Source organism: Saccoglossus kowalevskii, chromosome 7 (assembly GCF_978046115.1).
Source record: "Saccoglossus kowalevskii chromosome 7, keSacKowa6.1, whole genome shotgun sequence".
NCBI lineage: Eukaryota > Metazoa > Hemichordata > Enteropneusta > Harrimaniidae > Saccoglossus > Saccoglossus kowalevskii.
Window position 1 is genome coordinate 4,917,971 of NC_140647.1, and position 72,089 is coordinate 4,990,059.

General features: G+C 35.5%; 2 protein-coding genes across 4 annotated transcripts in view; both read left to right on the forward strand.

Moving 5' to 3' along the window:
• Window positions 1–309: 309 nt before the first annotated feature.
• On the forward strand, window positions 310–32,793 carry LOC102801643 (protein boule-like). 3 transcript variants are annotated; one of them, XM_085501627.1, is made up of 12 exons: window positions 310–451; window positions 25,501–25,695; window positions 25,863–25,954; window positions 26,400–26,463; window positions 26,969–27,028; window positions 27,700–27,721; window positions 28,263–28,396; window positions 28,900–29,025; window positions 29,367–29,414; window positions 30,324–30,472; window positions 30,564–30,616; window positions 31,275–32,793. In XM_085501627.1, the coding sequence occupies exons 1-12, from the start codon at window positions 416–418 to the stop codon at window positions 31,451–31,453; spliced, it is 1,158 nt and encodes a 385-aa protein (XP_085357753.1). In that variant the 5' UTR covers window positions 310–415; the 3' UTR covers window positions 31,454–32,793. The 3 variants fall into 3 exon arrangements, with proteins under 3 accessions (XP_085357753.1, XP_085357754.1, XP_085357755.1); XM_085501628.1 differs by having other exon boundaries at window positions 30,324–30,467; window positions 31,275–31,459; XM_085501629.1 differs by lacking the exon at window positions 30,564–30,616 and having other exon boundaries at window positions 31,275–31,459.
• Window positions 32,794–71,385: 38,592 nt separating this feature from the next.
• Window positions 71,386–72,089, forward strand: part of LOC102801871 (general transcription factor 3C polypeptide 4-like) — a 16,273-nt gene continuing 15,569 nt past the window's right edge. Inside the window, exon 1 of the mRNA XM_085501597.1 lies at window positions 71,386–71,508. Within this exon, the coding sequence (XP_085357723.1) occupies window positions 71,386–71,508 (123 nt within the window). The remainder of the gene's footprint in view (window positions 71,509–72,089) is intronic.

Here is a 72,089-nt window from a genome sequence, read left to right on the forward strand (position 1 = left end):
ACTCGGCGTGATTCATAGGCAATCCCACGAATCATATCAACGATTTTTTGGCTCAGGGCCAACTCACTATTGTAAGGGGTGGTGAGCTAAAATGCGCGTTCGCAAAGTTGGACGCATTTTATTTGAAGCGGAAAAATAAAGTGAAGAGTTATCTAGCTTCGTATTCTAAGTTTAAATATAGCGCTAAAGTAATGACATAGTTTTGCCTCCGGATGAGATGATCGTGTAGTTTTCTGAATGATCTTTGACCTTCCCCTGGAATGAATGGTATGTGCGTTATTTGCTTCCCTAAAACTTCATAACATGTGAGTGGGTCCGGAGAGAGTGGTGTCAGCTTGGTTACTTGGTGTGTCTTTTATCGGATTGTTCCTTTTTTTCTTGTTTTGTCCAGTTATTTCGCAAAGTTTTCTTCATCATGTCAGAAGTTAGTAACCAGGGACAATCTAGCTCGGTGAGTTGCAAATTGTTCTATATATTTTTTAGAATTATTTACGCATTCTGTCATGTTTGGGTTTTTTGGTAGTGTCGTCTCAAATCGAGTATTTCCGTGAAATATTGAATTTATCTGTTTACATTATCATGTAAAAATCTGCGTTATAGTAATCCTAGTAACGTAAAGATAGTTGTTTCGGTAAACTGGGGCACACAGAGGGTAACTTTCATTCATAATTTTTAGAAAGACGTACTTGTGGTCGGGATACAGAGTTCACGAGGTTCGGAAGGGACTAGATCGATATAATCGCTAGCAGACATCCGAGGCCCATAGCGGTAAAATGATCCTGTAAAGCCGATCGTCCGCCAGTCATCATGTTGGTGCAACAGCACAGCGTGGATGGCTTAAATAATAATAATAAGTCCTGCTATTGTCAGCGTAATTCTGGGAGCCGTTTTAAAGTTTGTTATAAGTGTTATCTGGTGTGGATTCTCGACAGCTTCGATGATAAAGTAGTACTTGATCTCGGTATCGTCACCTTGTCGGGGATAATGTTTTCAGTCAGCGATGATAGTCGTCGTTTAATTTATACTGCAGGATCTTCGATTTTACTTGGTAACGAAGATTTCGAGTAATTAAATTATATAATCATGGATTTTTTTGTACAGTGTACAAAATGTACATCCAAATTGATCGCATTCTCTTGCGCGCCATTATTAATATTTGACCGCCCGTTTGATCAATTTGAACTGCGTCAGGGCTATTGGGGTTTGCCATTTGCGTCGCAAAGTTGTACTGTAACCCAGTACGCTAGGAATATGAGAGATAATAAACATAGTTGTTCATGCGTGATTTGATTCATGTAAATTGGTTGGCTTTTAGTGACTAGTGTATATATCTCATACTTTAAATTTTAGAAATTTGAGATTTGTTCCCGGTCAATTTACAAAAAAGTAAAAGTTCTCGTCGTTCGGTTCATGTCAATCTTAGACGTCCGTAGGACACTCTTAGCAGTTAAATTCAGATTTAACATTGATTCATCTTGAAGTCAGTGTAAGGTGACGATTAAAAACGATTTGCACATCGTAATAATCAAATAGCTTTAATTTATAAACAGAATTGTGAACAGCACGCATGTGGCAGACGCAATAATAAGATCATTTCCACTACGTCAACAGCCGGTTCTTTTTCAGTTGCGTGATCTGGAGGAAAAACTCCCGTGTGCCTCCGTATGTTGTGGTGGTATTATATTTCAACCTCCACTGTCTACCGAAATAGATATGATTTAAAATGTCAGTAATTGATATATCAGGCTCTTGGCCATTTTATATTGTATTGTAATTACCCAAGTTCCTCTAATTCACGTTTTATGCTTCAGACGAAACTTTTAAAAATAACAGGAGATATTTAGTTTGAAACTAAACAGTATGTTAAACAATACGTGTACTATAATAAATAAAACAGCTACAATATTGGCAAAATATCTGCATTTCCAATAAAGGGGACATCACCGAGAAGTTCAGTAGTTTGGTTGTGATCAAGTCAGTGAATTTATTGAACATTAGTCTGAGATGCACACCATACTCTCTTTCTTCTGTATTGTTGTTAGTTCCATCCCTTCTGAATTTATAGCATGATTATTTTACTCATCTTACTATTGTGTCTGAGCGAACTCAGAACATCGAACATTACAGCATTTCTAGGTTACCGGTTTTTGCACATATACGTGACACAGAATTTAAACATCAATGCATAACAGGATTTATTGTAAGTGATAAACTATGTAACACACCAGCAAACTTGCAAACACTGTAAACTCTCAAATTTGTTTTTTGGCTAAATCACTCAAATTTGAAGGGTTTTCAACTAATGTTTGCTGACAATACAACTTTAAGGGATTTCTCTGTTGTCAGGCTGTCATGCATGCACTTAAATCTGGGAGAGGTGGGTGGTTAGTTTTTGAGTCATAATCTATATTCAAACAGTTAAAATTTTCTCTCAAAATACAACAAATAATGATAGGTCATTTTCCCTTGCTGGGCTGTTTTATCTTGGCCAGTAAGTGTGACATGGTATATTTAATTAGCAAGGACTTAACACATGCAGTGAGTCATGTCAATTTGGTTTTAAGTATCTTAACAATTGCAATATTGATACTGTAAAATTAAAATGTAATGGCATTGTCAGGCTTTTGTGTTAATAAAAGTGCCAAATGATAAGATTTCAATCTAAAAATAGTTATTATGGTTAAATATCAGTGTTTCCAGGGGGACACAAGACATTTAAAGCAAAATGTACCCTGGCATTTTGATTGCTCTGGTATTCCCAGTTGAGGAATTAGCACTGTTGCAAAATGATTCTAAATTATTACAGCTGCACTGCATTTACAGCCTTGATAGGTATAGATCCTGAGGGTGGGGGATTAAACAATGTTAAAAAAAAAAATCTGCTTCTCTGGGACTAATAGGTGCATTTATTTGAAAAAATGATTATTATGTATTCTTGAACCAACTACAATGAACTGTAAGAAGCCTGCGAATCAGATAAGTCAAAATAAAGAATATAACATGGGATTCTCTCTAAATAGTTATTTTACCCTTCTCTTTCTGTAAATAGTGTGCTTAGTTGATTAACTTATCATAATTATACACTGGGTTTCATCATAGACCCTCTAGGGTCTATGGTTTCATGAAGTGGTGAACTTTTATTATTAGTGTTAATAAGATCCTCAAACTTCATTCAAATTCAAAGATGCTTCATAACGACCATTAGCCATGTTTCTTTGCAGGAACCCTTCAATCGTTGAACAATTTACTGACATGAATGTGAAAAATAGATTCTATCAAATTTATTTGGAAGCTTGAAATTACAGTGATTCGTTCATTGAAATAAATTTTAGCTGTATTTACAATGAACCCTTTTAATCACTCTCTGGGATATAATTAAATCAACAGCTATCATTTCAAGTTGATGTGTTAGTTGATGAAACAGCATTAATTTTACTTGTTCTGGTCTATATATATATTTAAAAAAAACTATAAAACATTTGAACATAAAACTGATAAAACATTCCACTTTTATTAAACTGTAGCAGAAAATCATTCCATTTGCATGATTTTGCTGAAGTCAACCTTCCATTTCGTGTTAGGAAAAGCTGTATTTAATTGGGTGGACCAATTAGTTGGATTTATCAATGTCACTGTAACAACAATTATTATACATCTGTCACAGTGTGCCGTAATTTTGCACTATTTTACGGGGTATTTTCATCCTACCAAATAAGGAAATGCGAATTCCAAATATGGAATGATTACGCACATAAGTGTTCTCTAATAATAAAAACAAATATGGCTGCCACCAGGGTTTGACCAGACCCCGCACAAAGAAGTTTGCTGATTCTGTTCTAAACTTTCTGGATTTCGGCATTCCCATGATGTATTCTTGGAAGGAAGAGATGTATAATAATGTTATTGGTAGGATACTTCAAAATATGCACCCGAACAGTATGTCGTCTCATCGACTTCAGCTGCGTGTCGGTCGACATTCTCGTTGTACTGTTTTCATGCATACTTATCCTCGTAATAACCTCATAGTATCATCAATTTCAAATTTAAACTTAAGCATAACTTGCAAAAACACTTGACTTTGTGTTTCATTCACAATGAAAATGCACAATGTATGCACCATTGTGTTCGAGTCCATCGATAGTTAATACAAGTTTTATGACGACTACTGAATAAATGAACCTTGGGTGGTGATGATGCAGAAAATCTGTCAAAATTAAACCCAATAAAAATAAAATTGTATTCCATAAGAACAGAACAGTTATAATTACAATTTTTTTTTTTTTTTCATTGCCAATTTCAACTTTGTTAAGTGCTCTAAGACATAGTGTAGTGTGCTATATAAATAATAATAATAGTTTATTACGCAACTGCTGTGGATACAGTAAGGTAAAAATAGTGTAAAATAAAGCAACTAAAAATAACTACAAATTTAAAAGCTCTAATAACTACAAAAAATCAGAAAGTAACAAAAATACAGTAAATAAATCAAAGTAAAGGTAAAGGTTCTCCCTACCCAGGTTTACACAGGCGGTGCTTTGTATATGGTATTTTTAAGATATAGAGACAGAGCAATGTTATTTTCCATAATTTTTAAGAATATTATGTCTTTGTTCTTTTCACTTGAGATAATTTCGCAGTTTTTCAGGAGGATTTTTCTTTCATTTTCAAAATGTGAGCAGCTCAAAAGAAAATGTTTTTCATCTTCAATATTGCCTTGACAAGCATTTTTGACTCCCATGTGCGAAGCACATAATGGGAGTCTTTGCAGTTAGTGTGTCTGTGTGTGTGTGTGTGTGTGTGTGTGTGTGTGTGTGTAAACCATGAAATGTGGAGCCATTGGCCTGTTTACACACCAACGATGTGAAGCCCCTCCTGAAAGTGGAGCCTTGCACTCGGGCTCCACATTGTTTGCTGTTTAAAACAAAGTGTAGACGTAGAAGTAGAGCCAGTAGACCAGACACACACAAACAAAGTGGAGCCCTTTGTACAAGTGGAGCCCCAAATTGGTGGCTCCACAATGTTTCATAATTTATATTAATATTTAATCGAATTTAAGTAAGGTCTGCGAAGCTTAGGTTTAGTATCGGGGAAGGTATGGTTCACGTTATATTAATATTAATATTAATATAACTATACCATACCTTACCCCGATACTAAACCTAAGCTTCGCAAACATTTCTATGTTCAGTCACGGGATATTCAACTCTAGTTTAATTAAACTTAATTAAAGTGCAATTCTCCATTGTATTGCATTGTATTGCATTGTAATTGAGTTTAATTAAACTCCAATTAAAACGCAACCCTATATAGGAACGCGTTTTAATCGAGTTCATATCACAACTATATTAAAAGTTAATTCAACTATATTAAAAGTTAATTCAATGGTGGCTCCACAATTCATGGGATACGTGTATGGTGGCTCCACAATTCATGGGACACCTGTATGTGTGTGTGTATGTGTGTCCGACTGTTCCACTGCTATCTCAAGAACCATACATCGGTTTTTGATGAAACTTGGTGCATAGATGCTCTGGGCCAATGCGCAGATTTGATTAGGTTTTGGTAAAAATCCATGCTCGTTAATTACCTAATTTGCATGATAATTAGCTGATTTTTAGCTGTTCTATGACTTTTCCACTGATATCTAAAGAACCACTCATTGGATTTTGATGAAACTTGGTACATAGATGCTCTGAACATATGCGCAGATTTGATTAGTTTTTGGTTAAAATCCGTGCATATTAATTACCTAATTTGCATGATAATTAGCTGATTTTTAGCTGTTCCATGATTGTTCCACTGATATCTAAAGAACCACTCATTGGATTTTGATGAAACTTGGTACATATATGCTCTGAACATATGCGCAGATTTGATTAGTTTTTGGTAAAAATCCGTGCATATTAATTACCTAATTTGCATGATAATTAGCTGATTTTTAGCTGTTCCATGATTGTTCCACTGATATCTAAACAACCACTAATTGGATTTTGATGAAACTTTGTACATACATGCTCTGAACTAATGCTAGGTTTTGATTAGTTTTTGGTAATAATCCGTGGATACTAATTACCTAATTTGCATAATGATTAGTCAATTTTCGGTTTTTCCACTGATATCTCAAGTACTAATCATCACATTTCAATGAAACTTGGTACATAGATTTCATATGACACTGCACAGACCTGATAGTTTTTATGGTAATATCAGTACATATTAATTACCTAATTTGCATAATTAATTAACTTTCAGCATTTGATATAAGTACTAATCATCACATTTCAATGAAACTTGGTACATAGATGTCATATGACACTGTACAGACCTGATAGTTTTTATGGTAATATCAGTACATATTAATTACCTAATTTGCATAATTAATTAATTTTCAGCATTTGATATAAGTAGTGAGCATTACATTTCAATGAAACTTGGTACTTACATACTCAAGGACTATGCAGAGATTGATTGTTTCCGGTAAATATTTGTGCATATTAATCACCTAATTTGCATAATTAACCAACTTTCACACTGATATCTCAGGTACTAAACATCACATATCAATGAATGTACATGGATGCTGTAGGACAATAGACAGACCTGGATAATTGTGGTTTAAAATCTGTACATATTAATTACCTAATTTGCATAATTAACCAATTTTAAGCTTTCACACTGATATCTAAATTACTAATTATTCCATTTCAATGAAACTTAGTACAAAGATGCTCTAGGACAATGTATAAACCTAATTAGTTTGGGTTAAAAATCTGTTCATATTAATTCCCTAATAAGCATAATAATTCATAATTTTTTGGTTCTAATCACATTTCAATTAAACTTGGAAACATAGATTTTCTGTTACATTGCGCAGACCTCGTTAGTTTTACACTCAAATCTGTTCATATTAATTTTCTGATTTGCATAATTAGTTTTCAGCTAAGTAATTTCGAATTATATTTAAGGTAGAGATGCAGTTTATTTGTGAATTTCAATCAAAAATAGTTTTTTTCGTTTTTTATATAGATTTTTATCTAAAGAACATTCTGTGAAATTTTGACCAATGAATTCTTATTGGAACACCATTAAAATTGCTGTTTATTTTCTGGTTAAAAATAAAAAACACTCGCACGTGGCAATGTTTATGTCCAATTGCCTAATTTGCATGAGTAAGCAAATAACAGGACCTTTGATTGACAATATGCATATCGAGATTGTACGGGTCATAGTTCATTCAATTCACGCGCATGTGCAATTATTCTCGAATCAGTTATCGCTCGCTAGCAAACCAAACATTATATTTCCTCAGCGTTTATGCGTGGTGTGAAAAGAAAGAGAGGTAGAAAGAAGATTCAGGTGATTTCTATGTCGGAAGAGGCAAAAGCTACACTGAAGGCATCAGCCCGCCGAACGAAAAACAAAATCGATGTGAGCGTCTAAACGTGACTTTCCCCGAAGGCGTGAATCCGAGTTTCTGATTGACTGAGAGATTTTATTTTTAAATAATTGTTCTCAAAAAATAAACTGAGCATGTGAAGAATAATTTAACATTATTCACAGTGATAACAGCTCATTGTCGAAACGAAGCTTACCCATTCACGCTAGTCACAATAAACATCATACTCTTGAATAGACGTAAATGACTACGGTAAAACTTAGACTCTATATTAGGCATCAGGAATGATTGAAATGTCCGAAAATGACGCCAAAATACACCTTAAAAGTCCTATTTTTTTTTCTAAATCCCATCCCGAATTTACGGCAGAATCTGGTCCCTCAAATAAGGGACACGTGAGCTTTGATTCTAACCGGATATATTGCACTGGGTCGGGGAGATACAAACTTTCGTGTATCTTTTGTCCAATGCTAGGTGCTAGGTGGTGCGAGACAGCTTTGTTTGCAACCGGACGAACTCCGCTTAATTCAATGAAACAAATAACTGACAATGCTAAAATAAATTGCAGAGGTACGCTAAAATTAATTGAAAACAACCAAATAATTTCAATGAAAAATAAATCACAGAGAGAGGTAACTTGATACATTAACAACTCTTTTGACGCGCTGACCGCTTCTCCGCGTCTGATGTTTTGTTTTCCTTGTCATAATACGTACTGATTGATGATTTTGTTTTGATTTTTGAGTTCTTTAGCCTGCAACTCAACCACGACCTTTGCTTTTTCCGTGAAAAATGGGGAAGTTTACGTCAATTTGACGGACATTCCATTTTTTTAAAACTAACGAGCACACTGTTTAGCACTCCTATTTTTTCATTTGCTGATTTCTATTCAGAAAAATTCGACCGCTCGAAAATGCACCTTAATTTTGCACTCATGTCATGTCAGATTTCCAACACAAATTATATAAAACCGGTCGAAATTTTTAAACTTTTACGTTAGGAGCTGGAGCTCTCTCCTTGCAGCGACCGTCGCCGGTAGTACAACAGCATGTTTTGTACTAGTACGTACATCCGTGCGCTGATTGTCTGCGACTGTCTTAGAAAATCCTTGAATAAGGCGTTACCAAAATCGGAAAACATAAAAAAATTGCCTCCTTAAAAAACGAACAGAATTCAAATATTTCTTTTAACAAATATGTTGCAGTGGGAAAATGGGATTGGAAACGCTGAACAAAACTTCTGTGCCTCGCGTTTCGATTCGAGGATTACGCGATTATTCATTATTGTGCATTCGCCTCCTGGAGTTGGTTCTAAATACTACATAAAAATCATCAAGGATAATTAATTTAATATCCCACTTTGTACTCTTCACGGTAAACCATAGGCTCAGAAATACTCGTAGATTTTTTATTGAAAATACATCGAAGAGAAGCCATGATGTTTTGATCGTGATAAAAAGTCACCTTCCTAGGACCGCCCCCTGTTTAATTATTCATGAGATGACGTCATGTTTACTGGGCATTGACACGTGTTTTTACCGACCCCATCAAAACACTGGTATGAATGACGTGTTTCTGATTTATATATTCAAGAGCAGTTGTTCTGGTCCAACAATTTTACATAAAATGTCTATGTCTATACGTTAACTTTCAATTTCAATAGTCTAGAAAGTATGACAAAGTATGACAAAGCAGTAATTCCCGGTTTAACGCGCAAATATGCAAATTAGCCTTTTTCTCGTCTTCTATTTTTGGTGAATTCTTGGGTTTTAAATTAAAATAGCTGATAGACGCTTTGGCCATTTGCCTCGAAATTTTCACACATTATTGACAAGGTGTTCCCCCTTCAAAATGCGTCCGGACAGTTTATTACTGCGAGTGGAACAAAAATAACAAGTCCGCAATTAACATGGATATATAAATTATGCAAAAATAGAAAAGAGTGAACTTTGAGGTCATGCTGTGCGACTTTGAAAGCCGTTAGAGAGATGAGTGGACGCATTTGAATTAGTAGTATACCAAGGTATCCAGTGATGTAATTTTACCCACAAACGGACTTTAAGTTTTTGAGCTATTTTTTTTAAACCACTTTTGTCCAAAAAAGCATATTTTTGACCCAAAATCAAAAACGCATTCTGGATATTTAAAATAAAGACAAGTTTTACAAAGTTTGTATAATAAGCTTTCAGAAAATGTATAACATGCTGGATATATAATACCATCTTCATTGTCTAATTACTCAATTAAAAAGCAAGCCAAATCAACTGCATCTCTACCTTAATGTGTCTCCAATACTCTCAGCGCATGGGAATTCTTTCTAAGCTTTCTTTGATTTCATTTGATTTGAGTAGCCAATACTCAGAGTTCAGAATATATTTATGTACATATATATGTTTGTATATAATATATATGTATATTTACGACACACTAATGGGTATTTGTGTAAATTGTTGTGAGTTACACAAACATAAATACAACATCTGACATACATGGATTCCACTCGTCTTGAGTTACAGCATAGATTATCCTCTATGCAAAACAAAATTCTGACCATTCAAAAAACAATACTATCCTAGTCATTCATAAAATAGCTGCTGACCATCTAGTCATAGATTTAGTTGCTCTCCAATAAAGAGACCCTGTCATTCCCCCAAAATGTGCATTTCTATTAACCCAACCATGCAACATATTAGCAGTCAGCTTTAACTTGCTATTCTCTCCAAAAATGTCAACTTGGTAATTTTGTAATACTAAAAAAGGGAACAGTTCCAGTTACTCAGATGACATTTTTTTACTGAAACTAGGAGCAGACTAAAAGACATATTGTTTTGTAAGTAGATGACATCCGCTCCAAATGACTACGAGGTCACTGAGTAAACAAGGCTTGGAAGGAACACTGCTTAGATAATACAGCATGCAGCCCAGGAGTCTATTGAAATGATTGTACTAGTAACTTGTTTTCAAAGACCTAGTTGTGAACCACTGGTGGTCATATGGAAAAGTTACTGTAGTATAAAGTTTCATTGCACTTTAATTCATTGAGAAAACTTGCAATAAATCAATTGTTGATGGCTACTTGATCTTGGTCCTGATTAAAATGTTATCAAGAGTGGCAGGAAACATGTGATGATAGGAATTGAAACTTTACATCCCTGACTTTGATAGGCTATAGATATGGCATTCCACTGTTCTTTTTTTGACAAGGCTAGAGATAGCCAGTTTACTCAATGCTTCTACTAAAATTACAATTCTTAAACAGAATTGGACTAAGTAATTGATCTTGAATAAAATGATATAAGGGAACTATCATCTAAAGCTTCACAGTTCTCAAGAATGAGGTAAGTTAATAAAATCTGACATAAGTTTAAGATATTCATAAGATATAAAATCTAATACTTTTAGTTGTACAAACTGAGTTACCAGTTTCTCAGTTTCATCAATTTGTATTTGTAGTATTAAACTTGGTTGTTATCAAGTCTATTGGGAAGTTGTATAGTTAACATTTATTTACTAGCTATCAATTACCACTTTGCCTTATCTGATCAAAAAGGAAAACAGTTTATCTTATGTTGAAAGTTTGTATTTATAAATTAAACCCAAATTTAAAACTATATCAGACCATAAATAAAAGTTTGTTTGTGACAGGAAAAGGCTCTAAAATACAATACAATAAAGTGCAATTATAAGTAATTTCTAAGTTCTGACTGTGAGACATTATAATTTGTAATTGATTTGGGTGGAGTCGATGACATCAAATTAAACTAAGTTAAGATTTGAAAACCACTGATTTATAACAGTGGCAGTAAACCAGGATGTGTAAGCTTGTTAAACTAATGTTTGCTGCTGTTATTGTTATTGCCCATTCATGCTGTTGAGTTAAATGGTGTGAATGATATTTGATAGTACTTGTAATCTTAGAGTATATGTTAGGTTTGCTAGTTAATCTAACAATCACTGAGGTTTGTTCAAATATGGCCAAGGAAATTGTTAAGGTCAAAAAACAGCATCATATTTGCTTTATTCAAAGGATACTCCTAAAAGTACATTCCAAATTGCCTTAAGGTAGCAGGATAGTTTTTTTGCATGAAAAATGTAAACACCTATAATCGGAATAAATTTTACAAGAAACCATACAATCTATATATGTTTAGAAAGCTCTTGACTTGTATGTTCCTACTATTAATATTTTGTGAACATTGTGTTTGTTTTAGCGTCACGTGATTCTGAAAATCAGTGGGGCTGATAATTTAACTAACGTGAATAAAATTTTAATTGTCATCTCTACAGTCATTCATGCGATCACAAACTTTACACTGTTTTGAAGCAAAGGTCATGAAGTTTAAATCCGTATTTCTATTTTTTGCATTAAGTTTTTCTTTTCTTTCTGAAAATCAAAAATTTCAAGCACTTTTTTTGGTGTTAAAGTTAGAGTATACCGGTGGTTTGCACGAGGTTTGTGAAAAAACGCAATAGAATTTTGCAAATATGCAAATACGGATATGAAGCCAACATATCCAAGAGTAAGAAAAGTTAAACGGCGACATCGTAGCGCTATTCACTGAAACGCCATTTAAAATTAGGTCAACGGTAATTGTCAAAAACCGAACACCGAGAAATCGGCACTTTTATGATTTCAAACTTAAATCAACGTTAACTCCCGTTTTAGGAGCAAAATTTACATGGGCTAATTGTAAATGAAATGCTTTGAAAGTTGTTGTCGGGAAAAATCATGAACCAACATTTATATCTGTGAAAAACTTTGTTTTTTGGCTGTTTTCTTTCACGCTATGGAGTTTTGTGACGGTCTGTGCTGATAACGAACGGTGACGTCATTCATTAAAGCTTGGATTATGCAAAGTGGGCGGTTCTGTTTGCGAGTAACAAACAATACAGACACTACACTTGGCAGTTGAAGTGTTTGCAAATACAGTGTATTTATTTTTGGGCCGTTGTGTTTGTAAACTTATTAGTTCAAGCATGATGCCACGAGTTTCGAAGTCTCCTGGAGGCAGCTCGTACATACTGGCGAAAGGGTGTACCCGTTACTGGTTGAGGTAACCCCTAATAGCTTGACAGTTTCACCAGAGCGCCGTCCCTTTCCAGTCGCTCGCATTCCAATGGCAGCCTTTCTATTTATTTCGAAAACTGCCCCCTTCTTTCGGGATGACGGGAAGCTAGGCTGGCTCAGTTGCGATCGAATACAATCTCCTTGTGTGCAAAGAAATTCAAACTGACTGCCTAGACCGTGACGCCTGCGCTCCACTATTGAGATATTGCCCTCTTTGCAAAATTGACAAATCTCTCTCAACAGTGACATGTCAACGAGTCGAATCTCGCTGTCTTCAAACGATCGGCCGTGACATTCACTCTCACTTTCTTCTTCTACGTCGGAAGGTAACAATATTTTCCTGCGAGATATAGACATCTCTCGAACGTTTTGAACAGGAGTATCACCCACTATATCGAAGGCTGATTCATCGGACTCTCAGTGTCACGGTAAAACTTTCTTCGCCCACTTCATGGCTGACACTGGTTTCGACGGGGAAATCCGTTCTGTACGAACCCAGCATCGTCTCTTTCAACATCTTTTTTGACAGGAGTGATCATTCTTTTGACGTTTTTCTTCTTTCTTCCTCGCTTTCTTTTTCTTGGAAATTTTCGCGTGCTTACTATCTCGTCCATAATTAGTGAATGACAACTAAACTAAAGAATTACTGACAACCCTCTCCTTCTTTGCATATTTTGCACATTAATGAAGGAAGCTGCCCTGTTTTTTAATTGGTGTGAATAGAATAATTGTAAAATGTGACCCAGTGATGTATGCCGGCATGTAGCATTTCCTGTGCTATTAAAAATCAAATCCCGCAAAACAGAGTTTTACCGTCGCAGTAACCTCCGGTCTTATACTTGTAGATGAATCTCTTCAAAATTTAATTGTAACCGGACTCACTGTTATCATCTATAAAAACTACCTAGATTTCAGTGTAGGAAATTTGTCCAGATTACATACCAGACATCAGGGCTGGTAACTTTCAAAAGTTACAAGCCCTGCTAAAATGTTACCAGTCCCGCACATTTTTTCAATTATTTTCGCACACACACACACACAAATAAACACAAGTTGTATACAATATACAGTAAAACCTGTCAAAACCGACCATGACTGGGACTGGGATCTATGGTCGGTTTTCAGAGGGAGTCGGTTTATTCAGGGTGGGCGTGACTTTGATTGAAACAACAATTACATGTGCTGTAAACACGGGACAAATGAAAGACATCGGAGTTTGCCTCCGGTGATTCTACATGTATTTACAATGTGCATTTATTGTATTGTTTCAATAAAATAATTTACCAAACAAGACAAAAATATTATGGTATGTACATGACATCAATTAACATTAAAATAACTATTCGAACAGACCGGGTAAGTATTGCGTATCGTAACTGAAGGCGTCCATTTTGGATGACATCACAACGTATGTTCACGTGAGCTACATGTAATTATCATAATTTATGCAGACAGTCGATTTTGCTGTTAAGTCAATCACAGTCCCTCAACAGGGACTTGTGAGTCAATGAATCAAATTACGATGTAAAAAATCATCAAGTTTTGACTACTTTAAAGAACACCTTTTTTTTTCAACGATTTTGTTTTCCGTTCGAATTATGAACTTTTGGATATCTGTCAAGTAACTGGAGTCTTTGTTCTGTAATCTTGTCAACATGTCTAGCACATCGCCATGCGTCAAGTCACTGTCGTTGTGGGGGTCAATAATTTGACTGTCGTTGCAATTTATGTCATTGTTGTCTATAGATTCATGGTTTTCTTTGTCTGCAATAAAATTCTCAACAATCTGTTGCTCCCACTCGCCGTCATACATTGCTTCAGTCGGTATACGTTCATCAAAGTGGAGGTATTCTACAACGCTACACTGTGTTTGCGGGTCTGCAACTTGCTAAATAAGGTTTCCGAATTCTTTGTTGTCGTCTGCTTCTTCGTCATCATAAATTTCAATCTTGAAGCCCCCTTTACGGAAACATTCGAAAGCACAAAATTGTCGATCAGAATCGTTATGGAAAGAAGAAAACTCAATGTCTTTTGAGCGTTGAAGAAGTGATAATGCAGTGTGCTTCACCGCAATTGAAGGTGATGACCCCGATCATTTGTTTATATCCGGGGTCATTATACTGTCCAGACACCACGCGATGCGTGGGCGTGTGGTGTGAAAAATGTAATCAGTTGCCATTGTTTTACACGGGACGTTACTTGTAGTGTGAGATTTGGTATTGTTTCTGTGACGTTCGCGGAATTTGGACACAATGCACACTTTTTAGGTCGGGCAGACCGAATTACTAGACAGCGGATGTGGTGCAAATGGTCGGATGGTCGATGTATTCAGTGTGAATATTGGACTTGGGACCGATCAATGCGGTCGGTGTTCGGAGTAAACAGTGGTCGGATTTCACAGGTTGTTTTAACATAGGCGTCTATGGAGAAATTTCGGGGCTACATAAATCGGTCGGTTCTGACAGTAGGTCGGTTTATCCAGGGGTCGGTTTTGACAGGTTTTACTGTACTATGCACGGTTTATTTTAACAACAACGTAGCTGTAGAGAACATGCATATTCAGAACATGATATATCAGACGTCTGTGTCACTGTTGCTCTCGGCTAGATCAGAAAAATCTGAACCATAGTCAGAATCTAATCCAGCTACCAAATGAGCATCACCATCACCATCTGTTTCAGCTTCTGCAACTTCCTCCTCATCAAGTGCTTCAGCAGCTCTCTGCTGCTCTACTGCTTCATCTACTGCCTGTATAGCACTCAACTTCTTTCTCCTCTGTCCTTCCATAAAACTTGGTTTTTTAAAAAAATTAGTATTTATTGATTTTCAGCCCCCAAGTGACTGTGGGTGGAGCATTCTTTGCGTCGAATATCGATTTGGCTTGTTTATGACCAATTGACATTTCATGGCATGTGAGGGCATCATGTCTTAAATTGGTACAGCCGGTTACAAACGATCTCTTTCCGTACTTACGGAGTTTGTCTGGTATTTTGCGGTTTGATAACGGCCCGTAAATAGCCCAGCAGATACGGCAATACACCGTATGATTACCGGTGTCATCGGTGACTAGCCCTGCGTACAGTGCTGTGTGTACGGGGACGCGTTCGGTTGATAGATGTCCCCACCACAGCCCTGCATACCTCCATAGACAAAGTCCGGGACTTTGAAAAATATAATTTTTTTAATGAAATAACATGCCCAGGTACCAAAAATGATGATCGATCACCAGATATATCCAGAACTCCCAGTTCGGAGTCCAATTGTGGATGGAATCGGCTACTTTGCCCTAAAAACAAACACATTCTCTTGCGTGAATGAAATTAAAAATGGCGGCGTTTGGTGGATAATTCCTTTGGTATCAACGCGTTTACATTTTGTCCGTCTTTACTAGTCGCTTTTTAAAGACATTTCAAGTTTCAGATAACTTTGTAATGGTTGTTACGGATAACTATCGTCATTTCAACCGATTTCGGCTGGGAAACTACTTATTTTTAACTTGCGCACCAATTACGGTGCGCTCCCCGACTTTGTCTATGGAGGTACGCAGGGCTGTGGTTGGGACATCTATCAACCGAACGCGTCCCCGTAAACACAGCACTGTACGCAGGGCTACATCGGTGACCAGCCATTCTTTGAACTCCGTCTTCCAGCTTGGAACGATTTTGCGAGTACGTTTTGACCGGTCATACTCCTTATTTGCCGCAATTCTATCGATGCTCGACTTCTGTTTCTTTGTTGGAGGGTCTATCCCCAAAAAACGATACATGTTGTACGCGAAATGAAAACTTTGTAAACAAACTACTCAACGATAGAACTGGTCAGGGGTCACCGGAAGTGTCACTGCACCATGGGAGATAGGACCTGACCCGAGGTCACGTACCTATTATTATGTTAATAAGTCAATGGATTCCGTGTTGTGGGTTGAGAATGCGTGTCGGCAAGTCGCGATGTGCGACGGCAATGCAATATTTTCATAGTTTTGGCTGATCACGTTTCTGTTTAAAATGTTTAGAGCACATATAAAGAATGGTAGCTTGTTTTTATTTTAATTTCGGCGGAAGAATGTGGTAACATGTTACCCGACCACCGGACAGGGAAGTTTGAAATTCAACCAGTCCGATACGAAAGTTAACCCGTCTCGGGCGTGCGGACGGGCAGGAATTTCCTACACTGCTAGATTTTAGATGATACTTTTATTTTTTACCGAAGTCGTACGAAAAAGTCAACCCTTGCCTTGCGTGAAACACTGGCCCACTATCCGATGTCAAGACGTCGGCCCGGGGGGGGGGGGGGGGGGGGCACGCTACTATTTCGTTGCCGTGCATTTTGTTCGCATGAGCACATTAGATAAAACAACCAAGTATTTATCAGACAGATTTATTACATGTAACAAAATTTACGAATTTAGAAAAACCTAAGCATGCAAGTATGCCTACTTGGTGAAAACTCCTCTGAAAAATGGATTATATAAACCAGGTCCAAGCATATTCTTATCATTGATCAACCTTTACATGTAGTTTGTGGCCTGTTACCAGAATTTTCATGCAATGCATAGCCACCACAGATGACCGTATTTTATTGTTTGCAACCATATTTCGTAAAAGGGAGCCCCCTCCCAATGTAACTGCATTACTTCTGGACTAGGAAAGTAACCCCGTGGTCAGACACCTTTCAATGACAAAGCCAAGAAAAAATATTACAGAAATTTATTGTAAGATTTTATTCTGTTAACATATAATTACATTGAAGTGGCACATTCATGTACTTTTTTTGTTTATTCAAAATTTGTTGTTCAAAAGCGATTGTTTTGTCTTTGCTGCACTTCCTGTCTAGAAAGGCAGCAGTGCACACATCTTATCAGCTGTGTGTAAACTACAAACAGATATCTTAGCAGTTGTTTGTAAATAGCAAATAAAGAAAGTGGCCCAACTTAAAACTATTTACCCTCAGTTCAGTTATGTTTGTAAACCATGCATATTAATGAGATGCACTAGTTTGGGGTACACTGGATAAACAAAAACTTGGCCATTTGTTTGCACACAAGAAAAAGATCAGTTTACTTGTACAAGATATTTTTTTTTCAATAAAATAAAAACACCAATGTATGTAGCATGCCTTAGGGAGCTATTCGTGTGATTTTCAAAAAAAAATGTGAAAAGTGCTCAAAAAACTATTCTGCTACCTTAAGGTAGCGAGACTATTATTTGTGTTGAAAATTACGATTTTCAAATTTATTTATTAATTGATGAAATGCACCATAAACTTTCATATGATAAAGTCAATATAACATAGAATGTCACGTAAGTTGGTTAAAATGTAGATTTTCTGAAGGGAAGCAAGGCAGCCTCAGTAGTGTTTTCCAAAATCAACAACACAGGTTTAATCTGTGTGCCTATAAGTTTCAAAGATAAACTCAAGACAAAGCAATGTTAGGATGTGTTATCAGTAGCTATCTGACACACAATGAGTGTTTCCAAACATTTGAGTGGTTTGTCTCCGCCCCTGTTTGTTTCACAGATTAGTCATTTGCATATGAATGTGTCAGACACAAGGTCACACAGCCACTGAAAAAAATCATTGATTTTGGTGTTTTCATATGCCGAATTTATCCAATTATAGCTATCCCATTCCTTTATTTTTTTGGTTTCCAATAGCCTTACACATTTGGATGTCCCTACACATGGTAAAACAGACCTTGATGGGAAAACAAATTGATTGTGCCGATAAACAAGCTTGAAAATCTTTGCTGTTACTTCATGGACGTTTTCTAGGAGTTTATGTTTTTCAAAATACAAGGTCTTTAACAAAAAATAACGTATACTTATTGTCGTCGGATTAACACCAAATTTTCACAGCTTTAAGGTGACAATGAGAGGAACTTGAATGTGTCCAGACAAACTATTTCATCGATTATTTACCAACGAGTTGTGGTTTGAGTTGGGGGCAATGCGACTAAAACAGTAATTGAAATTCAGGACACTATTTTTTAAAACGCGTTGCTTGAATAAAACTAACCAGACACATTCAATTTACCAGACTATTGAACAACTAGGAAAAGTGAAAAAAATACTTCTTATCGCCAGCATAAATGCGTAATTTTTTTTTTTACAGAAAAAGTAATTTTTCACCTTTGATTGAGTAACGCGTCGTAGAATGCAGATACGGGCATGCAAAATACACTTGTGAAAAGCTTGAAGTCTGGCGATTCTAAAAATATATACTTTCCCGGGTCTATTTGTAGTCATTTAGTCACAATTAGAAGATGAAAACAAGTATGCAAATAATAGTCCCGCTACCTTAATGTATGCTAGATTATTAAATTAAGACTTATTTTGGTCATACACCTCTGTCAATCACAGAAGTGGAACAGTGCACTACTTTAGAGGAAATATAGTATTATTTGGTCAAATATGGCTGACTAGTGGCCATGTTGTTGTAAAAATACAAGTCAGAACCAGATCTTAGGCATGTGTTGGCTGGCGGGTTCACCTAAAACTTGGTTGAAGGATTAACTATTTCGGATAATTGATGTAAGCCACTTGCTTTAATCTGTGAGTGGCGGCCATTTTGTTTTGTCATTCTATTTGCCACTCCCATGTTAGTGTGTCTGTATGTGTGTGTGTCCGTTTGTTCCACGAATATCTCAAGAACCATACATCGGTTTTTAATGAAACTTGGTGCATAGATGCTCTGGGACAATGCACAGATTTGATTAGGTTTATTGATTACCTAATTTGCATGATAATTAGCTCATTTTTAGCTGTTCCATGGCTGTTCCACTGATATCTAAACAACCACTCATTGGATTATGATGAAACTTGTTTCATAGATGCTCTGACCTGATGCCAGGTTTTGATTAGTTTTGGGTGAAAATCTGTGCATATTAATTTCCTAATTTGCATAATGATTTGCAGGGTTCATAGCGTTGGGAAAATCCTTTGAAAGTCTTTGAATTTTTTGAGGTATAGAAAGTCTTTGAGTTGTCTTTAAATTACAGAAAAATTACAGGCTGACTGGTGGGCATCTTGTTTTTCATGGTATCCATGCTACTTTATCTTGAATGCAATGAACGTTTCTGTTTAAATTTTGTACAAAGATAGTATACCAAGAGATACAACTACACCATCGTTATTTTTGTGATTCTATTCAATATGGCTGACCGACCTCAAATTTACTGTAAAAGTGTTAAATCGTCATTTTTACATGTCCGGTGCTGTTTCTCAGAGATGACAATTTAGATCAAAATTGATATGTTGATCATACATATTGGGTTATAGGTGCACGTCATTTTTTGTGTGTGATTCGAACAAATATGGCTGACTGGCGGCCATTTTGTTTTTCATGGTATCCATGCTACTTTATCTTGAATGCAATGAACGTTTCTGTTTACAGCCGTTCTGAGAATTATTCGGACAGTCAGTTAGCAATATATGTTGGAACTTTGCAAAACATTTGGGTCTTTTCCAATCTAGACTTGATGGCGCCGTTGTATTGGCACGCCCACAATTGGAATCATTCCATTATCTTGCAAGATGCGGGTAAAACGCTGTTTTCAAAACGACATGCGTTGGTTACCATATATTAACAGGTTATATGTTGTATATGCATTCAAAGTGTTATTTTAAAATGTTATAAACATCTGAGTCCACCTGACATAGCGTAATTTACAAAACAACTCCCGAGTGTTGAGTAACCCCAGGTATTAATGAACTCGTCGTTGGCGGGAAGACTCAAAGTAAAGTTTCTTAGCGGGACGCGCTGCAGTTTCGCGACAGTTTTGGGCCAAACTAAAAGTTGCTTTTACATTACTGGTGCATTATGTATCAAATTCAGATTTTATACCGAGGTGGGAGAGTACATCAGGGATACACAAACGGAAAACTCGATTATAACGGTTTGATGGATTTTGTCAAATCAAAAGTGCCTTCCTTGATCGAATCACTTTTTCAACTGCAGTTTGAAAATGACGGGATATAACAACCGTTATTATATTTAGTCCATTTTTGTAACAGGTAAAACTGACTAAAATGAGCGAGTGGTTGACATTTTTCGACAGATTTAAGCAACACCCAACTTGTGATTTTCAAAATTACTGAAAATAATTACAATATAATTATAAAAAATAAAGAATGGTTGCTGTGGACGCACGCTAGATAATACTTACAATTCACCAAGCCGACAACCCCTATGAAATAGTAATCCCAAACCACGCGCCCGTCACTCAAGTGGCGCCGACAAGTCTAGATTGGGCAAAGACCAAAGTGTTTTGCAAAGTTGCAAGTCATTTTGCTAACTGACTGTCCGAATAATTCTCAGAACGACTGTAAATTTTGTACAAAGATAGTATACCAAGAGATACAACTACACCATCGTTATTTTTGTGATTCTATTCAATATGGCTGACCGACCCCAAATTTACTGTAAAAGTGTTAAATCGTCATTTTTACATGTCCGGAGCTGTTTCTCAGAGATGACAATTTAGATCAAAATTGATATGTTGATCATACATATTGGGTTATAGGTGCACGTCATTTTTTGTGTGTGATTCGAACAAATATGGCTGACTGGCGGCCATTTTGTTTTTCATGGTACCCATGCTACTTTCTCTTGAATGCAATGAACGTTTCTCTTTAAATTTTGTACAAAGATAGTATACCAAGGGATACATGCACACCAGCATTATTTTTGTGATTCAATTCAATATGGCCGTCCAATGCCCAATTTTCATGTAAAAGTGCTAAATCGTAATTTTTACATGTCTGAGGCTGTTTCTCAGAAATGACTAGGCCAATTTGGATCAAAGTTGGTATGATGATCATACATATGGGTTATAGTTGCATGTCATATTTAGTCCTCGTTCGGACGAAGTCCGAAAACGGGGACTTATAATTCGGTCTCCGTCCGTCCGTCCGGAGTCATATCTCAGAGTCCCTTGGACCGATTCCGTTCATTCTTTGCATGTGCCTAGTACTTTATGTGGGACATATGCACATGCAGTGGTTTAGCGATTCGATTCAAAATGGCCGACTGGCAGCCATCTTGTTTTTTGAAAATGTTGTATTTTGGACATGCTTTGTCAGTTTTCATTCAAACTTGGTACATAGATTATACATGTTAGGATACATGTCCATGATGATTTATTTCACAATTGGATCAAAGATGGCTGACTGGCAGCCATCTTGTTTTTTGAAAATGTCGTATTTTGGACATGCTTTGTCAGTTTTCATTCAAATTTAGTACATAGATCATACATGTTAGGATACATGTCCCCGACCGTCCATGAGTTCCTGAGTCTGTCCGTCCGTCCGTGTGTCCGTCTGTCCCTGCGTCAGTCTATCCAACGTCATATTTCAGAATCCTGTGGACCGATTCCGTTCATTCTTTGCATGTGCCTAGTACCTTATGTGGGACATATGCACATGCAGTGGTTTAGCGATTTGATTCAAAATGGCCGACTGGCAGCCATCTTGTTTTTTGAAAATGTTGTATTTTGGACATGCTTTGTCAGTTGTCATTCAAACTTGGTACATAGATTATACATGTTAGGATACATGTCCATGATGGATCAAAGATGGTCGACTGGCAGGCATCTTGTTTTTGTTTTTTTATGCGGTATCTTGGACGTGCTCCTGTGCTCTCGCTGTCGCTCGCAAATGTTGTAAATTACGAAATTTGGACAAGATTTACGAACAAAATAAATATCTGTTAGTAAGATTTACGAACACATTTTGTACAAAATACCGTCGCAAATCGCCCTCATTTAATTGTCAAGACTCGACTGTGATCATCACGCGTGTTACGGTTTGAGTGATTGCCATTTTAAAGTTAAACAATGTCCCGTTACTTCTAAGATTGCAACAATTGTTACATGGTGATCGCGATCAACACGGAACTGCCACTGAATATATTTTGCCACTCTAAAGTTATTTTGGTGTCATCGCACATGCGTAGTTTAGTCGACATGTGTTTCAAGATACCCCGCGACTTTACTCTCAGTATGGGACGGTTTCATGTCGCCCTTATCAAACACGTGATTTGTTTATTTATTGAAAATGGAGACTACGTCAAAAAGGAGCAGACAACTGCTCGAGAAGTATTTTTCACGACGAGATGGAGAAACCGCTAAATCGTGTTCAGAACCAGAAACCCATGGGTGTCCTAACCCTGACATCACCAAGAAACGGAAAGTTGATCGTACTGCAGCACGATTTCAGAAATAATGGAAGGTTAGCTGCGGTTTCGTAGCTCTTTGGTGCGACATACAATCTAATTTTGCCCTACCAATTTCATTCGGACGTCTTGTTTTTATTTTTGTTGTTGTATGTCGAACATGGGCCGGCCAGTGTCTGTCACGTAAATAATGCGGTCGGCAACATAGGGCTATGATTCCACAGCTAATGGAAGGTGAGACAATGTTAGTGAATCGATCGAAAAATACTATAATTTGTGTAACATTCTTACCGGACATTCTTAGCATTGAGATCGAGTTACAAGACCGAAAGTTTCTTTATTTACTTTTTCACTTTAATTCAGAAATTTCGATGAAAATAGTCATTTTGTGTCGTCATAAACGTCAACATGCGGGTTTGCATGATGAGCACGGGAGATTACTTCATAATAATATTGATTGGCATAGAGTTTTTTTTCTGAGAAATTTCCCGTGAAAATTTATTCACAGGATGACTTGTGTTCTAGGCAGTGAACTTAATGAACTTTTGAATGATGACTATTTCCCCACTGTTAACAATGTGAGCTTATCATGAATATGTTTAATTAATACTGAGTTATTCAAATAAAGGTTCTGGTGTCTACATTGCATATTTTGTTGTGATGTTTTGTTGTACCATCATAAATGGTACATTTTGTGGAGCAGACTGCCTAATTTGATGTCATTAAATTACACACAAAATTAGAGCTCAGGTTGCACCAGCAAGCACCATTTTCAGCATGCTGTTCTTGTTTTCGGCGGACGACAGAGGGGACACCTCCCTCTCCTTCTCTCTTCTCCGTTGTGCTCGGTCGCGGGAAAATGCTCCGCAGTTTCCAGACAAAGTTTACTAATACTTTTTTTTCTTGATTAGTAAATTTACTATTACCTAGAAAATTCCAGAGAGAGCCCAGACGTGCTCTGTCAGTTTTCATTCAAATTTGGCACATACATGTACTTTATACATGTTAGGATGCATGTCCATGACAATTTGTTTCAAAATCTGGTCAAGGATGGCCGATTGACAGCCATCTGACTTTTTGGCCTTACTACTATATTTCCACAATTTATGTACAGTAAAACCTGTCAAAACCGACCATGACTGGGACTGGGATCTATGGTCGGTTTTCAGAGGGAGTCGGTTTATTCAGGGTGGGCGTGACTTTGATTGAAACAACAATTACATGTGCTGTAAACACGGGACAAATGAAAGACATCGGAGTTTGTCTCCGGTGATTCTACATGTATTTACAATGTGCATTTATTGTATTGTTTCAATAAAATAATTTACCAAACAAGACAAAAATATTATGGTATGTACATGACATCAATTAACATTAAAATAACTATTCGAACAGACCGGGTAAGTATTGCGTATCGTAACTGAAGGCGTCCATTTTGGATGACATCACTACGTAAGTTCACGTGAGCTACATGTAATTATCATAATTTATGCAGACAGTCGATTTTGCTGTTAAGTCAATCACAGTCCCTCAACTGTGAGTCAATGAATCAAATTATGATGTAAAAAAATCATCAAGTTTTGACTACTTTAAAGAACATCTTTTTTTCAACGATTTTGTTTTCCGTTCGAATTATGAAATTTTGGATATCTGTCAAGTAACTGGAGTCTTTGTTCTGTAATCTTGTCAACATGTCTAGCACATCGCCATGCGTCAAGTCACTGTCGTTGTGGGGGTCAATAATTTGACTGTCGTTGCAATTTATGTCATTGTTGTCTATAGATTCATGGTTTTCTTTGTCTGCAATAAAATTCTCAACAATCTGTTGCTCCCACTCGCCATCATACATTGCTTCAGTCAGTATACGTTCATCAAAGTGGAGGTATTCTACAACGCTACACTGTGTTTGCGGGTCTGCAACTTGCTAAATAAGGTTTCCGAATTCTTTGTTGTCGTCTGCTTCTTCGTCATCATAAATTTCAATCTTGAAGCCCCCTTTACAGAAACATTCGAAAGCACAAAATTGTCGATCAGAATCGTTATGGAAAGAAGAAAACTCAATGTCTTTTGAGCGTTGAAGAAGTGATAATGCAGTGTGCTTCACCGCAATTGAAGGTGATGACCCCATCATTTGTTTATATCCGGGGTCATTATACTGTCCAGACACCACGCGATGCGTGGGCGTGTGGTGTGAAAAATGTAATCAGTTGCCATTGTTTTACACGGGACGTTACTTGTAGTGTGAGATTTGGTATTGTTTCTGTGACGTTTGCGGAATTTGGACACAATGCACACTTTTTAGGCCGGGCAGACCGAATTACTAGACAGCGGATGTGGTGCAACTGGTCGGATGGTCGATGTATTCAGTGTGAATATTGGACTTGGGACCGATCAATGCGATCGGTGTTCGGAGTAAACAGTGGTCGGATTTCACAGGTTGTTTTAACATAGGCGTCTATGGAGAAATTTCGGGGCTACATAAATCGGTAGGTTCTGACAGTAGGTCGGTTTATCCAGGGGTCGGTTTTGACAGGTTTTACTGTACCATTTTCATTCGTATTTGGCACATACATCATACATATCAGTGTGTTTCATAATCAGATCAAAGATGGCTGAATAACGGCTGTTTTTATTTTGGCCATATTACTATGACACGAAACACGTGTTTTGATGTAAATAAACAATCTGTTGTATACGCCACTTGGAACTCAAGTTTCAAGGACACGCTCGCGACAACCCCTCCGCTTTAATATGACGAGCACAAAGAGAACTTAACGGGGACTGTGTCATTTTCAATGACTTGTATTTTTTAATGTTTTTGATATTTAGTTAAAATGTGATATTATTGACGTCTTCATTCATTTTAGATACCAACAGAATCTTTACAGTCACAGCCAACAGTACATGTGGTCCCCATACCTATATCATCACATTCTCAACATGGTTCCACAGCAACATCACCTGTACCTAGTAAATCATCCACACCAGATAACCCTACTCATGCACCAAGATTTGGTACTCTGATTGCCAATAGAATATTTGTTGGTGGTATTACTTATGATGTAAGTGCTCTTATATTAACAGTACCTGTAGTGTGTTTGTTCTGTCACAATACTGATGATAGCTAATGCTTTTGGTTTTTAAATGCAGAAACATTCATAAAATTTCTTACAATTCTAGCAGAAGAACCATCAAAACATTGACTCATTCTATATTTTTATGTTCACAGACAAATGATAGTGCATTAAAGGAGTATTTTTCTAAGTTTGGGCATGTGAAGGAAGCCAAAATAATTTGTGATAGGGCAGGCGTGTCAAAAGGGTAAGTTTGCAGTTATGATTTTGATGCATTTGCGAGTTCTAGCAATCCAGACTAAAATAATCTATTGACTAGCAACATCTAGTGGTTGTGTTTAGTCAACCCACCTGTCCAACCAGGCAATATGGAATGTAAAATGTTCTGTTTAGTGCTGCCAGACCTTTCAAATTGACAGGTGACTGTTTTACTTGTCTTTAGTGTTTCAACAAACAACCCATTGAAGCAAATTATTTTATTGTTACAGGTTCACTACACTGGAATGGATGAGTTTAAACCTGTCTGAGACAGATTTTGTTTATTTCTTTCTTCTTTTTTTCTGTAAAATCTGCTATATGAATTATAATATTTTTACATATGTGAAATAAACAGTTCATGCATTGGCCTTAAATATAGGTATTTATCAAATCTGTGCTATTTGTCAAAATCCTGCCAATTTTCAACTTCTCAGGTATGGGTTTATTACATTTGAAACTCAAGAGGAAGCTACTAGAATACAAGATGAATATAAAAATGTAAGTAGTCTCCTTTTCAATAAACATTCACCTAATGTATGGCAAAATGGTTAGCGTGTCCGACCATCATCAGAGAGTTTGTGGGCTTGTCTCCCATAGTTGGCTGCACACTCAGCAGTGCAAAGTAATTGCCAGGCTCGCGGCATTCGTATCTGGGAAAATGATTTCCTTTCAGAGAGGGAGGTAAAGCTGTCAATCTTTTGTATTTTTCATATCCTCTGTGTATCTCTCAATTCATGTGTATGTTTTGAGTTGTGCCATCCCTCATTTCTAAGTCCAAGCCAAGCCTGTTGACCAGAAATAAATAATTATTTTGCCTTAACTAACTGAGGCAGATCAGTCTTGTAAACCTTCTTGTACATTAATGTATTGTTTGTTAATAATCAAATATGGTGATAAATGAGAATTTAATCAAGCCTGTATATAGAATTGGAAATGACAAAGTCACTGTGTTCATAGTCTTCACAGAATTATCTCATTTCTTGCTTGTGTTTTTCAACACTAGTCCAACAACTTAATATTTAGAGATAAGAAATTGAACATTGGACCAGCAGTTAGAAAACAGGTATGTAGAATGTTAAATGGATAATTTTTTTTTTTCATGTGAATAGAGGAGGGAGTATATATTGATAATGTTGATTACATGAGAAGGTCTTAACAATTCTAAAATATGGGGATTTTTTTAAAAAGCGATCAAGCATGATGTTCATAATGCATATTTACTAAATTGTTATTACAGATAATTTTTTTGGTATTGAATATCTGATTTCTTCAAATTGTGTAACCAAAGAGTTACTCAAACAGTTGATTAAAAAAAGTGTGTTAACAGATCTATAATTTCATTGTAGGAGCCCTAGATAAAAAATAAACACATTACATAAGTACTTTTGAAATACTGTTTTGCTTTTATACTACTGATCATGTCTGTTGCAACATAGAATGTGTGAAAAGTCTCAACTAAAACAATGCAATATGTTAGTTGTGTCTTCTATAGACAAAGTTTGTCTCGTGTTAATGTTGAAATGAAAGTGTTGTTTTCATCTGTAATTGTCTGTTAATATTACTTTTGAGTGATATGCTATTGAACAACTACACAGCTTCAATGTCATTGCTTTCACCCATCATCAGCTATTTGTCACTAGAGGGCGCAGTATTAGACATACGGCAGAAGTCTGTTTTCAATTGCATGTCAACATTAATTCGAATATTATTGACAGTAGCATATTTCTTTTCTAGCAAACATATTCAAAGAATATTAGTAAGTATATTCAATATTTTCATTTATTATCAAAACGAATGGCATATTACCATAAAAGAATCATATAGATAACTGTTATTTTGTTGCGTAATTTTTAACTTGTGTATAAAATAGAATAATAAAATTTAAAAAAAGAAGTAATACAACCTATAACAAAACAACCACCATGATCGATACTGACCAACTATCGGAATGGCAGACTTATATATTTAAACATTGCATGGTAGATATTGCCTTTATACTTTAGTATACTCATTTAATTTTTGCTGCAAGGAAGTCGTCACGATTTGATGATTTAATGGCGTTTGTGAGGGGAAACATTATTGCAAAAAATGCTGTGACCCTATGTTCATGACTGTAAAAACCCTGTGAAATTTTCAGTGCTAGATAATTTCACATATTCGTACACCCGCTTAATTGTTAACAACAGTATACCCTTTGTGATAGACTTGTTTGACACTGTACACTTGCTACACTGCTGTTGTACTTTATGTTAGAGATGGTGTTAATAGAACATTGTGTAATTTATTCCATTGAGCAGTGGATGCAGTCCCATATTCAAATGGAATGGTGGTTCATAATCCTGGCTACAGTTACACATATCAGAATGGTATGGCCTATTTTCATGGTGATAATCCATTAGGAAATGCCCAGATACCTCATGCTACAATACCAGTAAGTGTATACAAATCTTATTGACTTCATGTGGGATTGCTAGATTGGTCACTTGTCAACTCTTCTTGGCTTAGATTCCGTATTTGTTAGTTAAGTCAGGAAATAATTACTGTTTTTGGAGTGAATGTTTTTCCAATGTGAAGTATTGTTTCGGTTAACACATACAGCCAGGATGCATACGTTAATTTCTGTATTTTTGCCTATGGATAGGCAATGTGTTAACCATAGCCAATGCCACTCCCATTGAATTATCAAGTTGGTAGTCACCAAATTTACAGGCTGGATCATTAAAATATGACTTAGATTAACAATTGACACACTTCTGTTATTTTGGTAAATGCATGCACTACTTAAAAATATAGTAAAACTGAATTTCTGTACGAAGGCAATACAGACTTATTATAAACTAATATGGTACATGCATATGTTAAGACTAACTTATTTGTGTGTTGAGGAGATTGGTAAACTAATAATTCAGTCTCTCCCACCTTATTTTTTCGCAGCCAGCCGGTCTATATCAACCCTATCCATTTCCAATCGTGATGCAACCACCTGCTCAAGCAACACAGTATCTCCCAGCTCCCCAAGCACCACAGTTCCCAACACCAGTCTATCAACAACCATCTCCTGTGAGTAACTTATTTTAACGATTTCCCATCATGCATCTACCCCAGTTCAGTCGTATTCATTAATTTTGTTGTCATAAATACGATTAATTCCTCATAATACTGATATATCAATGGCTTTTGATGATAGTCCTGTTGAGTGCCAAAATCCAGCCTCTCACAAAATAAACTCATATAATATTTTATTGTGAATAATTGGCATGTGTGATACTATGTCTGGCCAAAAAATAACAAAGATATTACTGAGTAATAAGATATAATCGATAATTTAGTAAATTTTATCCTGTTCCAAGTTAAGTGAAGTTGATTTGACAATGCATGTACATGTATTTATTTTTTCACAGAACACACAGCAGTGGAATGCATCCGGTCAATGGCGATGGACACCACAGGTTAGTCAGTAGATTTTTGATTTGTTCAAGTCACGTTTACAAGTTTTGACTCTCAACAGTGATGTTTATGATTGTAAACACACAACAAAGCATACAATAAAAAACTTCTCTAAACTTGAGGAATAATTCATTGCTATTGAAAGAATAACTTAATTAAGTTAATTAGCATTGATGAACCAACCAAATCCGCAATATCTTAGACAGTATATGCAAACCCCACCACCATCCCTGCCAACTTGTTTCATGATTCAGGAAGAATTCTATCATTAATTCCGGACATTGCAAAGTCTGGTCATTTTACATTCCTATCTTTCATGAGAAATTGTTCTCTGTATGCAGCATACTAGTAAATGTACTTTGTCATATCCTTTGATTGTACAGTGCAGCTTGGCGTCTTGTTTAAACTGCTTTTGCTGGTCGCCTTGTCTGCTTCTTTGTCTTCAATATGCCTTGTATAATATAACACTACTTACATCAAAGCCTGAAACCTGCCAAAACCAAACGCAAAACTGAGAAAATGGTTCAGTTAAATTTGAGTTTGGGAAATGGTATGTCATCTTTTTCATGCTTTTATTATCGTGGGTTAATCGCCAGATTTTCTGAGATACATAGAAAATTTACCACTGGTTTCTATGATGGAATTATTTCTTATTTTGAAATTTTGTTCTTGATGGGATGAAAGAAAGTCGCATATTATCTATGTTTGTGAATTAACATTTAAGCTGATGTAGTTTACATTGTGATAATAGTTTTCCCTTTTTATGCATTGCGTATATGTGCAGTGACATGCTCAGTAGTGCAAAATTTAAATTTGGCTCAATTTTTGTTAGCACATTTCTCAAGAAAAGTGGGGGCATTCTTGTGACAAAGAAACCCCTTCAGCTTCAACTATAAATGTTTGTATTTTAGTCACCACCAATGAATGCTCCAAACATGGTTCCAATGTATCCCATGAGTCCACAAGCAAATGAAGTTATCTATCCATCTCACCCTTATCAACCTGAGATGACAGAACTACCAATGGATATGCCGGTAATGCAAGCACAGGCTGAGGTAGAGTTAGTGTCACAACTATTACCTTATTTCTCATTATTTTGTTTTGTTTTGTTCCTGACAACTAAAAGTGGATGTTTTATTTCATTTATTTAGCATGGATTCGAATTTGACTGTATGGGGATTCCATCACCTTATAGGCGGATGCAGTAAGTTGGTGTTAACTACAAGTTGCATGTTGTAGTTCTCGTAGTCCTGGCACTAGGCATGGGGTGTAGTTGATGTAGTCTGTTATTGTTTGCTTTGTCCTTATTTTAGATTAGAAAACCTTTTCCCTTAAAGCAAATTTTTCATAAATACGTCATTCACTGTTTTGAAAGGCCTACTAAATCTTGGGAAGAGTTGGTTTGTCTGTCCAATTGTTGATGTTAATTTGTGAAAGTCATGATTAATGCGGGGGAGTCATTATCTGTGCATGCGTCAGATGCCCATAGTGTGTCACTGTTTACAAACAAGCGTCTACCCATGAGCTTTTGCGTTTTTAGCGTGTATTGTTATCGTCACTTGGGACTCAATTCCTGCGCGTGCACAGGTTACAACCCTCCCGCTTTAAACAATAATTGTGATAAATTTTGTGCTTTATACTATAAATCTTTGTAACAATAACAACGACAGTACGAACCTACAGTTTGAACTTGGGTCTTTGCAGCAAAATTTGGTCATGGAAATACTGCCATATTTCATTAATGAAATAGCACAAATTGCATTTTCAGGAAACAATCTGCACAGCTATACACCATTGCAGCATTTACTTTCCTTGGAAATGTAGTTATCTATGTATCTAATAGTGTTCTTTTTCAACTGCAGAGTGCCATCGTGCCAGCCGGAATGGACCAACAGGCAACCATGAATCGCCCATATGTGCCCGATGTTGCTTACCACGAGGCTATGAATGTGATTCCAAGAGTCAATACAATGAAAATGAATGGACCCAAGAAATCTTTTGTGAGCCGTGGACGCCAACGCAGTACACCTCTACGCAATAGTAAACCAGGTGGTTACTCTAGTGTCAATGGGGCAGGTATGAACATCTTGACCAAGGACGAGATGAAGATGGATGGTGTTGGCATGGTATCTTCCCCTACTCTTGAGAAGTAGACTTTCACACTTAGAATAGCATATAGAAATAGCAAGTAAATTTTTCAAAGTACTTTTTGTTGTATGTATAACTTATGCTTTGTGCTGGGATACTATAATATATCTTGATTGATTGATTGATAGATAATCTGTAAAAATTGGGCAGTAAGTCAGTCGGATAACGGATCAGTTTTATAATTAAGCTTAAAATAAGAAATAGATTAGTCAAACATATTTTTCCATCAAAGAGAAATTTTATATCATTTTAGCTGTACAGGAAATCTTGCTGAACTGGCACACCACTCTTTCTGTGGAGCTGAGTGATTTCCTGTTAGATTTTTTACTACCAAGATAACATTTTTATAAAGAAAGAGTGAAGTGTATGAGGTTTTCCCATTACGTGATTCCAAAACAGTAGAAAGAAATTTAGCATTATGCAAAAGCGTTAAATATTCCACAAAGCGCGTAATTTGATAATTTTGAGAGAAAACCATGACATCGGGTAAAAAAAAAACTAGAATTTATCATGTACTTTTTATGCAAGGTTTTTTTACTGAATATAAATGAGGTGGTGGCTTATTTTATAAGATTCTCACTTGTATGCTAGGCATATTTTATAAGAGTTCTCACTGTATGCTGAGGCATATTTTATAAGAGTTCTCACTGTATGCTTAGGCGTATTTTATAAGAGTTCACTCTTGTATGCTGAGGCATATTTTATAAGAGTTCACTCTTGTATGCTTAGGCATATATTAGAAGAGTTCTCACTGTCTGCAAGGTTGAGTGTGTCCAAAGTTCTGTGATTACCCTTGTCAGAAAAATAGTTAAGTACAGTACAGTATTTTCCCTTCCTTTCTTTATTTATTTATTTATTTATTTCATTTCAACGATAATTTTTTACATGTGATTTTTGGTATAATTACTCTAATTCTAATGCCTTGAAAAAATAAGTAATTTTAAATGATTTTTTACAATGATAACTCTAAGCAGAAAAAAATTAAGTGATTTCGAATGATTTTTTTGGCAAGTAATCTAAGCAAAAAAATTAAGTGATTTCAAATGATTTTTCACAATAATAACTATAATCTACATGTTTTTGTTTGTCTATGTTTTCAAACTTTTTTTTTCCTTTTAAATATATGCTCTGTAACTACCGGTATGATGTCTTCTTCTGTGGAGTCAGATTCACAAGATTCATGTATGGTCTTCGTTTGAGTTTAATAAAACTACATGTTGTGTTCTTCGAAAACTGCTTGTATGCATTTTCCAAGAGTGTGTTTGTGGTTGGGTGTGTTTTGCTTACCACCTTGCTGTCCAGTACTTTACTGGTAGTTTTCCTATTATCTTAAAAAGATTCAGCTTCGAAGCAAACCCTTGTGATTCAAGGTTTTGAATTAAGACAACAACTAGGTGTTCTGTAAACACATTTATGTGATTTTGCTATATGGAAGTATGATCTAAAATATATCTAAAGGATATTAACAGAATCAATCGCTGGATACATTTGCAAGTAGTCAGAACTCTTTACCCCAAATAGTTTCAGAAGAATGTTTAACTCTCTAATCATGTCAGCCCTGTTGACTTGACCACACAAGGGTTAAAGCTCCATGCATAATGTTGGGCTCATCAACTACTAATTCTTTCCAGTGAGTTTCTTTTTTGAATTTTTTTTTGGAGTATAAAATACAAAATCATCTGGACTAAAGATTTCATCTGTGGCTCCCTGATCTTCAATATTGTGCAGACTGGGGTGTATGAAGTATAGAGTTTACAATGTAGAATTGCTCTAGTGATCCCATAGAGGGTACTTTAGTAAAGTTCACTCCTGTCCTTTATTTTCATTGTGACATTTGATGGTGTGACTGACTGGAAATATTTGTGAATCCATGATTGTTTGAATACTATTCAAATAGAGTTAACAAATGAAATCTGAATAGGAAGCTAATATAATGCAATCTCCAATGTTTTTACTGCGCTGAAAGAAGCTGAATGATTCAATATTTAATCTTTCTGGAAAGTGATACATTTATACCATCATTGTCTCAAAACAGCTGTAAGGAAGATCTCAAAAATGGTATGATGTGCAAGCAAATACAATGTATGCATGTTGAACTGGCTCATCGCCAACCAAATCAAGGAAAATAGAATTTTGTTTACACTGGTACTTGCACAAGTTAGATCGAATGAGTGTAAAATCTGGAGTTAAAGTGTGCTTAGGGGTTAACCATTCAAAATCGAGGGGGGCAATGGGGGGCTTATTTATCGCTATACAAAACTAAACTGTATCGTTGATGTTATGGATCTTTCTTGAATCAATATCAATATGGATTTTAAATTACAAGAAGCTTGGAAACAACACTGATACAGTGTTTATACCAGTGACAATACAACAAACTGCACACTTAGCCACATTATATCATTCTTATCAGGTGGCAGACCTATACTTGTATAGCTAGTCGATATCAATATATCGATATTATTAGTGTGTGCAAATATGGGAGGCGCATTTCTGTATTGATACATAGAAAATACCACCGTAAACATTTTGTGATATGCATTAATGCTTTATTACATCAGCATGTGTAAATATAGTCATAAATATAGCTGGATGAAAATACCGGTAATCAAGCTTAAAAAAGATGAAACAAATGGAGAATCTTAAAGTAAAGATGATACTAAAACATCCAAATTAAGTAGTTCATTGGAATAAAATATGAAGACAACTGAAATATATAAATATATGAAAGACATTCTCGGAATCAAATAATGCTGATGGGACAAATTTATGCAAACAAATATATACAAATACAGAGCTTAAAAACAAAGACTAAACATTACAATTCACTCACATTTTACAAAAATAATAAATTTTTCAAAAATATTCAATTTTTTTTTTATCTTATCTGCCTTGTATTTTGTTTTTCAATAATTTACAATGTATAAAATAAGAATATTTTTGGTTTCAAGCTGAATATCAATAAATGTTAGAATAGACTGGTTAAATTCCCAGTTTGCAAAAAGAATTTTGTTATCATTGGTAATCAAGTACAATTGTTAACTTGCTGCTTTAAAAAATACAAGTGTAAATATGAAGAGCGCCCTCTACAAACAATTCTTGCCAGAGGGTTAACTTTACAAGTATATTTTTCCTGACTGCACAAACTTGATGCTTCTGGGCCTAAGCATAAACAAAAATGTATCCAAAATATTTTTCTGATATCCGAGTTACTATAATTACTGATATCTCACATAATTTGTAATAACAAAGCAATACAAACATTTGACATTTTAAGAGCTCAGTAAAAGATGCCATCAAAAAAATAATAAAGACAGAGTACCCACACTTGCTTCATTGAAAGAAACAAGAACCTTATGGTTTCTCATAACATCTAAGCCTTATACTTGCGGCCATTTTAGATAAAATAGTCAAAAAACACACAGTAGTTCATATTTCAATAAACAGTTCAGATACCACAAGTTTGTTATCAAATGACATTTAATATAATAACAAGTTTCAGAAAATTCTTGTGTCATAGTCATCCCTGAAAAACTGATAAATAGAACTGGGTCACAATTTGTTTTTGTTGTAGCACCCACATAATGTACTCTTATTTAAAACAATTGCTTCTGAAAGCATAAATTCATTAATTGAAGTATTTTAATACTTCAGTCATTGTGCAGACATTCTGTGTACAGTTACAATATATTTCACACACATTGTGTGCATCCCATACTGAACAAGACTTGTCTGGTATGACATGACGCTTGAAAATAACTGGTACAAGAAAGTAATAGGGGTACTTTCTCTATTCGGCGTTAATTTTTTGGTGGAATTTATAAAACATGTGAATTAAATACAATTCACATAGATCAGAGAAAATACAGTTCAATTAAAGAATCCAACCATCATCATCATCACCACTTGCATCTTTTGTGTAATATATTGATGCTCGAGGTGAGGTTCCTTTATTGTGTTGGTTCTGAGAAACCATGACTACAGGCGACTTTTGGTCAAATGTATCAGTGCTTACATCGTTTTGGTGCACATCATATGAATGTATTTTTGATTTCATTGTGATGTCGGCGTGATACAAACCATGGTTAATGTATCCTGCTTCCGTCATGTTGATTTCATCGCTACTACGCCGGTCAAATGCATCTGGTCGTCTTTTCTTCCTGCTGCGCGAACACCTGAATGAACAAGAAATCTCAGCATGAAACAATAGTAGTATGTACACCAATTTTATTTTGTGAGAGAACAATTTTTTCAACAATACACGTAAATGTCTGGTCAGTTAGAGATAGTTCAAAATCTCTCAACTTAATTTTTTTATTTCTGTCAAAATATGTAAAAATGAAAAAAATAAAAAACCAAGTGTGACACTGCTGACAAATTTGTTGTTAGCATTATGAAAGTTTGGCTGTTGTTTCGGACATCGAGCCATAGTAACTTCTGTTAAGTTGCTTGGAATTTAGTTTAATCATATTATCAAATGAAGAAAATTCCAGGAAATGAAAATATCACATTTACAGTATTAAATACCAAAGTCAAAGTCATTTTTTGTCTCCTATCTTAAAATAATCGGCATAATTGGAGTTTTCATATTTTCTTTAAAAATCAAGATGTGTAGCCAATAGAAAAAATTACCCTTTAGTTTCAAAATTAACAAGGAAAAAACAATGTCCAAAATGTTGTACTAAAACATTGGTGGAAAAATTCTAGTGTTTGATGCGTTTGCATTGCATTGTAAGCTGGTATACGTCGCATTATTGAACACAATGCACATTAACATACAGTACCTAAGAGATGCAAATGATTAAAAAGCTTGATAAAATACAGCAAAAAAAAAAAAAAAGACTTACTTGCAACAGAATCTGAGGATAATTGCATTGAAAATACAAATGACTAAGAAAGCACAGACTACGCAGATAATAATGATGACATGAAAAGACAGTGCAAAATCTTCACTATCGTCTCCACTGAATGGTTCTGGAAAATTAAAAACATTAAATTTATGAAACCATTTCCTTGGTATTATCAAATAATCATGCATTCTGGATGGATTCTGTCCATGCTACACAATAATGCTTGGAACAATTTTTATTCAAGCTTGTCAAACAGATTACATAGAAGTTTTGTTTACAATTCCATTAAACATTAAAATGCTTGAGTGCTAAATTTCTGTTGAATCTCTAGTCTGTATTCGCAATTGCTTGAAACTGATCAAAATATTTTGGTATACTTGGATCTAGAGAGGTGGTTATTCCTTAATCAAAGCATAACAAGATCATCTTTTGAGATTAATTATAGATTTATGCTTTTAGATATGCATATATTAATGACATCTTAATTAAATATTAAAGATGCCCCACACTGTTCAGTAATTTTGCTTCCAGTCAATGTACCGGGTATATGTGTGCACCTGAACTGAACACTTTGAAGCTAACTTGTCTATACTTCAATATTAACCACAGTCATGTTCTGGAGTGAGTGGCTAGATTTATAAACTAGTATGCCGAAATGTGACACTTTTCCCCCATGAGTTGCGAGTATTGAAAAAATACAGCCTACTGAACAAGGTAAGTAGACGGCCATATATAATTGAAAATGCATGCAACAGAGATTCATAAATCCAAATCTAGTAAGGGTACCCAATTATTTTTCTGACTTTCAAACAGTCAATTACAGGGAATAATATAGAAAATTTGAGACTATCGGTAATTCCTGTATTGTAGTGTGTTAGTGATGTTCTTGAAACAGACAAATGCTTGGATGGAGTCCTACCTTTAGTGGAGGCTTTACTTTCTTCAGCAGCCATCCACCATGATAAATGAGGTGCTGTGTAGAACCAAGTCTTGATGCCTTCAAATTCTAACACTTTACCATAACCACTTTTAATCCACACAGCTGCAAAAATCAATTTATAATGAATTTTAAAGTTGTGGATTGTGGCAAAGATATTAAAGATGGGACAGTTGTGTGAAATCTGAACCCTGTGGACAACAGGGTTTATTATAATATTTAGTTTATTAACAAGGTATTAGTTAAATGCATAAACAAATCTTGTAACAAAATTATGACAAGGAAACATACTGTTTGAAGAGTTAAGGTAAATAATATAATACTTTCAAAAGTTGTAAATTTTTCCATTCAGATGAACAGCTGGAATATTAAGATTCTTAAGATTAAGATTGTTTTGTGAGCAAATGACACAATCACTGATGACACGACACAACACAGCACCTAGAAAAAGATTACTTAAATAAACAAGGGCAGTTCCAGAATTTTATTCTGTCTGGTTAGAACTAAATATTAAAATTTTCTAAATCCACTCTGTAATATAACACATACCTTTTTGCTCATCGTAGTACCAAGCTGCAACCTTTTCTACATCAATAATGGTTGAGTCCAAGTTAAGTGGCATATAGAGATCCACATTTCCTATGATAGGTATTTCTCTATTAGTTGACCCATCACGAATATGAACTTCCATCACTCCATGGACTGTTCCATTAAATGGCAGGGAAATACCAGGATTGGCAGATGAGGGGACAAGAAGAGCTGGTATGTGTTCAGGTGACCAGGTCATTGTGAGTGAGGCTGATACTGAGTCTGTTGACGATGGTGGCAGGAGACTAGGCTTGAAACTCACAACTGCTGATTGGCCATCAGCTGGAAACAGAAGATACAACATTTATGTAAACAATTAATTCAATATACAAGAAACTGTGCTTTATCTTTCTTTATCATTTATTTTCATGAAAGTACTTTTTGTTCTGTTCATGCATCCCAATCATATTTTAACCATTCCACCACCAGTTCTCTCTTTTCATCACAAATTCGCAAAATAGTCCTGTTTATAGTCACATTCTTTCGAAAGATTGGGACAAAAACAACCAAATTGTTTTAGTAGAAATGGAAATTTTAATCAAATTTCGACTGTTGATTCCAAAATTAAGGTTCATTTGCAAAAATATTAAAGAATATGAGAAAAAAGTGCAGAAATATTTGGGCAAAAAAGTCTAGTGGTGAAAAGGTTAAAAGCAGTCCATCCAAAGTTGCTGCTGTCTAATTAATTCAAGGATAAAAAGTATATTTACATGTTGGTTGACTTGTGATAAATACAACATCAGATAAGATTTCAACCTCCGCTGGCTTCCGTTCCATCAAGTTCAGTTCAAGTACTAGAATAACATCATAGTGTACATCATTTGATTACAAATCTTGTAACAAAAACAATAAAATTCAGTAGTTGATCTGCAGCAGTCGATACAAGCCTTGTAACTTCCTTTCTTTATACATGTTAATTCTTATAATATACAATATAACAAGTTCTATCAGTACTGTAAGTTATAAGACTGATCAGCAAAGTTGGTAAGTTATGGATGATTGCAAGTTTTCTGGTGTGAATATAATAATAAATGCTGCGTCAATCAAGCATTTCACTATTTCTGATATCATTATTTATTCATATAACATCATTAAACACTTAAAGGTGGAAGACTTACCCTGGTCCTCGTATTTGGTGATGAAAACAGAGTTCTCGGCATACTCAGGATATGTTGCCTTAACAATAAACCCTGGTTCCATTGAGAACAATGTCAACTGTATTACAGTTAAACCATTGGCGTTGGTGTTTCGCTTACTGAGCACCTCCTTATTTCGCAGCACCATGACAACAGCACCACGCAAAGGTTCATCGGTCACAGTATTACGAACATAGACACTGATAATGATTGGCTCAACAAGGATATGTGTAGTGAGCCCTCTAGTGGTGGCATTTACAGTGACTGATGGTGACATGGGTTCGGATACAGATACAGATACATCTTTGGTTGCAGAAAAAGTTGTTCTCAGAAGAGTTGTTAATCTTGATCTAGGTTGTGTAGATGGTGTAGTTATCTGTCTTGAGGTGGAAGCAAATGATGGTATATGTGTGGTACTTGCAGCAGAAGTAGTCCTACTCTGTGATGTGGCTTGCTTGGGTGTAGTTGCAGCTGCTGTTGGTTCAGCAGATGTTGTTTTCCTGGAAGTGGTTGCTGCTTCTGTTGTTTCAGCCGATGTTGTTTTCCTTGAAGTAGTTGCTGCTTCTGTTGTTTCAGCAGACGTTGTTTTCCTGGAAGTAGTTGCAGCTGCTGTTGTTTCAGCAGACATTGTTTTCCTGGAAGTAGTTGCAGCTTCTGTTTCAGCAGACGTTGTTTTCCTGGAAGTAGTTGCTGCTTCTGTTGTTTCAGCAGACGTTGTTTTCCTGGAAGTAGTTGCAGCTGCTGTTGTTTCAGCAGACATTGTTTTCCTGGAAGTAGTTGCAGCTTCTGTTTCAGCAGACGTTGTTTTCCTGGAAGTAGTTGCTGCTTCTGTTGTTTCAGCAGACGTTGTTTTCCTGGAAGTAGTTGCAGCTGCTGTTGTTTCAGCAGACGTTGTTTTCCTGGAAGTAGTAGCTGCTTCTGTTGGTTCAGCAGATGTTTTCCTGGAAGCAGTTGCTGCTTCGGTTGGTTCAGCAGATGTTGGTTCAGCAGATGTTGTTTTCCTGGAAGTAGTTGCTGCTTCGGTTGGATCATCAAATGTTGTTTTCCTGGAAGTAGTTGCAGCTTCTGTTGTTTCAGCAGATGTTGTTTTCCTGGAAGTAGTTGCTGCTTCTGTTGGTTCAGCAGATGTTGTTTTCCTGGAAGTAGTTGCTGCTTCGGTTGGTTCGGCAGATGTTGTTTTCCTGGAAGTAGTTGCTGCTTCGGTTGGTTCATCAGATGTTGTTTTCCTGGAAGTAGTTGCAGCTGTTGTTTCTACAGATGTGAATTCCTCAAAAACTGTTTCAAAGTTTTCAAGATCAGTTGCATATGAAAGTGCATCAGATGTTGTCACATCTAGAGTCTCAGTCACACTGGTAATAGGGATTGATGCTACTACCGCAGACGAGCTTATGCTTGGAGTTGTACCAATATGAGAGGCCGTTACGCTGGAAACAGCAAATGTTGTTCCACCCTCAACAGGAACGGAAGATGTTGTCAATGTGTCAGCAGATGTCAATCCTAGAGATGTGGATGTTGATGCATCATCAAATTGTGTCAGAGGGCGAGTTGTTTCAACAGAATCCACCTCAGTTGATAGCAACTCTGTTGCAAAGTATGTTAACTCTTCAAAGACAGTTTCTGTATCGAAAAAGGTTGATGCAGCAGAAGTAGAAGATGGAAAATTAGATGTTGTCATTTCAGGAGTTGCAGACTTGGATGCAGTTGCTGCTCCAGTAGATATTACTTCATCAGAAGTATCTTCTTGTGTTACTATATGCGTTGTAACATTAGAATGATGTAAGCCTGAAACAGCTGTTATAACAGGTCCTGCAGTGGGTGTTGTTACTGCTGGTTGATCTGTTACAACAATAGGCTCAGTCACATTGGTCTTAGTTGTTGTATTGGGTCTTAATGCCACAGATGTTGTTACTTCTGGTTGATCTGTTACAACAATGGGCTCAGTTACATTGGTCTTAGCAGTTGTTGTATTAGGTCTTAATGCCACAGGTGTTGTTACTTCTGGTTGTTCTGTTACAACAATTGGTTCAGTTACATTGGTCTTAGCAGTTGTTGTATTGGGTCTAAATGCCACAGGTGTTGTTACTTCTAGTTGTTCTGTTACAACAATGGGCTCAGTTACATTGGTCTTAGCAGTTGTTGTATTGGGTCTTAATGTCACAGGTGTTGTTACTTCTGGTTGTTCTGTTACAACAATGGGCTCAGATACATTGGTCTTAGCAGTTGTTGTATTGGGTCTAAATGCCACAGGTGTTGTTACTTCTAGTTGTTCTGTTACAACAATGGGCTCAGTTACATTGGTCTTAGCAGTTGTTGTATTGGGTCTTAATGTCACAGGTGTTGTTACTTCTGGTTGTTCTGTTACAACAATGGGCTCAGATACATTGGTCTTAGCAGTTGTTGTATTGGGTCTTAATGTCACAGATGTTGTTACTTCTGGTTGTTCTGTTACAACAATGGGCTCAGTTACATTGGTCTTAGCAGTTGTTGTATTGGGTCTTAATGTCACAGATGTTGTTACTTCTGGTTGTTCTGTTACAACAATAGGCTCAGTTACATTTATCTTAGCTGTTGTTGTATTGGGTTTCAATGCCACATGTGTTGTTACGTCTGGTTGTTCTGTTACAACAATAGGCTCAGTTACATTGGTCTTAACAGTTGTTGTATTGGGTCTCAATGCCACTGGTGTTGTTACTTCTGGTTGTTCTGTTACAACAATAGGTTCAGTTACATTGGTCTTAACAGTTGTTGTATTGGGTCTCAATGCCACTGGTGTTGTTACTTCTGGTTGTTCTGTTACAACAATGGGCTCAGTTACATTGGTCTTAGCAGTTGTTGTATTGGGTCTCAATGCCACTGGTGTAGTTACTTCTGGTTGTTCTGTTACAACAATAGGTTCAGTTACATTGGTCTTAACAGTTGTTGTATTGGGTCTCAATTCCACTGGTGTTGTTACTTCTGGTTGTTCTGTTACAACAATAGGTTCAGTTACATTGGTCTTAACAGTTGTTGTATCAGGTCTCAATGCCACTGATGTAGTTACTTCTGGTTGTTCTGTTACAACAATGGGCTCAGTTACATTTGTCTTAGCAATTGTTGTATTTATTCTTGCCACAGCTGTTGTTACTTCTGGTTGTTCTGTTACAACAATAGGCTCAGTTACATTAGTCTTAGCAGTTGTATTGATTCTTGCCACTGATGTTGTTACTTCTGGTTCTTCTGTTACAACAATGGGCTCAGTTACATTGGTCTTAGCAGTTGTATTGATTCTTGCCACTGGTGTTGTTAGTTCAGGTTGTTCTGTTACAACAAAAGGCTCAGTTACATTTGTCTTAGCAGTTGTTGTATTGGTTCTTGCTACAGCTGTTGTTACATCTGGTTGTTCTGTTACAACAATGGGCTCAGTTACATTGATCTTAGCAGTTGTTGTATTGGGTCTCAATGCCACTGGTGTTGTTACTTCTGGTTGTTCTGTTACAACAATAGGTTCAGTTACATTGGTCTTAACAGTTGTTGTATTGGGTCTCAATGCCACTGGTGTAGTTACTTCTGGTTGTTCTGTTACAACAATGGGCTCAGTTACATTGGTCTTAGCAGTTGTTGTATTGAGTCTCAATGCCACTGGTGTTGTTACTTCTGGCTGTTCTGTTACAACAATGGGCTCAGTTACATTGGTCTTAGCAGTTGTTGTATTGGGTCTCAATGCCACTGGTGTAGTTACTTCTGGTTGTTCTGTTACAACAATAGGTTCAGTTACATTGGTCTTAACAGTTGTTGTATTGGGTCTCAATGCCACTGGTGTAGTTACTTCTGGTTGTTCTGTTACAACAATAGGTTCAGTTACATTGGTCTTAACAGTTGTTGTATTGGGTCTCAATGCCACTGGTGTAGTTACTTCTGGTTGTTCTGTTACAACAATGGGCTCAGTTACATTGGTCTTAGCAGTTGTTGTATTGAGTCTCAATGCCACTGGTGTTGTTACTTCTGGCTGTTCTGTTACAACAATAGGTTCAGTTACATTGGTCTTAACAGTTGTTGTATTGGGTCTCAATGCCACTGGTGTAGTTACTTCTGGTTGTTCTGTTACAACAATGGGCTCAGTTACATTGGTCTTAGCAGTTGTTGTATTGGGTCTCAATGCCACTGGTGTAGTTACTTCTGGTTGTTCTGTTACAACAATAGGCTCAGTTACATTGGTCTTAACAGTTGTTGTATTAGGTCTTAATGCCACAGGTGTTGTTACTTCTGGTTGTTCTGTTACATTAGTCTTAGCAGTTGTATTGATTCTTGCCACAGATGTTGTTACTTCTGGTTGTTCTGTTACAACAATAGGCTCAGTTACATTTGTCTTAGCACTTGTATTGATCCTTGCCACAGATGTTGTTACTTCTGGTTGTTCTGTTACAACAATGGGCTCAGTTACATTGGTCTTAGCAGTTGTATCGATTCTTGCCACAGGTGTTGTTATTTCTGGTTGACCTGTTACAACAATGGGCTCAGTTACATTGGTCTTAGCAGTTGTTGTATTGGGTCTCAATGCCACTGGTGTTGTTACTTCTGGTTGTTCTGTTACAACAATGGGCTCAGTTACATTGGTCTTAGCAGTTGTTGTATTGAGTCTCAATGCCACTGGTGTTGTTACTTCTGGCTGTTCTGTTACAACAATGGGCTCAGTTACATTGGTCTTAGCAGTTGTTGTATTGGGTCTCAATGCCACTGGTGTTGTTACTTCTGGTTGTTCTGTTACAACAATGGGCTCAGTTACATTGGTCTTAGCAGTTGTTGTATTGGGTCTCAATGCCACTGGTGTTGTTACTTCTGGTTGTTCTGTTACAACAATGGGCTCAGTTACATTGGTCTTAGCAGTTGTTGTATTGGGTCTCAATGCCACTGGTGTTGTTACTTCTGGTTGTTCTGTTACAACAATGGGCTCAGTTACATTGGTCTTAGCAGTTGTTGTATTGGGTCTCAATGCCACTGGTGTTGTTACTTCTGGTTGTTCTGTTACAACAATAGGGTCAGTTACATTTGTCTTAGCAGTTGTTGTATTGATTCTTGCCACAGGTGTTGTTACTTCTGGTTGTTCTGTTACAACAATGGGCTCAGTTACATTGGTCTTAGCTGTTGTATGGATTCTTGCCACAGGCGTTGTTACTTCTGGTTGTTCTGTTACAACAATAAGCTCAGTTACATTGGTCTTAGCAGTTGTTGTATTGATTCTTGAGACTGGTGTTGTTACTTCTGGTTGTTCTGTTACCACAATAGGCTCAGTTACATTGGTCTTAGCACTTGTATTGATTTTTGCCACTGGTGTTGTTACTTTTGGTTGTTCTGTTACAACAATAGGCTCAGTTACATTTGTCTTAGCAGTTGTTGTATTGATTCTTGCTATTGGTGTTGTTAGTTCTGGTTGTTCTGTTACAACAATAGGCTCAGTTACATTTGTCTTAGCACTTGTATTGATCCTTGCCACAGATGTTGTTACTTCTGGTTGTTCTGTTACAACAATGGGCTCAGTTACATTGGTCTTAGCAGTTGTATCGATTCTTGCCACTGGTGTTGTTAGTTCAGGTTGTTCTGTTACAACAATAGGCTCAGTTACATTGGTCTTAGCAGTTGTATTGATTCTTGCCACAGATGTTACTTCTGGTTGTTCTGTTACAACAATGGGCTCAGTTACATTGGCCTTAGCAGTTGTATTGATTCTTGCCACAGATGTTGTTACTTCTGGTTGTTCTGTTACAACAATGGGCTCAGTTACATTGGTCTTAGCAGTTGTATTGATTCTTGCCACTGGTGTTGTTAGTTCAGGTTGTTCTGTTACAACAATAGGCTCAGTTACATTTGTCTTAGCACTTGTATTGATTCTTGCCACTGGTGTTGTTACTTCTGGTTGTTCTGTTACAACAATGGGCTCAGATACATTGGTCTTAGCAGTTGTTGTATTGATCCTTGCCACAGATGTTGTTACTTCTGGTTGTTCTGTTACAACAATGGGCTCAGTTACATTTGTCTTAGCAGTTGTTGAATTTATTCTTGCTAGTAGAGTTGTGGTAACATCTGTTGAAGGAGTAGATCGGATTGTAGTTGGATGTGGTACAACAGTCACAGTCTGTATCGTCGGTATGTCAATACACTGGGCATTCATACAGATCTGCAATTACAATTTAGGAATATATTTAAACAGGATACATTTAATTAGAATAAATTGGTTTACATCCATGTGTATGCCCAGACTAAGTTGATTTACATCCATGTGTATGCCCAGACTAAGTTGATTTACATCCATGTGTATGCCCAGACTAAGTTGGATTACATCCATGTGTATGCCCAGACTAAGTTGGTTTACATCCATGTGTATGCCCAGACTAAGTTGATTTACATCCACGTGTATGCCCAGACTAAGTTGATTTACATCCATGTGTATGCACAGACTAAGTTGATTTACATCCATGTGTATGCCCAGACTAAGTTGATTTACATCCACGTGTATGCCCAGACTAAGTTGATTTACATCCATGTGTATGCCCAGACTAAGTTGGATTACATACATGTGTATGCACAGACTAAGTTGGATTACATCCATGTGTATGCCCAGACTAAGTTGGTTTACATCCATGTGTATGCCCAGACTAAGTTGGTTTACATCCATGTGTATGCCCAGACTAAGTTGATTTACATCCATGTGTATGCCCAGACTAAGTTGATTTACATCCATGTGTATGCCCAGACTAAGTTGGATTACATACATGTGTATGCACAGACTAAGTTGATTTACATCCATGTGTATGCCCAGACTAAGTTGGATTACATACATGTGTATGCCCAGACTAAGTTGGTTTACATCCATGTGTATGCCCAGACTAAGTTGATTTACATCCATGTGTATGCCCAGACTAAGTTGATTTACATCCATGTGTATGCCCAGACTAAGTTGATTTACATCCATGTGTAGGCCCAGACTAAGTTGGTTTACATCCATGTGTATGCCCAGACTAAGTTGATTTACATCCATGTGTAGGCCCAGACTAAGTTGGTTTACATCCATGTGTATGCCCAGACTAAGTTGATTTACATCCATGTGTATGCCCAGACTAAGTTGATTTACATCCATGTGTATGCCCAGACTAAGTTGATTTACATCCATGTGTATGCCCAGACTAAGTTGATTTACATCCATGTGTATGCACAGACTAAGTTGATTTACATCCATGTGTAGGCCCAGACTAAGTTGATTTACATCCATGTGTATACCCAGACTAAGTTGGATTACATCCATGTGTATGCACAGACTAAGTTGATTTACATCCATGTGTATGCCCAGACTAAGTTGATTTACATCCATGTGTATGCACAGACTAAGTTGATTTACATCCATGTGTAGGCCCAGACTAAGTTGATTTACATCCATGTGTATGCCCAGACTAAGTTGGATTACATCCATGTGTATGCCCAGACTAAGTTGATTTACATCCATGTGTATACCCAGACTAAGTTGGATTACATCCATGTGTATACCCAGACTAAGTTGATTACATCCATGTGTAGGCCCAGACTAAGTTGATTTACATCCATGTGTATACCCAGACTAAGTTGGATTACATCCATGTGTATGCACAGACTAAGTTGATTTACATCCATGTGTATGCCCAGACTAAGTTGATTTACATCCATGTGTATGCACAGACTAAGTTGATTTACATCCATGTGTAGGCCCAGACTAAGTTGATTTACATCCATGTGTATGCCCAGACTAAGTTGGATTACATCCATGTGTATGCCCAGACTAAGTTGATTTACATCCATGTGTATGCCCAGACTAAGTTGATTTACATCCATGTGTATGCCCAGACTAAGTTGATTTACATCCATGTGTATGCACAGACTAAGTTGATTTACATCCATGTGTAGGCCCAGACTAAGTTGATTTACATCCATGTGTATGCCCAGACTAAGTTGATTTACATCCATGTGTATGCCCAGACTAAGTTGATTTACATCCATGTGTATACCCAGACTAAGTTGATTTACATCCATGTGTATGCCCAGACTAAGTTGATTTACATCCATGTGTATGCCCAGACTAAGTTGATTTAATCCATGTGTATGCACAGACTAAGTTGATTTACATCCATGTGTATGCCCAGACTAAGTTGATTTACATCCATGTGTATGCCCAGACTAAGTTGATTTACATCCATGTGTATGCCCAGACTAAGTTGATTTACATCCATGTGTATGCCCAGACTAAGTTGGATTACATCCATGTGTATGCCCAGACTAAGTTGATTTACATCCATGTGTATACCCAGACTAAGTTGATTTACATCCATGTGTATGCCCAGACTAAGTTGATTTACATCCATGTGTATGCCCAGACTAAGTTGATTTACATCCATGTGTATGCCCAGACTAAGTTGATTTACATCCATGTGTATGCCCAGACTAAGTTGATTTACATCCATGTGTATGCCCAGACTAAGTTGATTTACATCCACGTGTATGCCCAGACTAAGTTGGATTACATCCATGTGTATGCCCAGACTAAGTTGATTTACATCCATGTGTATGCCCAGACTAAGTTGATTTACATCCACGTGTATGCCCAGACTAAGTTGGATTACATCCATGTGTATGCCCAGACTAAGTTGATTTACATCCACGTGTATGCCCAGACTAAGTTGATTTACATCCATGTGTATACCCAGACTAAGTTGATTTACATCCATGTGTATGCCCAGACTAAGTTGATTTACATCCATGTGTATGCCCAGACTAAGTTGATTTACATCCATGTGTATGCCCAGACTAAGTTGGATTACATCCATGTGTATGCCCAGACTAAGTTGATTTACATCCATGTGTATACCCAGACTAAGTTGATTTACATCCATGTGTATGCCCAGACTAAGTTGATTTACATCCATGTGTATGCCCAGACTAAGTTGATTTACATCCATGTGTATGCCCAGACTAAGTTGATTTACATCCATGTGTATGCCCAGACTAAGTTGATTTACATCCATGTGTATGCCCAGACTAAGTTGATTTACATCCATGTGTATGCCCAGACTAAGTTGATTTACATCCATGTGTATACCCAGACTAAGTTGATTTACATTCATGTGTATACCCAGACTAAGTTGATTTACATCCATGTGTATGCCCAGACTAAGTTGATTTACATCCATGTGTATGCCCAGACTAAGTTGATTTACATCCATGTGTATACCCAGACTAAGTTGATTTACATCCATGTGTATGCCCAGACTAAGTTGATTTACATCCATGTGTATGCCCAGACTAAGTTGGATTACATCCATGTGTATGCCCAGACTAAGTTGATTTACATCCATGTGTATGCCCAGACTAAGTTGATTTTGATGAAATTTAACCAACTGATAGGAATTTTCCTCTTCTGACAGAAACTAAAAATGTTATGCATGGGTCAATGGGGAAGTAGAGCCATACTTTTAATATGCTGAATTCACCCCCAACATTTAATTATGATCTATCTACAATTATGATCTATTCATGTATTAATCATTTGACCCTTGACCTTTCAAATGTCAATGCCACCTTAACCAAAATAATTGTTTCCATTTTTTTTTTCAAAAACAAAACATGAAAACAAATGAAATATTGCATAGAATTTGGCTAGGAAATTCAGAGGTCACATTCATGCTAGACAAATCAACATAATCTGCATGTTCTAAGAGTTAACTTACTTTTCCATCGCCACATTTGGTACCATCTTGTACAAGACCAATACCAACAGATGCTGTCATAATGGATGTAACACTCATTAATCTATGTACAGAACACAACAGAAACAAATTTTAAACAATTTATAAAAAGGAGAAAAAAAGTTTTATAGCAGTTTTCTAAAAACTGGTTGCTATGAAAACATTGTATTTTTGTTAGACTCTCGCATGTACTACTGCTGAGATTATATCACTTTTGATATAAAAATTTGAAGCATGTCTGTATACCTACCTACAATCGTATATATCACCTTCAGGAGAATGTATTTTATGCGTATGTGCGTATATCCCAGGTATTTTATTATCGACGAACTGCACACCATCTATACACTTTAACGTTCCACACATAATATTGCTGTAGGTTGTGTAAAAAAATATTATTGTTAATATCATGAAAAAACAGCATAAGCCTGCATTGATTTTTGGTTGAATTTCAAATCACATATATTCATTGAGATACATGGTTGAAAGTTATTTGTGGAGATTACACCAAGCAATTTAATTTCTAGATACCAGCTCAAGGAACACCACACACAGTCTGGTCTGTTCCCCGTCTCCCTCAGTACATTCAGGTTCAAAAAATGTCAATTAGATGGTGGGGTTTAAAACACTTTGAAATGATTGCAAAAATATTTGCTGGCTCCAGGAAATAAATTCACCAAGGGTATCATACAGTGATCTTGGGTCACACAATGATAACATTTTAGCAGGTACACAGCATTTGACTGTAAATACAAGGGTATCATACAGTGATCTTGGGTCACACAATGATAACATTTTAGCAGGTACACTGCATTTGACTGTAAATACAAGGGTATCATACAGTGATCTTGGGTCACACAATGATAACATTTTAGCAGGTACACTGCATTTGACTGTAAATACAAGGGTATCATACAGTGATCTTGGGTCACACAATGATAACATTTTAGCAGGTACACAGCATTTGACTGTAAATACAAGAACCACCAAATAAGCCATGAGAAGACAAAATGTCAGAATTGACTTACCTTTCTGTGCATTTAGTATACGACAACTGACTTGGATTAAAACCACAATGACCAAAGTTTTGAAGACCATAAGCATTTGTATTAAAACATTCCCTGGGAGCTGTAGAAACACCTGGTAAGAAAATGATAAATATGGACAAACTTTAAGTAACTTAATTTCTTTTTGATATTTTTGACTGTCAAATTTAATCATTTCAATGGTAAAAACAAGAATGTTGCATTTTTTATTCTTACTACATGTACCATTCTTGGGAATATCGCAAAATCATTCTAATTTGCTAACAATTTAGGAATCAGATACCCTGTACAATACAATACTGTTACAAAACATAATATGACATATTTTAACTGCACACATAGGTATTTGTCCTTACTATGTCCTGTGATACATATATGAGGGGGGGGGGGCAAGGGCGATAGCTGGTACAGGTTACCGGAAATAAAATGAAAGTTTCATTTACAGTAAAAAAATAGGTTTTTATACTTTACAGGTAAAGCAAATTCCTCATAACATTTTTCATTTTCATAATTTATTTGATAATTTATGTTCAAGAAACCAAATTGGTAATTGCATAGGGATTGCGACATTTAATGTTGGAAATGCTTTATACGCTTACAAAAAATAAGATCTTTGAACAAAAATACAGATAAATAAAATAGCTGATTACATTTTACACCTTGCCCATGTCTACAAATTTATGTTTTTTATTTATTTAAATTACATTATTACAAATATAAAAACAATTGATTAAAGTTTACAAAAATACCCCTTGCCGACCCTCATATATGTTAACAAGAGAAGATTGCAAGCTAAAAACGACTCAGATTAAAAGATGCTAGCAAATCCTGTATATACTCTATTTGAGCAACAAAATTCATCCATCCTCAAATCTTAGTGTATTTTTTTTACTATGGCTATGATTGAATTGGCCACCTTGAATTAAAATTAAAACAAATGCATGTGTGACATATGATATATAATGTATGAGTAAAGTTTTGAATTCAATCAAAGCATGCATGCATGCATGCCAGAGATATAGCTCTGGGATTGAAGTCATTAAAACAAATTGACCACCAGTTGGTCATTATGAATCCTATCTGCAAACCAAAATGCATCATGCTGTTAATTGTATGTACCAAGATTGAATGAAGTTCATCTATGCTTGGCCAACATTGAGTTTTGTAATGGCAAAAATGCTGAATATTGATGTATTCTTAGCAATTAACAAATTTCCTGCTGATTCTTTGACTGTGACTGCTTTCAGCATGTAATGGGTTAAAATGGCAAGCATTCGGGAATCTTGAATCAGATGTACCATACAACATAACAAGTATGAACATGATAGACTCAAGTCATGTCTAAGATACAAGTATGGTCACACACAGATGAATCTACATTATTAAAGCCTCTTGTTTAATAATTGCTAAATTGTCTTACCTTCACCATACAAGTATTCACACTGACTTTGTAGAGTTGGGCAGCTACCTTGATAACAATATGCCTATAAATACAATCAGTACTGCTGTATTAATAACATCTCAAGATCTGTTTTCAATAGCGAGTTTTTTTGTTCATTGCAATAATTTGTCTAATATGTGAAAGACATGGTTAGAACATCTGCCATAAACATCAAATGATTTTATTTCGAACTTGAATTTCCCTTTTTCATAGTTCAATGTCAAAATTTGTATCTTTCAGGAAGGAATATGGGATATATCTTTACTTTATCAAAATTGACCATCATAAAATGTGTACAGCATATTATTAAGCTTCACCTCAAAAATAGTTGCACTTTTGTCAAATCCAATGTGAGGTTAACGTCACTTGGATGCTTTGTTTTTTTGTCATGTTTTTACATTCAAATTCTCACATAACGCTGAATCTCCCATTGAAAAGAAAATTGTCTACTATTATCACAATAATAGATGGTACACCAAATGAGCAATATTGCCAACTGTGCATTGGAAAGCATGATTTGATCACACCATTCTCTGTGCATTGGAAAGCATGATTTGATCACACCATTCTCAAGAAGGGACATTTAAATTTACTGCGAGAGGCACACTTTAATCTTAATCTTGAATTAGTTATTAATTTACTTCTTTTTTTCTTTTTACACTTCATGTAATAATCCATGTGTTATTTAGACATCAGGAATTACTGGTTGTCAGGAACGACCTGAAGCCTTGAAGCTGTCATTATTTTAGTATTAGGATTTTTACCACATTCTGAATTGTACTAAGCAGTACTTCGCCACTGACCAAAAATCAAATTGCACGGTTAAATGTGCAGCTGTATCATAAGCCAATTGCAATGAGACTACACTTCAATTCCCATATACAAATTATGTAAATTGGAAAAAAGAATTTCCCAATTTATCATGCAATTGTTATGAACATAATATGAAAACATGCTGTACACAAAGTAAATGTATATGTTACGGGAAAACACACACCACATATCAACGTTGAATTACTGGGAGCCAATAACATTCATTCAAGTTACACCAATATCACCTTATGAATATGCATGAGGTATAATTTATTCATGATTCAAACAAACAACAAAACATTAATCAGTAATTTATTGCTGTTGTGTCAGGCATTGAATAATGTCATCATTCAAGGCAAATCACTGAAAAACCACAATAAACGCATGCACACAGTCAGCGTTCGATAGATTATTTATTATCTGCATGCATTGTCACCATTTAATCTGTTATACATTTTGAACAATGTTCCATGGCAACATAAGTTCTATTTATAGTATATCTTACGACCAGTGCTATTATCAAGATGTCTCCCTGCATGTAATTCTCTCACACTAGAATTGACTTATAAATACTTACTGTCATGTTATTACAGGGTGTTCCATCTAACACTTTAGCATCTGCTGGACACTGCAAAATAAATCAACAATAATTCAGGTATTTATTTTTCAGAAGATTGAGTCAAATCTGGTAAATCTATCATTGCATTTGTGAGTGAAAAAACTGCAAATTGCTTTTACTTTGAAAATATTTTGGGAACATGTTACACTGTAGCTATTAAACTTTAATGTGGTTTTTAAGAAAAAAAGTTTTAGTATTGTTGTCAAACACTGTTAAAGTCGAAACTCTCAACCTGGGGGGGGGGGGGGGTAATCAGAACAGAAGGGATAGTGCGCCTTCTGTCAGCTTTGCATGTCTACTCTCTGCTATCTTACCTCAGCTGATTGGCCATCACACGTCTCTACAACATCACATTCATTGATGGCTTCTCGACATATACTATTACTTGATTTAAGCTGTAAAAAAGTAAATATATTTGTGATAAATATATGATAACATTAATGACAATTTTAAAGAATTCATAATATGGATGATATGAGATTGCCATGGAAAAGATTTGAATTGGCGGCCATTACAAAAGGTGATTCCACCCAACTGAACATTTCAGTTCTTAATGACATGTAAATTACAGATATGGCAACACAGCACGAAACTTGAAAATCAATTTTCATATGGCCCATATAAAATATTGCTACATCTAGATTTTTATGAAAATATTTTTGTCAGAAAAAACATACAATTTGATACAAACATGAAAATTAAACTAAAACACAATTTTCATGGTTATTTACAATTAAAAATACCAAAAAAAACATACATAGATACATATATGTGTATTCATTAGAAAGAAACATTTTATATTTGGGCCTTAATATTACAACTATTTTCATGAGGATTTTCTCGATATAGCAATAAATAAAATACTTTATTTTAGCTGAAATTCATTTTCGGTGAAAAGTCTTTTTTGGTGTTTTGTATGGAATTTATTTTTAGATATTTGACTAGCTGAATGTAAAATATAGAAAAAACGGTATATTCGCTGGATTTTATTTTCACTGAATCATACCTTCAGCGAAAACAAAGTATTTTACAGTATGGTGATAAATACCTGGCAATTTTCACAGCATGGTCCACTATGACACTGAGCACCTTGTTTGAGCTGACATGTTGAAGCGTTACAGCAGGCATCTTCACATGTCTGAAATTACAAGAAATCACTTATTCATAACTAGATCACAAATTATTTTCTATGAAATGTCAAACATTAGTGCAATATTCAAATATTTATTTCTTAGATTAACATATTTCTCTATTACAAGTATTTTATTTAGAAGAAAAAAAATTGTAAAAAAGTGTATTCTCATTTTTTGGTATGCTTGTAATAGAAATACATCCTGGTTATAACATGTACAATTCACATCAGGAAGGCTGTGGGTTCTACCCAGACCACCGAAAACATGTTATTAGGTTTAGGAGAACGACATGCTATCGAACAGGGACAATAATAACTGATGATCCCCATGTACTCTAGTGCTTTGTCATAAAATAAAATGTGATTGACTGCTTTTAGAGCTGAGCTTTCACATCTCTATGATTGTGTTTATTATCTGTTGATCAGAGTAATAAATCAATAATGCCATGCTATGATTCTGATGAGTAACGCCATTGTACATACCTGAAAATCACCACAGTCACAAGTCTCATTAGCTTCCACAATGCCATTACCACAAAGAGGTTCAAAGTAAAACTGAGAATTAAAAACATATCAAAATATTATTTCTGTAAATAACCTTGTTGCAACATTACCTAAAATTGGTTGGTTTATTTTATAACTTGTTGTACATGAGCCTGTTTGTCGCAATTTAATAGATAGTTCTGGTTATTGCTTCTAGTAAATGTCATGTTTATCTATGAATACCACAATAGCACAAACTCATAGTTCGCTCTGTTCATCAGTATATAAATATCATTGTTTCTAATAATTCAGAATAATTTGAAAAAACTTTCAAAAGGTAATTGGATGCCTGCAATACAAAATCAATAGTACAAATCTGATGTTAAAACACTAAAAAATTGAGAGAAAACTGTATATCACAAATGACAAGGAATACAGTAACTCTGTGCTTTGATAATTAACAGTCACACGCACACAGTAGATAAACTGAAGCTTGGCTATCAAGTTGGTTGATAATATTACAAGTTACGATGTCACACAAGATTTGTTCATCTGTATCAGTACATACCTGTGATGGAGTATCAAATAAGCAACTCAGCTTTCCCCTCATGAGGGCGCTCTGTAAATCATTTCTACTACACTCAGAAAACTCTGTAGCCGTTGAAACGAGTCTGTAATATAATTCAAATTAAATTAATTGTCTACAGAATCACGTTATTTTACTGTATTTTATGATACTATTGGCTCTATTCCTATCAGTGTTATTTTTAACTATTTTGTGGAAATCCCGAGTCAAATTGAAATCCCTAAACATCAAGTCAGCTCATGATGAACAGAATATCCAAATGTTTTTTTTTTACTCACAAGTTAGCTCCGTCCATGAGGCAAGATTCAGAACTGCATGTGCATGTGCCTGGAATAAGGATATACAAGTTGGAGATTACATATTCATGATGTACATCAGTTCTCAGTTGGTTTAATTCAATAGCTATCATGTGACTTTGAACTTTTGAGAAACTATAAAAAGAAATGCTGCTTTTTTCGGCTGGAAGGGACTGTAAAATGCAGACCATAATGAAAATAGAGTTATGTTTGCCAGTCTGTGAGTTGAGTTTCAGCTATAGAAATAAAGTTTGTTGTTTTTGTTCAACTTCTCTGTTGACATTTTCCCTGAATGCAATGTGACTGAGAATGTTCTAAAGTTGTACATTTCGTAAAATACTTACTTAACGATGATGTGTGATATCCATCATCCCTGATACCTATATTATTAGCGATTTGGTACGTCAAGATTGCGGCTGCTTTATCAAGGGTCGTTTCTGTTACCTTAAATTATCAAAAAAGAAGAATTATTTTGTTATTATTGTTGTTTCGTAATGAATTCAACAATAAAACAATAAGCAGTTATTTCAATAATCAATAGATGGAAGAGCCGATGAGATCTTGATGTGAGTGAGAAAGTCGTGTGACTCACTTTTGCGCTCAATTCTCTACCGTCAACTCATCTACTGTTTCCCTGACCTATGTAGCCATGATAATTGAAACGATTGATGGGATGGCGATAGCGTTCAATTCTCTACCGTCAACTCATCTACTGTTTACCTGACCTATGTAGCCATGATAATTGAAACGATTGATGGGATGGCGGTAGCGTTCAATTCTCTACCGTCAACTCATCTACTGTTTCCCTGACCTATGTAGCCATGATAATTGAAACGATTGATGGGATGGCGGTAGCGTTCAATTCTCTACCGTCAACTCATCTACTGTTTACCTGACCTATGTAGCCATGATAATTGAAACGATTGATGGGATGGCGGTAGCGTTCAATTCTCTACCGTCAACTCATCTACTGTTTCCCTGACCTATGTAGCCATGATAATTGAAACGATTGATGGGATGGCGGTAGCGTTCAATTCTCTACCGTCAACTCATCTACTGTTTCCCTGACCTATGTAGCCATGATAATTGAAACGATTGATGGGATGGCAGTAGCGTTCAATTCTCTACCGTCAACTCATCTACTGTTTCCATGACCTATGTAGCCATGATAATTGAAACGGTTGATGGGATGGTGGTAGCGTTCAATTCTCTACCGTCAACTCATCTACTGTTTACCTGACCTATGTAGCCATGATAATTGAAACGGTTGACGGGATGGCAGTAGCGTTCAATTCTCTACCGTCAACTCATCTACTGTTTCCATGACCTATGTAGCCATGATAATTGAAATGGTTGATGGGATGGTGGTAGCGTTCAATTCTCTACCGTCAACTCATCTACTGTTTACCTGACCTATGTAGCCATGATAATTGAAACGGTTGACGGGATGGCAGTAGCGTTCAATTCTCTACCGTCAACTCATCTACTGTTTCCCTGACCTATGTAGCCATGATAATTGAAACGGTTGACGGGATGGCAGTAGCGTTCAATTCTCTACCGTCAACTCATCTACTGTTTCCATGACCTATGTAGCCATGATAATTGAAATGGTTGATGGGATGGTGGTAGCGTTCAATTCTCTACCGTCAACTCATCTACTGTTTACCTGACCTATGTAGCCATGATAATTGAAACGGTTGACGGGATGGCAGTAGCGTTCAATTCTCTACCATCAACTCATCTACTGTTTACCTGACTTATGTAGCCATTATAATTGAAACTTTTGACGGGATGGCAGTAGCGAATGGAACACTATTTGGCGAAAAAATACAAGTCACGTCTATTACAATTCAAAATCATTCAAATAAGTCGGTCATTCGTAACTTACCTGACTAACTCCTACTGAATGATTCGCTGAGCACAAGCGATTAAAGTATGACACTCCCATCTCACCTTCTTGGAAAGTTCTTCTGTTGGGGGAAAAGAGAAGAAATGAGTTTTTTTGGGAGGGGTGAATTAGGCTTGAAACTATTATTTATTTCTCACAATAATTTGTTACTGGTATTTTTGTTCAATTACATGAAAAACAAGTCATTGAAAATGACACCCGTTAAATTTTTGAAAGTTCTCTTTGTGCTCGTCATATTAAAGCGGAGGGGTTGTCGCGAGCGTGTCCTTGAAACTTTAGTTCCAAGTGGCATACAACAGATTGTTTATTTACATCAAAACACGTGTTCCGTGTAGTAGTAATATGGCCAAAAATAAAAACAGCCGTTATTTGACCATCTTTGATCTGATTATGAAACACACTGATATGTATGATGTATGTGCCAAATACGAATGAAAATGGTACATAAATTGTGGAAATATAGTAGTAAGGCCAAAAAGTCAGATGGCTGTCAATCATCCATCCTTGACCAGATTTTGAAACAAATTGTCATGGACATGCATCCTAACATGTATAAAGTACATGTATGTGCCAAATTTGAATGAAAACTGACAGAGCACGTCCAAGATATCGCATAAAAAAATCAAAGAAAGCTTAGAAAGAACTCCCGTGTGCTGAGAGTATTGAAGACACATTAAAAATTAATTAAAAATTACTTGTACTTGAGATATTGATGGAATAGCTGAAAACTAATTATGTAAATCAGGTAACTGATATGAACAGATTTAAGTGTAAAACTAATAAGGTCTGCACAATGTACCAAGTTTCATTGAAATGTGATTAGAAACCAAAAAATATTAATTATTATGCTAATTAGAGAGTTAATATGAACAGATTTTAACCCAAAATTAATCAGGCTGTCTATTGTCCTAGAGCATTTATGTACCAAGTTTTATTCAAATGTGATGATCAGTACTTGAGATATCAGTGTTAATATTCATAGATTTTTACCAAAACCTAATCAACTCTGCGCATTACCCCAGAGCATCTATGTAGCAAGTTTCACCAAAATTTGATTAGTGGTTCTTGAGATAACGGTGGAACAAAAAAAGTGACCACACCTCCATTATTTGAACTTCCACTTTAGTTTTCTTTTGTTATGTATTTTAATAGTAAACTGCAAGAAATAATAATTAATTGATTTTTGTATGTGCCAAATACGAATGAAAATGGTACATAAATTGTGGAAAAGGCCAAAAAGACAGATGGCTGTCAATCGGTCATCCTTGATCAGATTTTGAAACAAATTGTCATGGACAAGTATCCTAACATGTATAATCAATGTACCAAGTTTGACTGAAAACTGACAAAGCATGTCCAAAATACAACATTTTCAAAAAAAAAAGATGGCTGCCAGTCGGCCATCTTTGATCCAATTGTGAAACAAATCGTCATGGACATGTATCCCAACATGTATAATATATGCACAAGTTTGAATGAAAACTGACAAAACATGTCCAAAATACAACATTTTCAAAAAACAAGATGGCTGCCAGTTAGCCATTTCTAATCGAATAGCTAAACCACTGCATGTGCATATGTCCCACATAAAGTACTAGGCACATGCAAAGAATGAACGGAATCATTTCAAGGGATTCTGAGATACGACTCCGGACGGACGCACAGACGTACGGAGACCGAATTATAAGTCCCCGTTTTCGGACTTCGTCCGAACGGGGACTAACAAAACGCAACTGTCTGTGAAGTGACCTGTCTTCCCATTTTGATTGTACAAAACTGTGAAATTAATGGCAGTACCTTAGCAATTGAGTATTGTCCTTGTGTATATCTGCCATATTTATGCTGACGTAGTCTTTAAACGATTGAAGTGAAGACACCAAGTATGATGATGGAGTAATCTGGTCAGTCTCGGTCCACATTTCGACATAGCTCAACGATAGCCGTATGTTCAGTTCTTGAAAATACTATGACATTTATTTATGTAAAAAACAGTATTAGTTACAAATGAAGCAATAAAAACATTGCATAGTTTTGTTTTATTAAGTGACAGTGAATTTTGTTTTGCTCATTCAGTTATATTTAGCTTTCAGAAGAAAATAAGTTACACGGTTAATTTAATATCTATCGCCCGCTGATGTCAGATTTTGAATTCATTTTGACTGTATGTGAAGGGTTTTCGCAGGTGATGTGTTAAGCTGTATATTGTATTATAGGACCATTAAATTATTTTTACCACAGAAACACTTTTACCATTTACGTAAGCACATACGGTGAATATATTTCTGAAATACTTACTAAATCAACAGTATTGACAATTTGTAGCAAACTTGACATCACTGCATCCACACCATACAGATCTTGCAAGGTTGAATACTAGAAAATTGAAAAAAAAATAAAAATAAATAAAAGAAAAAAAAAATATGACCGAGATATTTATACCACCTGAGGGTGCACATTACACACTAGATGGAGCTGTTCAGGGAGAACATGCAGTTTTAGAGTAAGCAATACTGGTTATCATACAGTGATTTATTTCAGCCTAAGTTCAATAAACATATTGTTTATATACCGCATTGAACAGTGTTAGCGCCCAGGGTCCTCAACTCAGAAAATCATGATTTTTTTTAGGGGTGCGCACTTACTCGGGCACCCCCTCAGAAACATTTTTGCCCACTATGCGACATGTTATGGGGTATATTACTTGTCTTAAAACAGGGTACATATATATTAATATATACCTGAATTCTATACAAGTTTCGGATTTATAGAATGCAACAAGACATCACTCACCAGCAACAAGTCGCATACTAACGCTAATTCAATGTACTTTGTTTCGCTGTGTATATCTCTGCGTACCTGGAGGACAAGACTACATGTTATTCACAAATATTGGGATACAGAATTACAACAGATATCCTCAAATCACACTTCCTATAGTTTTCATAGGGAGGAAGGGGCTGTCATTTCATGTTAGTATTCCATGAGTTATACGGATAAACAAAATGTAATATTGATTTCTTTTTTTGCTAGACCAGACATTTCCTACTCAAAATTGATACCACAGTACAGTAAATAATTATAAGTTTTTTATTTATTTAAGTTGATGTCACTTACTCTTTTACTCCTTGTTAGCAAACCATTAGCTTTAAAAAGGAAAAGAAAAACTTATTCATATATTAACGCAAACTTAAAAAGAAGTAGATACAAAAATTGCAAACAGGATTGGCATAATTTTTTAAACAGTAACTCTCATGAAAGGAGTTTGCATGTGATGTAATGAGAATTCCACCACTTGATGTTCAACATATTCATATGTGGTCTATTCAGCTGCATGTAATAGCAGCTACTTTCGTATTTCAGTCCAGATGTTCAAAACAAATAAAGGTTATATCAATATTATCACAGGTAATGAAGTAGATGTGAACTATGGTAATGATGACAGATGTATCGATATTTTACAAATATGGCATATGCAGGTAGGAGGATTAAACTCAATTCTATACCATTATACTAGTAAATATAACTATTAAACACCCCCCCCCCCATTATAATTTGCTAGAGATTGAATCAACAACTTCTATAAGTTGTGCGTGTTTTTTTTATGACTGAATTATAATTTAATGCATGCTTCTATAATACAAGATTTTTTTTTTAAATCACAGATATATATATAAAAGATGATAAGATGAGGATGTATACTGATGAGCTCACCATGCAGGTTGTGTAATGGGTTGGATGTTGATTTCTTATGAATGATATGTGGTGGGCTGGATACCTACAGGTGAAACACCACAACATTGTCATTAGATTCATTATCAGATAATAGTACCGGTATGTAAAAATTCCACCTCAAGTAGAGTCAAGCATTAGAGACACTTGTGCAAATATGTTAAATTAGTGATGCGATGCCAACCTGCTGCAACCACAAGGTATTGTTCAAATGCAACGTTCATAGTCTGACACAATGTTGGTGACATCATTTACATTTGTATGTTTTGAATGAAAATAATAAGAAAGCAGCTTTTTAAAATGAAATTCTAAATTGTATTTTGGTGCCTTATGTAAAATTTGGATTGGTTAACATTTAAAAAAATTCCTGAGTTTATACGTGGTGAAAAATCACAAAACCTTTGTTTCCATGGAAGCAAGTTTATGAATCATCAACAAAACATCAAGAAATTATAGTGCTTCTAAATATACTTATAATTAGCAGCATTAATTGGATTATTGGAATACTTCGTAGTTTTTGTCAAAGTGTTTTACAACATTTTTACACAGTAAGGTTCTCAAAAAATGTTTCAGGTTTGATTTTCAAAATTGATTGTAGTAATAAATATCCCAACTGCTATTTACTAATTTGAATGGAAAAATTGTTTTTTTCTCATGGCAGTCACTTTAAAATGTCACCGTTTATAAACTTTCATTTTCGCCATAGAGGAGGAACTTTTTTCAAGTTGAAATGCAAATAAAAGGGGTTGCTGGTATGCTGTAATTGCCTAATAATGAGAAATCAATAAATTTTTTGCTTTAGTAAGATGAAAACTGTTGAATCTACACATAATATACCATATTTACTCTATTAGTGGTGCATGCACTCATACATGTGTCTACAGTTGAAATATGTCATATTTTAATGATCCAGACATAGGAGATTGCTTTCACTGGAGTAAATATGATGCACAAAACAAACAAAATATTCTAGTAAATACTAATACTTAATAAAATTAAGTTCTAATATCTCTCATAACAACACTTTATTAAACAATTACTTATCATTAATTTAGTATATCAAAAATCATGAAATGAAAATAAAAAAAATAAAAAGTGTAACTAAAAACCTGAATCTAAACTGATTCTAATTTGATTACTTAGTAATTGTCAAACTATACAATGAATAAACCAACAAGTGATTTGCCTACCAGTATTCATGACATCTTTAAATGACCTAGTTATTTAACAAAGACTGCCCAAACAATAATACTAAACTTTTTACCGGTTGTTTGCACATTATCTGAAATGTATTAAGCTATTGTTAGATTTCAGAATAGAATAATGGTAAATGATAAGTAAGTATGACTTCGTGGGAAAAATAGTGTCAGTGTCTTCACTATGGCATAGAGCAATGCAGCGAATAGTTGAATCAGCCTGTCATTGTGTGAATCAACTCATTAACATTTTCTAAACTACAACAGAGCTATGTGTTTAGGCATGAGTCTGCTTATGCTTATATTCGTCTGAGTCTTTGTTTAGTCAGTGTATGATAGGGGTCCCATGTGATACACACAAAGCATGTAAAATACAACATTTACACAAAATCAAAACACATACTTCATGACGACTGAGGTGATTCATTGTAAAGGTTTAGATGCACAAATTTCATTGGAATATTTTTTCCAGCATATGTAAAATTTTATGTCCCTTCCAATAATCAGGGAATACACAGGAAAACTGGAAATAATGTCTAGGGAATTGGATTGTCTGAACAACATTCATATTTCTTATATAAGCATTCTAAATAAAAATAAGTTTTGATCAGCTTGAATCCTTTGACCTTTAACCCTTTCGATGCCAGAATCAACTTTTGCGACTTTTCACAAAATTTTCCATACTTTTCTCAAAAAATGTTTAAAAGCCCCGTGGGCAATAGATCTGAATTCCCTATTTTATTTGAACCATGGATCATCTACTCTACACAGAAAATGAATATGAGAAACAATATTAAGGAGTTGTTATAATGAACATGGTTTTATAACTAAGTCGTCTTCAGTCCATTGTAAGATTATGTGAAAAAACAAAACACTGTCATAATTTGTTGTTTTATACTGACCTGTTTTTGATTCATGTTATCTTCATGATTCATTGGTTCCAGCACATAAGTTTCACTTCCTGTCTGAATGAGGCCCCTAGAAATGCAACATGTGTGAACTGATGAAGAAAATGCGGTTACCATAGTTACATTTGTGCATCTCAGATTAACAAATGAACAAGTATTGTCTTCAAAAAGCAAACAAGAACAGTAATTACATTTTTCTGATCCTACAGAATGATTTACTAACTGATGTCATAATATCATAGCAATCTGCTTAAAAACTGATGTATTGTACAGAATGCATTTCATTTTTATACTTTTTGTTTTTACTATAATTTTGTCAGATGAAAATGTTCAATTCATACAATTAAAGGTAAACACAAATGATATAGTATTTGATTTAACAGTAAAGTTGAAATACTTGTTCCAAAATTAAAATATGAACAGATATTGTTGTTCTTTTGCGTCATAAAATAGTGAAGATTATTTTCAAAACATCCTTCTTGGCTGCACGTCTGCTTTTCCAAACAGCATTCAGTGCTCTAAAGTTACATAATTTTATTTTTAGTAAATTAAGGCAATCTGCAAACTGCAACTAATGGATATTGAAAGATCATACCTGAAACCATTACAAGTACTTAGCGCAACTTTGGCATCATCTCTGTTAGATAATTTACCTTGAAAAAAACAATTTTGCATCACCTACAAATAAACAACATCTTATAAATGTAAATCATGGTAAAGTGGCAATAGCTGTAACTATCAATTTTTTTCTGATTTTTAATTTTAATAAAAGATTTTCCTGTGTCACTGTGAACAAAAGTGATCACTGAAAACATAGCACCTGCACTACCGGGGTATATACCGAGGTTGTACATTAAAAGTAGATAAAGATGGCCACAGGGCTGTGTCTGGGTCTCCAAAGGGCGCCATCTATTGAAATCCAGTTTTGCCAAGCGAACCTAAGAGATTACTGTAAAATATGCCACCTTTATTGGGGGCCCTGGGCGAATATCAAATCTGTCGTCATCTTGGGGGACTGAACCTCTCTCAGGCCGTCAGATTATTTTTCATAACAGTGTGCATTGTGCATCAACATTTTTGTGTAACCAATTTCAATGAAATGGCAACTACTCAACTTTTAGTTTTATATTGCATTTCACACAACATAAGCCTTGTGTAGGGTCGCTTTGTCCATGCACAAAATTTCAAATTCAGATCCCACAACACCAATACATGTATTTTGTATGGCCAGTTAAACAATAAATAGTGATGCCATACAATAAATCATAATAAACATACAGAAAATGTTGGCATCAGAACATAATGGAATGGCAGGGCAAAACAAGATATAATGTGATATCCATGTATGGTGCTTTGAAATCATTTGTTTTCACTCTCGCTTATTTGCTTTAACATATTTCTTTTGATTTTTATGATCATCAATCATGACTTCAAATGTGATCTTCATGCATATCACATCAGTTACACACCCTTATTTCATAAGTACATTGTAATATGAGGATATGATGAAACTTACAGTATTATCTCATTTGTAAATGACACGCCTTTCAGCAGGTATGAATGAAAGAGGGCCAGGCATGAATAAAAGAGGGCCAGGCAGGAAGTCGGCACAATAGCTGAATTTGAATCCAGATATCATTCACATTTCACTAATAAGGTCAAATAAATACAGCCTCTTGACATTCTTTTATACAATCAAATAACACATGACAATAGATCAATCTATTGATCTAATTCGAACAATATTATCAAAGAATTACCTGTGATTGAACAAGACTGCCATCCTGGTGGTAACCATAAATAAAATCATTTGTTAAAAGATTCCTGTAATAAAGGAAATAGTTTATTTTTGTTTAGAAGTAATAATGACAAAGAAAGTTTGCATTCCACTGAATGAATGTTAAATGATCTTGTTTAAAACCTTTGTTAAATGATCTTGTTTAAAACCTTTTAAAACGAAAATGAAGGTGAAATTCCACATGCTGAAGAACACCTGTTGAATAGAGTATCATCAAGAACAAATTACGCCCACTCAAATTCCACAAGTCAACTTTACTTTCTTCAAGATTTAAATTATTGGGCAGGGTTTTCTCTTTATAGAGAAACAGATACATGAGAAGGACACGTTCATCACACAAGCCTTTCAAATTTACACATGTCATTATAAAATTGAATTAAAGTTTCATTAATTAATTCAAGAAAAATGGGTAAGAAAAAGCAAAAAAAAAAAAAAATCACTCTGAGTGCCCACGAACCTGCATCTCTACCTTAAAGCAAGTTTCATTTTTTAATTTGAAATTTATAAGTTTGTGTCACTGATCAATTGAAGTACAGGTTTATTAAGAAGAAAATAATTCAAGAAATGATAATTAACTATTTTTGTTATCATATCATTACCCACTTGAACTAAATACCTGGCTATAATGAACAGTAGTTAAACTAGGGCAAGGCAATTTACGCAATAAACTGCTTCCTATCCCTAAACCTTGAACTGGTTCAGGTTAAGCCTGTAGGTTTACATTCTTACAAGCAAGACAGATCAATAGTATTGTCCCAACCCTTAGCGTGATTATACTACATAGTAATTGTAGATCTAGGCTTGTTCCATTCCATAGCGTCATAAAACCCGACACAATAATTGTAGAACATAGAGAGTAAAAAATAATGGCTCTATACAAAATAGGTCAGTGGTAACAGGATGTGCGTTCTGAGATGGGCGTGTCAGACATTTCATCTGAATACCATGGGTGAAGTTAAATTATGACTACCCCCGGTACAATTTTAAGAGATACCAAAACTTACAATTTGTGACACGATTCTCAGCAATAGGACAACTGACATGATGATGTCACTTACGGTACTTTTTACTTAGTTTGTACTAACTTATACATGAACTTTTTTTGGAAGATCATTATTATGAATGGTTTAGATTCCATATCACATGTAATTACAGATATAAGAAAGGTAACTGAATTAAACATTTCACAGTGAGTAGCCCATAGTCGTATCGAACAAATGCTTCCCATGGTTGCACGTTTAATAGGGGGTTTACTTTGATTTTTTGTGTTAATATAAAATAAGAATAATGCTGTAAACACATTTCAAAAAGCGCATGTTCATTTATCAACCAATTTGTTGATAGTTACAAGTTTTAAATCAAAAATTAGGTCAAGTTATTGATTTCCATTAAATTATAACCCACCCTGGGTTAGAAACTTGAATATTGCATCTGCACTAAAAACGTGACCATATCTCAACACATTTCAAATAACAATTGTTTTATGACCTCATTCTTTTGTGTTGAGTTCTCACGTTTTCGAGTAAGGCATTGAATGGCATACTTGCCCTTTCAAGAGAATCGTCATGGTGACTGCACTCGGCATTCGCCATGATCAGAATACAGTAGGGGTAATTGAATTACTGAAGTTGGTGATGTACACAAAACTAATTATACAGGAATTTGTGGAATTTCAGTTACTTAACAGTGTTAGCAAATGTTAGATTATAGATGAGAATGGTCATGGGAAACTATTTTCACCAGAGACAAAAGATTAAAAAAAAAACCTGTTGATTCAAACAGATAAATCTACCTACAACAAAACATCATTGGTGTCAAATTATTGAGCCAACTCACCTCACTGTACACACAGACTAGAAGTACAGATTTTCGCTGACATGCAAGTTTCTTAAAGCTAGACTAATTTTTGGGAGTTACATTTTAGTGTATTATTTTTGCTTTAAATACGAGAAAAATTAGAACCAAGTGAATATGCAAAATTAAGGACAATAGAATCAAAGACACTAGTGTCTTTGATAGAATGTATTGTTTTCTTCACAAACCAGTGAAATTAAATTCTAATAAATATCTTACAAAATCAAAACTGTTAAAAAATAACTAAGTATTTCTCATTCCACAGTGCTATAAATTTGGGTGCACACAAATATCCACGATTTATAGTCTGAAAAATTATATCACAAGACGGCCAGATGGATAGATATATCGAAAAACATTCAATAGAAATATTTTTGAGTAAGTTTAATAATGTAATGTTGTAAGGTGCTGAAATTAAACCACACTGAATAATGAAAATGTTCATACTTGATGACTGTCTCAGCTCAATTATCAGTTATCTTCTGATGCAAAAAGTGTTAAAAAAAATGAAAAAAGTTAAAAATGAGGAATAAGCAAAAACTGTTCACATTGTGCTAGACTAAAACACCGTACATTGTATTTCATCTATATCTAGTAGCCAATGGCAACAATTCTCAGCATCATAATATCAATTTTGTTTTACAATAAACCAGTCCTTAAAACAAGACTAGGAGCCCCATACCAGTTCTTGGCAAATGAAACACTTTGTTTAAAAACTGAATATACTAGTACCGTAAATTGGAACACCTTCAATGGGAATCTAACAATGTGAACCATGGTGCTACATATCATAGCTACCTGATTCAGAATTCAGTACGTGGGGCACGCATATACAGAACAAGGAGTTCCATCTACTCACTAACATCACAGGATTATCCCACAGATAAGAATTTCAACTGAACTAAAGGACATTGTTGTCCCTTAACACAGCAAACACAGGAGGTCATGCATCGGAAGGTATTCAAAATACAGTCTTTGTGAACTATTCTTTGATGGCTTAACAAGGGATCTTTGTACTCGGTACAATGTCACTAAAGAACAGTCAACCTGTTCTGAAATAGTACTGCGCTGTATTTACTACAGGATCGTGACTCGAACTAGGGTAAAGCAATTGTAATTGTGTACATAGCACCCAATAAAAGTCAATTAAAATGTACCATAGAGTGAATTACACATGTCATTTATATCCTATAAAAAGCATTTTTTTGATAAAATACTTTGTCTTGCAGCGAGTGTGACTAATCACTTAGTTATGAGCACATGTGTTTTTATATCCCCAGAGGACTGTATGAATGAGACAGGTATACTACACATTACGGTAATATTAGGAGTAACAGCCAGACTGACCTAGATATCAAATATACATGTATTAGCATTTACCGCAGGATATGGTGTCAATTTTCATCTTCACAAAAAACCATGATCTCTGAAAAACTGATCTCTTCAGTGAAAATAAATTTCAAATGAAAATAAGGTACTTTATAGTATATACCGGTAACAAGCATTGTACCTGTTGCACAGGACCATATTGAACACAACATGGGGCTACAATTGTTCTGATTTTAGTGAATAGAACAAGTACCGGTAATTATAAAGCGCCATAAAAGGCGAAAACAGCAATTTAAAAAATTTATCATTATTCAGAGAAAAAAGTAGCTTCAGTATTGGAGTAGGTTTAGTGGTTAATTTGCATAACAAACATAATTTACACATCCTTGAAATATAATCTCTTGTTAGGAATTAGATTATGAATTTGTTTCCCTACTAAAGTAGTGAACACCCAAGTGTGGCAGCCCCTCTTTTAGTCTTCACAGACAACCCGACAACCCCGTAGATAATGGAGAGTACTGTGAACACTTGAGGTAACAAAATGACAAAGTGGTTGAGGCACATTTTCTGTCTGGTTCAGTTATTTCATCTAAGCAGCAAGTAATTAACAGAAAAAATGATCTACTGTGAACTTAACTACACTTTTCAATTTATAACAAAGTACAAAGTCTTGCTAGAGGGAACTTCATATATATAGCGAGTGCCGTATCCTAGGGCACACGAACAATTGTAATACGTATAGTGAAAATTTGCAGCTAATAAGTATATTGCAAGAGCTTTATTGCTGTCCGTATCTATAGTCAGAAAGGTCAAATTAAATACTAAATGAATATTCAATTATTACAACCAGGTTTTTTTTTATTCCTGTGTGGTAGATAGATATACATACAAGACATACAGAGTACTTACTTATTTTTTGTAAGTTCAATCTCAAAGAGCTGCCCAAACCCTTCAAGCGTTACCGTTGTGAATTCAGTGTCTTCAGAAAATGTGAGCACAGGATATACAACATCGTACTCTCCTAGAGAAAGAAAATAAATGTGATAACAATCTTCAACTTTTCATAAAACTATTTGGTATCCCATGATTCCATGGTGCTATCCCTGGGATTAACAGAATCTCCTTTAATACATGCATATATTCACAATTACAAAATGATACAAGATACAAAATGTAGCATGTGGTAATTACTAAGTCAGCAAGAATAAAATATATATTGATTTAAATCAACATTTAAACAAGCCATTTTATATTTATTAATTAGATTGTGGTTACGTGATTGGTTTTAATTACCAAATAAAAACACTTTTCTGCCAGACATGCAAAAAGATAGAAAATGAAATACATTTTGTTACAAATTGTGAAAACTATAAAAATGGAAAACAACACATGTAGAGGCTATTCATGTAACTACTTATTATGGGCTGAAACATTTTGAAGATCAAAATTTGTAACTCTTTTAATTACAAAAAATCATTAAAATTGAGTACTGACATTACAGACAATGTACCAAATGAAACAATTACAGCAAGATAATTTACACACTACTGTATTGTGATAACTTTTAATTTTATTTTCTTGTTAATATTTATTTATTGCATGTTAAACCAAATAAGAAAATAATTCTATTCTATTGGAGTGGGGGTAGTAGTGAGTCAGTATAGTTAGAATATAAAGACAATGGGAATGTTCCCTTATATTACTGGTAGATCCATTCTATACCAAAGTAGGTTAAATATACCATTCATTTACTGGTTTGATTACATATCGTAAACAATACTAAGTGTAGTTGGTAAAAATAGTCACACTTCAGTAACTCTAAATAATACACGGACCCAGCCTTGATGAATAAGACCTTGGTGGCAGCTAAATACACATCTTTCAGGTGTGTTAGAATAGAAAACAAAATCTTCACAGATTGCTGGCTGCATATCATATATGGGAGGAGGCTAACATTCCATGTACAGTTAACAAGAACTATGTGAACAGCACGAGTTTATTTAGACAACAAATACAAAGACTATCGCTTACAAAAAACTTGTGTAGAACTTCAAATAAACTGTGTTGATTATTATTGATCCAAAGCTTTAGTAACAAGTAGTTTTTTAACTGAAGCAGCATGTACTCTGTCATACTGAAAAGTCAGCGGCTGTAAGGATGAATAGGTGGCAAGGAATGCCAAGTGACAGAATAATGCCCCATTCATAGAGAACACCCATTTGTTTTGGTCTAATTTGCCTGTATTGTGTAAGCCATGTCCATGGTCAAACAGTATCCAGGAATCGACACAGTGATTGAATATGTAAAGGCCATGCAAAGTTTTATGACAATAGGTATTGATTGTCAGAGCTTGCACTATGTCTCACACCAGGGTGGGGCTGCAACGATAGAAATGTCATTGTTCACAACTAGGAAATTACGCTCAAATTCATGCTTCGTTTACAAGCACACTGAATCATATCAAATTTACAATAACTTGAGAGAGACCATGGGTCGAATAATACGTCACTAAAACTGAAATTAAAAATATGTTGTATGTTTCCTAAACACGCCTAACATAAAATTAAAAAAAAAATTGACAGCAAATATACCATTCGAAATAAGATGGATACGAAGTTAAGGATTGTACAATACTAGTATGCTGGTAAATTCGGAGATGTTATAAATGTGTTCACAATAAATGACATGTTCATTGTAATTGAAAATATAACAAATATTTAACGGTCGTACGTAATGGCCAATTATGTTAGATGCTTGGCAATAATTTATGTGATGTACAAAAAAGGCCCAGGACATGATCTGAAAAAAAAAATCCAGAACTAACTAATCGACAAGTCACATAAAATAGCTAGTAGGAAAATACTGAACTTTTTTTTTCGAGTCGTGTAATCGTGAAACAACTGGTTACGTTACTTTACCTGAGCCGGAAAGTGCCGACGGCCACACATCACAGCAAAAGAACAAGAAAAGTAGAATGGACTTATTAAACATATTATCCCAGATCCGGTATAAAAAAAGCTCCAAAATAGTTTTTAACTTGAGAAGCTTGAAAACATTACAACGTGCCACCGAATGCACCTAGTTTCGACAAAACTACGACAGCCAACTAACTTTTAGCATTACAAAAGGCGCGGCGAGTTGGGCTGGGTGAGGTCAAGGGTTATATTTATCATGCGTCACTTCCTGGACCTACATCATTTTCCATGGTGAAACTATTTGAGGTTCTAAATAAGGAAACTAGAATAAATGAAGTATTATAATTACTATTATTATTATTAATGCATACAAGTTTATAAGATTAAATATAAATCGAAATATACAGTTTGTTGCTATATTGTGAATGTATTCATACATCGTAAGGCGCTCGCCCAAATGGACTTACCTACCCATTCAGATAATGGTACAGTCTTTTCAATAACCGGGACATTTAAGATGGCGGCGCCCATTGTAACGTGCATGGTTCCGTTATCTCATAATATTTGTGGATCGGAGGTGTTTTCGTGGTCACTGGATCATAAAACCGCCATTGCTACCGATCACTGTGTATACATTATGGTATGTTGCATAATTATAGTTAATCGAAAAAAATATTGCATGCAAAGTGTGATTGTCTGTTGTTGAGTTTGGTCGATATCGTAAGGAAGAGTAGTCATAGTATATATAGAGGGCGCACGCAGTATATGATGTTTTTAATGCTCATAGGAGAAACAAAATAATGAACCATCATTATTAAACTAATTTAACAAGTGACTGATTTCAGTTTGAGACAACAAATGTATTTTGAATTTATGCCAATCAAGCAATTACTCTTGACGAAAATGTGTTTCGTACACCAAGTAGCAATATCGTCTGCTACCTGTGTAGCTGCAGTTCTCTAGCTCACGATTCCCGGTCTTCGGGTCATTAGAGAAGAACTGAGCTACTTAATTGCAGCTACTACCTGTGTTGCAACATGGAATTACTAACCTTGTAGGTCCACGATTGCAAGCAGTGTTGCCTCCAAATCTGATAACGATCGACTGGCGTCCGGTAAGCCTATTGAGATTCTTTACGTGTACGAAAAATATTCACGGCATGCACGCTATACATCTTATTTTAATCAGATTGAATGTATGCCTGGCATTGGTACGCAAATC

Bases quoted from the DNA above. Each gene is read 5' to 3' on its own strand.
- LOC102801643 (XM_085501627.1), top strand. From the start codon at position 416: ATGTCAGAAGTTAGTAACCAGGGACAATCTAGCTCG. The intron at 27,029-27,699 runs GTATGTAGAATG...TTTCTTTTCTAG, and splicing joins GACCAGCAGTTAGAAAACAG to CAAACATATTCAAAGAATAT. The intron at 29,415-30,323 runs GTTAGTCAGTAG...TTTGTATTTTAG, and splicing joins AATGGCGATGGACACCACAG to TCACCACCAATGAATGCTCC.